The sequence below is a fragment of the Oncorhynchus mykiss genome, chromosome 16, assembly GCF_057628025.1.
Source record: "Oncorhynchus mykiss isolate SJ-2025 chromosome 16, ASM5762802v1, whole genome shotgun sequence".
NCBI lineage: Eukaryota > Metazoa > Chordata > Actinopteri > Salmoniformes > Salmonidae > Oncorhynchus > Oncorhynchus mykiss.
In genome coordinates this window covers 37,603,414-37,664,361 of record NC_143037.1, presented here as the reverse complement: position 1 = coordinate 37,664,361, position 60,948 = coordinate 37,603,414, and the positions used below count along the sequence as shown (strand labels likewise).

General features: G+C 41.2%; 2 protein-coding genes and 1 long non-coding RNA gene across 5 annotated transcripts; 1 reads left to right on the top strand and 2 right to left on the bottom strand.

Moving 5' to 3' along the window:
- Positions 1–7,355: 7,355 nt before the first annotated feature.
- LOC110491874 (serine/threonine-protein kinase mTOR) lies at positions 7,356–29,573 on the bottom strand. Of its 3 annotated transcripts, none has more exons than XM_090202609.1 (4): positions 29,491–29,573; positions 15,887–16,554; positions 11,904–12,029; positions 7,356–9,917 (listed from the first exon to the last, which is right to left on the bottom strand). In XM_090202609.1, the coding sequence occupies exons 3-4, from the start codon at positions 11,988–11,990 to the stop codon at positions 9,741–9,743; spliced, it is 264 nt and encodes an 87-aa protein (XP_090058735.1). In that variant the 5' UTR covers positions 11,991–12,029; positions 15,887–16,554; positions 29,491–29,573; the 3' UTR covers positions 7,356–9,740. The 3 variants fall into 3 exon arrangements, with proteins under 3 accessions (XP_090058735.1, XP_090058736.1, XP_090058737.1); XM_090202610.1 differs by having other exon boundaries at positions 15,887–16,011; positions 29,491–29,570; XM_090202611.1 differs by lacking the exon at positions 15,887–16,554 and having other exon boundaries at positions 29,491–29,570.
- A 17,738-nt stretch (positions 29,574–47,311) lies between these two features.
- LOC110491872 (angiopoietin-related protein 7) lies at positions 47,312–53,433 on the top strand. The gene is made up of 5 exons (XM_021565695.3): positions 47,312–47,924; positions 51,762–51,862; positions 51,943–52,137; positions 52,430–52,625; positions 52,725–53,433. The coding sequence occupies exons 1-5, from the start codon at positions 47,567–47,569 to the stop codon at positions 52,892–52,894; spliced, it is 1,020 nt and encodes a 339-aa protein (XP_021421370.3). The 5' UTR covers positions 47,312–47,566; the 3' UTR covers positions 52,895–53,433.
- A 4,616-nt stretch (positions 53,434–58,049) lies between these two features.
- On the bottom strand, positions 58,050–60,753 carry LOC110491873 (uncharacterized). The gene is made up of 5 exons (XR_016487239.1): positions 59,998–60,753; positions 59,566–59,696; positions 59,123–59,212; positions 58,484–58,629; positions 58,050–58,192 (listed from the first exon to the last, which is right to left on the bottom strand). It is a non-coding gene; the product is annotated as an uncharacterized LOC110491873 (long non-coding RNA).
- Between the last annotated feature and the right edge of the window lie 195 nt (positions 60,754–60,948).

Below are 60,948 nucleotides of genomic sequence, written 5' to 3'. Positions count from 1 at the left end.
CTCAAATCCACCCTATGTTCGGTGTGCGCTCTGAGAGTGAAACTTTCTGAATTTACCCAGAGGGGTTTTCATTTTTCATGGAATAGAAACACCATAATATTAATCAAATGAATTAAGCAAGTAGCAAGTAGAATAAATAAGCAAGTATCAGTCAAAAGTTTGGACACACCTAATTATTCCAGGATTTTTATTTTTCTAAACTTGTTTGCTAGCATGATGAATGCTTTCCACGTGGTGTTTCCTGGCAGCCAATCTACAGAGAAGATGCCACAGAGGAGGCACGTCCACACACCACTCTCTACCCCTTATTGCCTTGTTTGTCCACTGACATGGCCTTAGGCCCAGATCTGCGGTAAACTCGGGAGTAAAATTGAATTCACTGAATCCGCTTTTTACTTGACTATGAGAAAAGTCTGTTTGGTTGTTACAACTTCTTAAATATGTTGGTAAAGTTATCATTTCTACACTGTGCTCACTGTCACCACAAGTTGTCTGGGGGAGTTGGCAATGGATGTCCATCACAGTACAAGTGTAGTCCATTAATTACAATGAAGAAGAATGACGGGAAGAGTTGTAATTAAAAATCACAAGTGATTCTAAGACCTTTCTGTAGCTAAAGTAATGTGCCGCTGCTTTTGGTAATGATGCCTAAGTTTGATAAATGTCTTTGCGCGACATCAATCTTCTTTCTCTTTTTAACATTGCCAAGCGTGTGATTGGTTTATAACACTTCTCACCAGGAACTGGCGAGTGCTGCACAGCGATCCACCACTCAGCTCCTAACTGTGTGGAGCACTATTTCCAGAGAGAACTTCTAATAAATTATCCATCAGCATTACCTAATCCTGCTGAGTACTTTTCCATGTGAAAATACACTACCGGTTCAGTTTGTCTCTGACAAACCTCTTCTCCTTAAGAAAAACACAGAAAAACTAGTGCCAGTAGTGCTTCTGTGTTACCACGAGAACTCAGAAGATTCCAAGGTTGCAGGTCTTATCATGGTAATTGCCTTGTAACGTGTCCAGTTTTCAAATAAATAGCTCTAAAATTACAACAAATTATTTTGGAGAGATGGAGTGTGTGTGTGCACGGACCAGGTGTGCACCTTTCCACAGTGCCAACCTGTTTTCGGGAAAGTGTGTCAGCACATCTGGAAGAAAATCGTGCTAACCAAGTTACACAGGTGTTTTCCCGAAACAACATTCCACAGACAATGAGAATCCCTGTCAGGAAGTGCAATGGCAGGTATGAAACATTCCTTTCCTGGTGTCATGTTCGCTTGTTGCCTCAATAGAATTATGAGGTGTGTTTGTAGAGTGGCTAGTGAAAGACTGCATGCCCCTTAAAAGGTGAAGACTGTGCAATGCCTTAACATGTAATCTCATTTTACATACATTTGAAATCGGAGGTTTACATACACTTTAGCCAAATACATTTAAACTCAGTTTTTCACAATTCCTGACATTTAATTCTAGTAAAAATTCCCTGTCTTAGGTCAGTTAGGATCACCACTTTATTTTAAGAATGTGAAATGTCAGAATAATAGAGAGAATTATTTATTTCAGCTTTCAATTAGAATGTTACTGTACATCAATGATTCCCGACCAAAATTACTGAGCTTGAGCAATTCTGGCAAAAACAATGGCCACATGTTGCCCGAAGAGTTGTGCAAAGTTGGCAGAATATTATTCATGATTCACAGATGTAATAGTTTCCACCAATAATAACCTCTGGGGTGTGAAGACATGCAATCAAGACATCTTCCTTTTTTTAAATGGATTTTTAAATGTTTTATTTATTGCACTTTGAATCTTTGGAGTAGGTTGTGTAGATACAGTTGAAGTGGGAGGTTTACATACACTTAGGTTGGAGTCATTAAAACTCGCTTTTCAACCACTCACACACTTCTTGTTAAACTATAGTTTTGGCAAGTCAGTTAGGACATCTACTTTGTGCATGACATAAGTAATTTTTCCAACAATTGTTTACAGACAGATTTCCCTTATAATTCACTCTATCACAAATCCAGTGGGTCAGAAGTTTATATACAATAAGTTGACTGTGCCTTTAAACAGCTTGGAAAATTCTAGAAAATTATGTCATGACTTTAGAAGCTCTGAGAGGCTAATTGGCATCATTTGAGTCAATTGCAGGTGTACCTGTGGATGTATTTCAAGGCCTACCTTCAAACTCAGTGCCTCTTTGCTTGACATCATGGGAAAATCAAAAGAAATCAAGACATCAGAAAAAACATTGTAGACCTCCACAAGTCTGGTTCATCCTTGGGAACAATTTCCAAACACCTGAAGGTACTGATTGGCCATAATGCCCATTGTTATGTTTGGAAGAAAAGGGGGAGGCTTGCAAGCCGAAGAACACCATCCCAAACGTGAGGCATGGGGGTGGCAGCATCATGTTGTGTGGGTGCTTTGCTGCATGAGGGACTGGTGCACTTCACAAAATAGATGGCATCATCTATGGACAATTATGTGGATATATTGAAGCAACATCTCAAGACATCAGTCAGGAAGTTTAAGCTTAGTCGTAAATGGGTCTTCCAAATGGACAATGACCCCAAGCATACTTCCAAAGTTGTGGCAAAATGGCTTAAGGACACCAAAGTCAAGGTATTGGAGTGGCCCTGACCTCAATCCCATAAAACATTTGTTGGCAGAACTTAAAAAGCGTGTGTGAGCAAGGAGGCAAACAAATCTGACTCAGTTACACCAGCTTTGTCAGGAGGAATGGGCCAAAATTCACCCACGTTACAGTGGGAAGCTTGTGGAAGGCTACCTGAAACGTTTGACCCAAGTTAAACAATTTAAAGGCAATGCTGCCAAAAACTAATTGAGTGTATGTAAACTTCTGACCCACTGGGAATGTGATGAAAGAAATAAAACCTGAAATAAATCATTCTCTCTACTATTATTCTGACATTTCACATTCTTAAAATAAAGTGGTGATCCTAACTGACCTAAGACAGGAAATTTCTACTAGCATTAAATGTCAGGAATTGTGAAAACTGAGTTTAAATGTATTTGGCTAAGGTGTATGTAAACTTCCGACTTCAACTGTATCTCCCTGGCATATTACATCATTTATGCAGCAGCATACAAGACATTTTTGGAGTCACCTTGTTGTGCTGTGCTCACAACAGGAAGGTGGCGCAGCTATCCTTTTTGTGGGAAAATGTTGTCATCAAATTCTGCCATTCTCTGGATTTATGGTTCATTCAGGACAACTGGGAACTCGGAAAAAGTCAAATCATGACATCAGTGAGCTTCAGGCCAGAGCTCTAGAAAGAAGCCGGAGTTCCCGACTTGGAATTCGGAGTTGGAAGACCGTTCAAAACGTATTTTCCCCAGTCAGAGCTCTTTTTATTCCAGAGTTCCCAGTTGTCTTGACCTTACCAAAGTCTGAAATTGACCAGTTCCGAGTTCCCAGTTGTCTTGGCCTTACCAAAGTCTGAAATTGACCAGTTCCGAGTTTCCAGTTGTTTTGAACATGGAACGAAGTCATGCTGGATTGATAGCATGGCCAATGTATTGATCCTTTTCTGGCCCATGGCATGTCAATGTTTATCCTTTTAAGCTTGGAAAAGACACCCTTAAACCCAGACCACACACCGACCACTGAATAGCAGGGTAGTGATTGCTTTGCAATGCTTGCAGTTAGCCACTGATTCCTTCCAAACCACTCATTGTTGAATTTGACATTTCCAGCTTGTTGTTCAATGTTTATGTCCAACGGCCAATGAGCATCGGTACGTTTTATCTGTAATTTCTCTTCATATGACAAGAATTTAAAGGATTTTCTAGTAGATTGGTTACCAAACTTTTTATACCCCTTCAAACATTCAACCTCCAGTTGCATACCACCTCTAGCACCAGGGTCAGCGCACTCTCAAATGTTTTTTTTTTGCCATCATTGTAAGCCTGCCACACACACACTATACGATACATTTATTAAACGTAAGATCAAGTGTTTGTCACAGTCCGGCTCGTGGGAAGTGACAAAGAGCTCTTATAGGACCAGTATATACAGTGCCTTGCGAAAGAATTCGGCCCCCTTGAACTTTGCGACCTTTTGCCACATTTCAGGCTTCAAACATAAAGATATAAAACTGTCTTTTTTTGTGAAGAATCAACAACAAGTGGGACACAATCATGAAGTGGAACGACATTTATTGGATATTTCAAACTTTTTTAACAAATCAAAAACTGAAAAATTGAGCGTGCAAAATTATTCAGCCCCCTTAAGTTAATACTTTGTAGCGCCACCTTTTGCTGCGATTACAGCTGTAAGTCGCTTGGGGTAAGTCTCTATCAGTTTTGAGTCGAGAGACTGAAATGTTTTCCCATTCCTCCTTGCAAAACAGCTCGAGCTCAGTGAGGTTGGATGGAGAGCATTTGTGAACAGCAGTTTTCAGTTCTTTCCACAGATTCTTGATTGGATTCAGGTCTGGACTTTGACTTGGCCATTCTAACACCTGGATATGTTTATTTTTGAACTATTCCATTGTAGATTTTGCTTAATGTTTTGGATCATTGTCTTGTTGGAAGACAAATCTCCGTCCCAGTCTCAGGTCTTTTGCAGACTCCATCAGGTTTTCTTCCAGAATGGTCCTGTATTTGGCTCCATCCATCTTCCCATCAATTTTAACCATCTTCCCTGTCCCTGCTGAAGAAAAGCAGGCCCAAACCATGATGCTGCCACCACCATGTTTGACAGTGGGGATGGTGTGTTCATTGTGATGAGCTGTGTTGCTTTTACGCCAAACATAACGTTTTGCATTGTTGCCAAAAAGTTCAATTTTGGTTTCATCTGACCAGAGCACCTTCTTCCACATGTTTGGTGTGTCTCCCAGGTGGCTTGTGGCAAACTTTAAACAACACTTTTTATGGATATCTTTAAGAAATGGCTTTCTTCTTGCCACTCTTCCATAAAGGCCAGATTTGTGCAATATCCGACATATTGTTGTCCTATGGACAGAGTCTCCCACCTCAGCTGTAGATCTCTGCAGTTCATCCAGAGTGATCATGAGCCTCTTGGCTGCATCTCTGATCAGTCTTCTCCTTGTATGAGCTGAAAGTTTAGAGGGACGGCCAGGTCTTGGTAGATTTGCAGTGGTCTGATACTCCTTCCATTTCAATATTATCGCTTGCACAGTGCCCCTTGGGATGTTTAAAGCTTGGGAAATCTTTTTGTATCCAAATCCGGCTTTAAACTTCTTCACAACAGTATCTAGGACCTGCCTGGTTTGTTCCTTGTTCTTCATGATGCTCTCTGCGCTTTTAACGGACCTCTGAGACTATCACAGTGCAGGTGCATTTATACGGAGACTTGATTACACACAGGTGGATTGTATTTATCATCATTAGTCATTTAGGTCAACATTGGATCATTCAGAGATCCTCACTGAACTTCTGGAGAGAGTTTGCTGCACTGAAAGTAAGGTGGGGAAGAGAGAGGTGGGGAAGAGAGAAACCTGCAGACAGAAGGCCAGAGGGTCGTTGGCACTCTGTGTTAGAAGATGATGTGGAACCAAATCCACCAGTTTTTAGACCCAAAAGGCAGCTAGGACCTCAACTAGACATGACTGCAAAGTACAGCCCCCTTCAACGTTTTCAACTGTTTTTCACCTCGTCAGTTGTTGATTCCCTGGTGTCGAACACCAATGAGTACAGGGCTAAGAAGCAGGCAGGAAAGAAAGAGGCATGGAAGACCATTTCCATGTCAGACCTTTTCTGCTACTTTTCAATGGTCATTTACATGGGGCTGTTGAAGTTGAAAACTCTAAGGGACTACTGGAAAACATCAGCTCTCTATCAACTGCCTTTCTCCATGACTGTCATGTCTTGTAAAAGGTTTCTGACTATCTCACGTGCGCTTCACATCAGTGACCCAGAAGTTGATGGGGAGAATGACAAGAAGAGAGGCACACCAAGGTTTGATAGGCTCTGTAAAATAAAACCTCTCTACCCCAGCATCGTTGATGCCTGCAAGACTTATTTTCAGCCCGCCCAGAACCTGTCCATCAATGGTAGCCTCAAATGCCAGAATCAGCCTCAAACAATACATGCGTAACAAACCAACCAAATGGGGTTACAATCTTTTTGTTTTGGCTGATTCTGTGTGTACACTTGCAATTTTTTTGTTTATGAGGGGAAAAACTGTTTTGCTACTGGTAATGGACTGAGTTATGATTCCGTTATGGAGGTATTGGATTTTCAACTGCTGGGGAAGGGCTACAAACTGTTTGTGGACAACTTCTATACAAGCCCTACCCTGTTTACAGAGCTCAGGAAGCGGGAGGTGTGGGGTTGTAGCACCATTTGTACCAACAGGGTGGGATTTCTAAGACCAAGGTGAACGACATGCCTAAGTGGGTTGAGCGGGGTACCATGTGATGGATCCGTGAAGATGGCCTGCTCTTTGTGAAGTGGATGGGTACCAGAGAGGTGGTCATGTGCTCCAGTATCCACAAGTCCTTCAGTGGAGATCACGTTGTCAGGCGTGTGAAGGACGGTGCCGGGGCATGGACCACAAAAAATGTCCCCATTCCAGCTGCTGTGAAGGACTACAACAAGAGCATGGGAGGTGTGGACCTGTCAGATGCGCTGATAGGCTATTACAATGTTCTACATAAGACCATGAAATGGTACAAACCATTTTTCTATAATTTCATTGACATTGCTTTGGTGAATGCCTTCATCCTCCAGAAGGAAATTGCCAAGAGCTGTGGACAGGCCCCCATCTCACAGCTAGCCTTCAGGGAGCTGCTCAACCAGGAGCTTGCTAGTTACAGCAAGTCCACTGCAGCACCTCAGGGCAAAAAGGGCACAGTAGGGAGATGTCGTTGTGCCCTTTGTCACAGGAAATGCCCCATCACCTGCACCACCTGGTCAGTAAGCCTCTGCTTTACAGCCGAAAGAGACTGCTATGGGCCATGGCACCAGCAGCACAATATTGTGTAGAGGACTGAGGGTCTGAGGGAAAATGTGTAAATAGTTACCCTGTTTGTTTATTATTATTATTATTTATTTTTTCATTTATATATATAATTTTTGGGGGTGTGTTAGAATAGCATTTATGTATTTTGTATATAGTTCTTTCCTTCAAAATGTATCACTGTACCAATTCGGCCACTTGGGTACATTTGGTTACATTTGTGTGGGACACCTGGGTGACTTCATGCTCAATGTCATGTAGCTCGCTTATTTTTGAAGTTACCTGTCTAAAACTTTTCTTCTATTGTTGCCATCGTATGTTCTTCATTCAAATCATCCACAGCATCCTATCTGTATGTTCGGCTGAAAGATGATGCAGCAACAATAAAAAACAGAAAACGTATGTTTATTTCCTTGTATTTTATTCTACCAGATCTATTGTGTTATATTCTCCTACATTCAATTCACATTTCCACAAAATTCAGAGTGTTTCCTTTCAAATGATACCAAGAATATGCATATCCTTGCCTCTGGGCCTGAGCTACAGGCAGTTAGATTAGGGTATGTCTTTAGGCGGATATTGAGAAGAAGGGGGGGTATAAACAAATAAAAATATATTTTAGATTTTTCAAAGTAGCCACCCTTTGCCTTGATAACAGCTTTGCACACTCTTATAGACAGTGTAGACATTGTTAATGTTGTAAATGACTTGTAGCTGGAAAAGGCAGATTTTTTTATGGAATATCTACATAGGCGTACAGAGGCCCATTATCAGCAACCATCACTCCTGTGTTACAATGGCTATTCTATTCTTGTTCTGAGAAATTAAGGCTATTCCATGGGAGAAATTGCCAAGAAACTGAAGATCGCTACTCCCTTCACAGAACAGCGCAAACTGGCTCTAACCAGAATAGAAAGAGGGTTGGGAGGCCCCGGTGCACAACTGAGCAAGAGGATAAGTACATTAGTGTGTCTAGTTTGAGAATCAGACGCCTCACAAGTCCTCAACTGGCAGCTTCATTAAAGAGTACCCACAAAACACCAGTCTCAACGTCTAGAAAAAGACATATCTCAGACTGGCCAAGAAAAAGAAAAGATTAAGATGGGCAAAATAACACAGACACTGGACAGAGGAACTCTGACTAGAAGGTCAGCATCCTGGAGTCGACTCTCCACTGTTGATGTTGAGACTGGTGTTTTGCGGGTACTATTTAAACTTCTTGCTCCTACTTGAGACGTCTGCGTCTCAAGTAGGCACCTGGAAATGCAAATGCGCTACGCTAAATGCTAAATGTACTCGTTAAAACTCAAACGTTCATTAAAATATACATGTAGGGTATTGAATTAAAGCTACACTCGTTGTGAATCTAGCCAACAAGTAAACAGATTTTGCGGTAGCCGGCGCTACCCAAAACGCAGAAATAAAATATAAAACATTCATTACCTTTAATGATATTCTTTGTTGGCACTCCTATATGTCCCATAAACATCACAAATTGGTATTTTTCCCGATTAAATCCGTCCATGAATGCCCAAAATATCCATTTGTATGGCCTGTCTGCATAACGAAAAAAGCTCTCTTCCAACACGCAACGTCATGTTTAAAAATGATATAAGTTGCCTATATTCTTTGACAAAAAACTTCAACCTACTTTTATAACCCAACTTTAGGTATTTGTAAACGTTAATAAGCGATCAAATTGATCACTGGGCGATCTGTATTCAATAGCAGCTACAAAAGAAAACAGTGTCCATTTTTCAATCTTCCAAAATCGATTGAGGTAGGCTGGATGGAATCAAGGATTTATTCGTAATGTCTCAATGGATTTTTGTCAATGAAAATTACGTTTTTGGCAACATCGTGTGGAAGCTGTAAGAATTGCATCCGTCTCCATATTAAATTTGGTTTCCTTTAAATAATCCATGAAAGGGGCGCATGGATACTTTTTTCAGATTTCAGTGAGCAATTTTTCTTGCGCTTTTCGATGAAACACACGCTCTGTTATAGTCACAGCCGTGATTTAACCAGTTTTAGAAACTTCAGAGTGTTTTCTATCCACACATACTAATCATATGCATATACTATAGTCCTGGCATGAGTAGCAGGACGCTGAAAAGTTGCGCGATTTTTAACAGAATGTTCGAAAAAGGAGGGGTAAAGGAGGGATAAAGATTAATGAAGCTGCCAGTTGGATGGTACCAAGGGTATTATGAGGCTTGTCTTATGTTGCTTCAAAGTAGCCAAGCTAAAATCCAACTAAACATGCAGGCAATTATTTTATAAACCAGAAGTATTTTTCTCTCATGTTCTATTGGTTTTTAAAATCAATGTTCTTTCATTGTCCAGTAGCCAAAGGCACAATCCTAGTGATATTGGAAACACATACTAGTTGTTGCATATTTGGATGTCCCCACTTTCTAAATTTCTAACAGATTTTTTGATGTCTGTCACATGAAACCACTCATAATGGTGTTCTTACTAATTGCATTATGGAACAAACGTTTGCGTGTAACCTAGCCTACTGCCATGTGCGCATTGCTGCGCTTATAATTGGATCTAGCCTAGGCCTACTGGTTGCATGAATTTGGGATCTACCATTCTACAACTGTCCCAGAGTCTGTTTACACAGAATGAAACGAGAGAGAAATTGGCTGGGGTTGCAAGACGTAGAAGAGTAACAGCACTGGGGTCGGGTCACGGTCCTGGAGAAAGAGTAGAACGCTCTGTACGTGACCCTTTAGATGAGGGAGAACATGTGGGCTGAGAAAACGTTTGTGTGTTTTTAAAGCTCACACTGCAATAACAAATAGAGTGCGACTGATTTGTTTTTCTCCTAAAGTAGTTGCGGTAGGAGTCCTGGCCATGAGCTTGTGGAGCTCCTGCTGGTGTTGCTTGTCTTCAGCGGCATGCTGGGCCTGCTGCTGCATCCCCTGGACAAAGTGTTGTGTGTGCTGGAAGGCTTCAATCTGATGGGGGACAGAAGAACAACAGACACACACGGGGGTCAAATAGGAATTCTCATTCAAAACAGGGATTCAACTCAACTCTCCTGACATAGTCAAAATACAACTGGCTCCAGGCTCTCTACGCTATTCCCCCACACCATCTGATAAGAGTGATGTTCAACAGTATTTGTCTTTATCTTTAAATTAGTTTCAAAATGTTTCCCCCTTCAGAGTGGGGATGGACGGCCCCTCTCTGGCAGGGACCGGGGTGCATGTGTCATTAAGATTCCTGCCTTGTGAGCTGTGAGTGGCTCCTGCAGCTGGCCCTACTATAGCTCTGTGGCAGGCAGCAGGCTGGTGGGCGCAACATCGCCTCTTCAACCTCAGGAGGATGAAAAAATGTGGCTTGTCACCAAAAACCCTCACTAACTTTTACAGGTGCACAACCGTGAGAATCCTGTCGGGCTGTATCACCGGTATGGCAACTGCACCACCCTCAACCACAAGGCTCTCCAGAGGGTAGTGAGGTCTGCACAACGCATCATCGGGGGCAAACTACCTGCCCTCCAGGACACCTACACCACCCGATGTCACAGGAAGGCCAAAAAGATCATCAAGGACAACAACCACCCGAGCCACTGCCTGTTCACCCTGCTATCATCCAGAAGGTGAGGTCAGTACAGGTGCATCAAAGCAGGGACAGAGAGACTGAAAAACAGCTTCTATCTCAATGCCATCAGACTGTTAAACAGTCACCTCTAGCCGGCTAGCACCCGGTACTCTACCCTGCACCTTAGAGAATGCTGCCCTATATACATAGAGTCACTGAACACTGGTCACTCATCCTATATAACCACTACTATACATACATACATTTCTATATACACCATTCAATGAACTGCATTTTAGTTACACTGTTCATACACACTGCATATTTATTTATAAACTGTATTCGGGGCGGCAGGTAGCCTAGTGGTTAGATCGTTGGGCCAGTAACCAAAAGGTTGCTCGATCAAATCCCCAAGCTGACAAGGTAAAAATCTGTCGCTCTGCCCCTGATTGTATTTGGACGACTGTTACAGTATTTGGGTTGTTCATTGGATTCCTTCAGACATTTCTTAGTATATCTTGTGTAAATGAATCTGGTATATATACATATAGATTGTATTTGGACAACTGTTACAGTATTTCGGTTGTTCATTGGATTCCTTCAGACATTTCTTGATTTCTTGTTCTTTCTGGGTTTAAAAAAAGTGTTTTATTATTATTTGAGCATCTGTTTGACATTTTACTGCATTATTAGGAATTAGTAACAGAAGCATTTCGCTGCACCTGCTAGAACATACAAACTTACAATAAAAGTGCCGTGGGGGAGGAAAAACTATAACAATGTTATTAAACAGGTTTGAGGTACGGTTTCTAAACCGTGTGATTTCCGAGAGGCGGCCTACATTTTGCAATCGTTCCAATGAGAGATTCAGTTCCACACCAAAGCAACAGTCTGTTGGACTTTCCTGGCAGTATCCAAATCCAGGAGAATATATTTCCCCTTGGATTGACAGGAAAGCTTCAAAATATTGTTTTAAGCAAATTTGTCACATTCTGGTTGTATTGAAGTCAAGTGTCAATAAACGACGTATTTTGAACCTGATACAGCAACTTAAGTCTGTATCCAGATGAAAGGTTTTTAAATACAATCTGATTGCCAAATACTGTGTAGAGTTTTATAGCCATTTCTGACAGAGATATCTGTGCCCGCTGTTTTATGGAGTCCAACCTTTTGTCCAGAAGGTCTTTGTCAGGCCTGGTCAAAACGTTACACTTGATAAAACGACGTGAGCTGGACAACGTAGTGCATTTAATCATGATTTTAGACAAAAACACTTTGGGCAAGGATAACTGGTTAATGGTGCAGGCTAACCGGTTGCAAAAAGAACCCTTACTGGCATCCCTATTTTGAAACATTTGGCCCTTGACCCATTAGCTGTCCTGTGCTAGTGAACTCACCAGACGTCCACTCTTGCCACAGAGGCTGGCGTACTTGAGCCAGGTCCTCATGTCGTCGTGGAGGTTGATGACCAGCGAGCAAACCATCAAACCACCTCTGCCAGTCCTCTACGATCCACTGGTAAACTTAGAGAAAGAGAAACAAAGAGCAATGTATCAATTCAATGTATTTTATAAAGCCCTTTTTAGAGTGTCTTCAGAAAGTATTCAAACCCCTTGATTTATTCCTCATTTTATTTTACTACAGCCTGAATTCAAAATGGATTAGATAGGGTTTTATTCCGGCCCAGCTACATACAATAAATACCCCATAATGACAAACTGAAAAAAAATTGTTCAACATTTCTTTTTAATTTATTGAAAATTAAGTACAGAAATATCAAATTTACATAAATATTCAGACCCCTTAGTCAATACATTTTAGAATCACCTTTGGCAGCTTTGAGTCTTTCTGGGTAAGTCTAAGAGCTTTGCACACCTGGACTGTACAATATTTGCACATTATATTTGTTTTATTTCTTCAAACTATGTCAAGTTGGTTGTTGATCACTGTAGTAGTAGTTGTAGTTGTGTTGAGCGATTCGTGCTTTTCGAGGTCGGTTCGATTATAAAGAAATAATCTCAGTTATTGATTTCAGTTTTGATTATTTGTTTTGACATTAAATGCACTATGCATTATGTGGTTTGAATGTTGTAACAAAACAGAATAAAAAAATACAAGTTTTTTTTTAACTATTAACTCCCTACTATGTCACACAGTTCAAGCTTATTTATCTCTAACACACAAAAACTGTGCATTGAGCTCACAGAAAGAAAAAATGGAATTCAAATAATTGAACTGACATTTTGGTAAATCGCTCACTGCTAATTGCTAAACATCAATTTAAGTCTTGCCATAGATTCTCAAGCCAATTTTAAGTCAAAACTGTAACTTGGCCACTCATGAACTTTTAATGTCGCCTTGGTAAGCAACTCCACTGTATATTTGGCCTTGTGTTTTAGGTTATTGTCTTGCTGAAAAGTACATTTGTCTCCTAGTGTCTGTTGGAAAGCAGACAACTAGGTTTTCTTCTAGGATTTTGTCTGTGCTTAGTTTCTTTTTATACAAAAACATCCCTAGTCCTTGCAGATGACAAGCATACCAATAACATAATGCAGCAACCACTACTTTTGAAAATAAGAAGAGTGGTACTCAGTGATGTGTTGTGTTGGATTTTCCCCCAAACATAACACTTTGTATTCAGTGAATTCCTTTGCCACATTACTTGCAGTATTACTTTAGTGCCTTGTTGCAAACAGGATGCATGTTTTGGAATATTTTATTGTACAGGCTTCCTTCTTTTCACTCTGTCATTTAGGTTAGTATTGTGGAGTAACTACAATGTTGTTGATGCATTCTCATTAATCTCTGTTGGCCTCATGGTGAAATCCCTGAGTGGTTTCCTTCCTCTCCGGCAACTGAGTTAGGAATTATGTCTGTGTCTTTGTAGTGACTGGGTGTATTGATACACCATCCAAAGTGTAATTAATAACGTCACCTTGCTCAAAGGGATATGTTTATTTGAGTTTTTACCCCTCTACCAATAAGAGCCTTTCTTTGCTAGGCACCTCCCTGGTCCTTGTAGTTGAATCTGTGTTTGAAATGCACTGCTCGACTGAGGGACCTTACAGATAATTGTATGTGTGGGGTAGAGAGATGAGGTAGTCATTCAAAAATCACAATAAACACTATTATTGCACACAGAGTGAGTCCATGCAACTTATTATGTGAGTTGTTAAGCACATTTTTACTTCTGAACATATTTAGGCTTGCCATAACAAATAGGTTGAACACTTATTGACTCAAGACATTTCAGCTTTTCATTTGTATTAATTTGTAAAAACATAATTCCACATAATAATTCCACTCATTATGGGGTTTTGTGTGTAGCCCAGTGATAGTGTGTAGGCCAAAATCTCAATGTAATCATTTAAATTCAGGCTGTAACACAACAAAATGTGGAAACAGTCAATGGGGTATGCATTCTTTCTGAAGGAACTGTACACATTTGTAGTTTTCACAAATTACTTTCCAGGAGAATTGACCAGACTTTACACACAATGTCCAGGTAGATGGTATTTTCTTCTTTTAGAAACACATTCTCTAGACACTAGAGAATACAAACAAACACACATGTGCAAACAAAACGAGGGAAAGAAAAATGCAGCCTGGTTGAAGACCTTTGGGACTCCAATTAAGGGGGAAGAAACGACCCACAAAGTGCACACAAGCGCATATAAGTAATGGGTAAACACAACAACGACCATAGTGTGCACAAGTGTGTCCTGCAGCGTTGTTTGAGAGCCCAGGACATTAATGTGGGGACACAGTCAACATGGTGTTTAGCTCATGCAATGCATTCCCCTTCATTCCAGGTCTGCGTCCCAAATGGCACCCTATTCCCAAAGTGCACTACTTTTGACCAGGAAGGGAAGAGGGTACTATTTGGAACTCAATCTAGGTCGTTTGACAGAGGAGTGTGTGACTCTCTTGACAGAAGGGAAGCCTGTCAAGATTTGAACCTGAGACTCTGGAGCTGTCATTAAACAAGCCTTGTTTGCTCTGCTGGTCCCCCCCCTCTCTTCTTTTATGAATGGAAAGTGGAACCATCTAAGGTTTGGGGGTTTACATATCCCCCTGGGAGATGTGACAGGCCCTAAGGCCCTATGGAGATGTAAATAATAGCCTTGTTGGGTTTGTGTCTAAGCAACACTTGTGTGGAAGTTTGTGTGTGAGGGTGAAGGGGTATGCGTGTGTTTGCGTGGTGTCTTAGGCAAAGCTTCAAAATGTCAACAAGACTTGACCTCACAGAGGGAGAGAGAGAGAGAGAGAGGCTGGAATTCCAGCCAGACAAAGAGTGGTAGTATTAAACATGACTTTTACCACTCTTTTGAAAGTGAAGTCATCACGTGTTGGGAACTGCTTCCCTTGCATTGGCATCGAGTGCATACTGGAACTCTCACCACACCTGGCCTAAAAAAATACCTCCAAGATCTTGTTTTGATTTCCAATTAGGATGGTGGTAATGGAACTAACTATAGACAGCACAATGATCGAGTACATTTTTAGTTTGGGTCATTTTCTGGTCGGCGTTCGTATTGAGTTGCACAGTCATACACATACATTGTACCTGGTTGATTGTGTCAGTAGCATATGCTTGTCTCAAAGATAAAGCCATGCAAGTCTAAGTACACATGGGCGGTACAGTTAAACTGCAAATGGCTCATTAAAATAATGTATAAACATGTCAAAAGCAGGCCGTCAATGGTTAACATTGGTTAACTGTCCTAACTGCTCTTCCTAGCCGCCTGCAGAAGTTGAAGAGTGTATTACAGGATCTAACTAACCACGTGCATGTTGTTAGGAATCTGGGTGTATACACCAGTGTAACACCAGCGTGGCATTGGAAAAGTCACATCAATGCATAATCCCATTAGGTAGGGCTAACTAACTAAATAACCTCTTTCATCTGTTGTGGAGGCTTTCTGCATCTCTCCGTTGACCATTTTCATAAAGCACATTCAATTTGAATTCTCTCTTGTTGAGAGTTGACTGAATGATAGCGAAGTGAGCCATGCAATGTTCTTTCATAAACAATGTTATCCGTGTTCGCCTCAACACAAACAGATCTAGGATCAGGCTAACTTCCTAGACAATTAGTATACAGATCAAAGTCCTAGTGTATGCTGATCGTCAGCTTAACATCCTGATCTTAGGTTCTTCAAATGTCCATTGTAGACAATGACAAGCTTTTCTATATGTATGGTACTTGGTTCTATATTATTGGTAAGAAAAGTCGGCCAGCAATCGCAAATAAAATATTATGATATTGAATTATTTATTATCAGTGGTCACATGGACACGTTTCGACCTTCAAGCCTTCGTCAACTAGTTATACCTGCAAATGGTCTTGTGAAACATTAGTGGAGAGTTTCGTGCTTACCTTGTAAGCTCTGCTGTAACTCTCTCCCGCCATGGCGGTCAGCTCTGCATCCAGTAGATCTCTGGCCTTGTCGATGCACTGGAATAGCACACACGTAGGTACACACCAGAGGGGGTAGGTGGCACCTTAATTGGGGAGGACGGGCTCGTGGTAATGACTGGAGTGGAATGGCATCAAATACAGTGCCTTGCGAAAGTATTCGGCCCCCTTGAACTTTGCGACCTTTTGCCACATTTCAGGCTTCAAACATAAAGATATAAAACTGTATTTTTTTGTGAAGAATCAACAACAAGTGGGACACAATCATGAAGTGGAACGACATTTATTGGATATTTCAAACTTTTTTAACATATCAAAAACTGAAAAATTGGGCGTGCAAAATTATGTGTAGAGCTTTATATATTGGCATTGTAAATGATCGTTCTAAACAACACTGTTATGTCTATGAAAACGATGTAGTAACAGACCATACACTTCAGCTGATTTACCAAATAGACGTATGACTTCTCAGGCAGATAGATGCATGCTCTCAACCTCCCAGTACACACGTATCTCTTACGCCAAAGAAACCCAGATGGACCAGCTGGCTGGATTGTGAAAGGACATGTTCAATATTTCCCTATCCCAGTCTGTTGTTCCCACTTGCTTCAAGATGTCCACCAGTGTTCCTGTACACAAGAAAGCGAAGGTAATTGAACTAAATGACTATCGCCCAGTAGCATTCACTTCTGTCATCATAAAGCGCTTTGAAAGGCTAGTTAAGGAACATATCACCTCCACCTTACCCGACACCATAGACCCACCACAATTTGCATACCACCCCAACAGATCCACAGACAATGAACTGCACACTGTCCTATCCCACCTGGACAAGATGAATACCTATGTAAGAATGCAGTCCATTGACTACAGCTCAGCCTTCAACACCCTTGTACCCTCCAAGCTCATCCCAAAGCTCAGGGACCTGGGTCTGAACTCCTCACTGTGCAACTGGGTTCTAGACTTCCTGACGAGCCAACCCCAGGTAGTGAAGGTAGGGAACAACACATCAGCCACGCTGATCCTCAACACGGGGACCCACAGGGGTGCGTGCTCAGCCCCCTGCTGTACTTGCTGTTCACCCATGACAGCGTGGCCACACAAGTCTCCAACAATCATCAAGTTTGCTGATGACACAACAGTGGTAGGCTTGATTACCAACAATGACGAGACATCCTACAGGGAAGAAGTGAGAGCCCTGGCGGAGTGGTGCCAGGAAAATAACCTCTCCCACAACGTCAACAAAACAAAGGAGCGGATTGTGGACTACAGGAGACAGCAGAGAGGGGCACGCCCACATCCAGATCTACAGGGCCGCAGTGGAGAGGGTCAAAAGCTTAAAGTTCCTCGGCATACTCATCACACATCACTTAGGACCTTAAATGCGTGATGACAAAGGCGCAATAGCGCCTCTTCAACCACATGAGGCTGCAGAAATTTGGCTTGGCCCATAAGACCCTCACGAACTTCTAGAGATTCACAATCGAGAGCATCCTGTTGAGCTGTATTACCGACTGATAAACAGCTTATATCTCCAGGCCATCAGATGGTTAAACAGTCACCACTAGCCGGCCTCCGCCTAGTTACCTGCCCTGAACCTCTGACACTGTCGCTAGCTGGCTACCACACGATACTCTACCCTGCACCTTAGAGACTGCTGCCCTATGTACATAGTCATTGAACACTGGTCACTTTAATCATGTTTACATACTGTTTTACCCCCTTTATACAGTATGTATACACTGTATTCTAGTCCCGGCTCATCCTATATAACTACCGCTGTACACACCTTTTCTATTCATATACTGTCTATACACACCATTCACATACATATAGATTTATATTCCGTACTCTGGTCCGGAAGCTAATTTCCCGCAATTCTATTAATTTTGCCATGGGGTTTTGTACTGTGTATTTAAATACCAATCTGTTAACACTTTACTTGACATCCAGCGTCATAACGTGTTATAACAGTCATTCATAATCATGTCATAACAGCTGATATAACATGTTACAATATGGTCATAACACTGTCATATTTAGACCTGTTGTGACATATATTGTGTTATTTTATGGCTGGTTATGACAACTACATAAGAGTGTAGAAACCCACAAAATCTACCACTGTAGTTATTTTATGGCTGGTTATGACACCTACATAAGAGTTTCAAAACCCACAAAACCTACCACGGTAGATATTTTATGGCTGGTTATGACACCTACATTAGAGTGTAGAAACCCACAAAACCTACCACGATTGATATTTTATTACTGGTTATGACACCTACATAAGAGTTTCAAAACCCACAAAACCTACCACGGTAGATATTTTATGGCTGGTTATGACACCTACATAAGAGTGTAGAAACACACAAAACCTACCATGGTAGATATGTTATGGCTAGTTATGACACCTACATAAGAGTTTCAAAACCCACAAAACCTACCACGGTAGATATTTTATTACTGGTTATGACACCTACATAAGAGTGTAGAAACCCACAAAATCTACCATGGTAGATATTTTATGGCTGGTTATGAAACCAACATAAGAGTTTCAAAACCCACAAAACCTACCACGGTAGATATTTTATTACTGGTTATGACACCCACATAAGAGTTTCAAAACCCACTAAACCTACCACGGTAGATATTTTATGGCTGGTTATGACACCTACATAAGAGTGTAGAAACACACAAAACCTACCACGGTAGATATTTTATTACTGGTTATGACACCTACATAAGAGTTTCAAACCCACTAAACCTACCACGGTAGATACTGTTTATGACACCTACATAAGAGTTTCAAAACCCACTAAACCTACCATGGTAGATATTTTATGGCTGGTTATGTCACCTACATAAGAGTGTAGAAACCCACTAAACCTACCATGGTAGATATTTTATGGCTGGTTATGTCACCTACATAAGAGTTGTCAAAACCCACTAAACTTACGACACAAGGCAAAACATTCCATTATACCATAAACATACTAAATATCAATATGTTAACACTTTACTTGACACCCAGCGTCATAACGTGTTATAACAGTCATTCATAATCATTTCATAACAGCTGATATAACATGTTACAATATGGTCATAACACTGTCATATTTAGACCTGTTGTGACATATATTGTTATTTTATGGCTGGTTATGACAACTACATAAGAGTGTAGAAACCCACAAAACCTACCACGGTAGTTATTTTATGGCTGGTTATGACACCTACATAAGAGTGTAGAAACCCACAAAACCTACTACGGTAGATATTTTATGGCTGGTTATGAGACCTACGTAAGAGTGTAGAAACCCACAAAACCTACCACGGTAGATATTTTATGGCTGGTTATGACACCTACGTAAGAGTTTAGAAACCCACAAAACCTACTACGGTAGATATTTTATGGCTGGTTATGAGACCTACGTAAGAGTGTAGAAACCCACAAAACCTACCACGGTAGATATTTTATGGCTGGTTATGACACCTACATTATAGTTTCAAAACCCACAAAACCTACCACGGTAGATATTTTATTACTGGTTATGACACCTACATAAGAGAGTAGAAACCCACAAAACCTACCACGGTAGATATTTTATGGCTGGTTATGACACCTACATTATAGTTTCAAAACCCACAAAACCTACCACGGTATATATTTTATGGCTGGTTATGACACCTACATAAGAGTTTCAAAACCCACTAAACCTACCACGGTAGATATTTTATGGCTGGTTATGACACCTACATAAGAGTTTCAAAACCCACAAAACCTACCACGGTAGATATTTTATGGCAGGTTATGACACCTACATAAGAGTTTCAAAACCCACTAAACATACCACGGTAGATACTGGTTATGACACCTACATAAGACTTTCTAAACCCACTAAACCTACCATGGTAGATATTTTATGGCTGGTTATGTCACCTACATAAGAGTTGTCAAAACCCACTAAACTTACCACACAAGGCAAAACATTCCATTACACCATAAACATACTGTTGACACGCAGGCTATGTTCACATTTTTTTCTTGACCATAAATTATAACTGTAATTGCACACTCACTGATGTCAGACATGTACCTACCCCAATGCTCGGTTACTGAAAACTGGGATGAATGCAGGCGCAGATTTCAGGAGCAGGCCAAGACACCCTCTTTTTGACCGATGACTGATATAAGGGCATGTACGTGATAACGTGTTATGACACTACGTGTCAAGTAAAGTGTTGCCATTTATCTACTACTGTACATATTATATCTTGCGCAAATCTGATATATATACAGTTGAAGTCGGACATTTACATACACTTCGGTTGGAGGATAAAAAAACGTTATGCCTAAGGATGTGTAGCCAATCTGTGTATGGACCCTAAAACATTTACATACACTTAATTTGGAGTCATTAAAATTAGTTTTTTAACCACTCCACAAATTTCTTGTTAACAACCTATAGTTTTGGCAAGTCGGTTAGGACATCTACTTTTTTCTACTTTTTTTCCAACAATCGATTATTTCACTTATAATTCACTGTATCACAATTCCAGTGGGTCAGAAGCTGACACTCATAGGACTTCATGTTACACAATACATGTATGTTTTCTTCGGTAAAGTTCATATTTATATCCACAAATCGTATTTTACATTGGTGTGTTATGTTCAGTTGTTCCAAAACATGCAGTGATATTGCAGAGAGCCACATGAATTCACAGAAATACTCATTATAAATGTTGATGAAAATTCAAGTGTTATGCATGGAACTAGATACACTTCTCCTTAATGCAACCGCTGTGTCAGATTTCAAAAAAAACTTTATGGAAAAAGCATAATCTGAGAACGGCGGTCAGAGCTCAATCCAGCCAGAGAAATATCCGCCATGTTGGGTAGTCAACATTAGTCATAAATAGCATTCTAAATATTCACTTACCTTTGATGACCTTCATCAGAATGCACTCCCAGGAATCGCAGTTCCACAATAAATGCTTGTTTTGTTCGATAATGTCTATCATTTATGTCCATTTATGTCAAAATAGCTTCTTTTGTTAGGGCTTTTGGTAAACAATTCCAAAAGCACGTTCTGGTCCAGTCGGACGAAAAGTTCAAAAAGTTATATTACAGGTCGAAGAAACTTGTCAAACTAAGTATATAATCAATCTTTAGGATGTTTTTATCATAAATGTTCAGTAATGTGCCAACTGGAAAATTCCATTGTCTGTAGAAAAGCTACCTCTCATGTGAAATGCGCGTGACTGAGAACGAGGCTGCTGGCAGACCCCTTAGTCAAACAGCTCTCATCCGGCCCCCCTTCACTGTAGAAGCCTGAAACAACGTTCTAAAGATAGTTGACATATAGTGGAAGCCTTAGAAACTGCACCATAACCCATATCCCACTATGTATTCGATAGGGGCTGAGTTCAAAAACTACAAACCTCAGATTTCCCACTTCCTGGTTGGATTTTTTCTCAGGTTTTTGCCTGCCATATGAGTTCTGTTATACTCACAGACATCATTCAAACAATTTTAGAAACATCAGAGTGTTTTCTATCCAATACTAATAATGATATGCATATATTAGCATCTGGGACTGAGAAGAAGGAAGTTTACTCTGGGCACGCTATTCATCCAAAGTGAAAATGCTGCCCCCTATCCCAAAGAAGTTTTAAGAAACGTTCCCCAACAGAATTGGAGGAATGAATACGCCCCAGATCACACACAAACACAGTTCACTTTCATAGCAGCAGTGCTTAATTTGAGCCCGATCGCCACCTCTCCGTTTTGGACTGTTTTGTTCCGGAACATTTTTGGCCGGATCTGGTACCTTTTCATGGCATGAAAAATAATGATCACTTTTTGCAATGTAATTTTTTTTAAATAAACGCAATCAAAGTCCATTCGAGTTGCCTCTTCCTTATTTCTCCTGCCCCCCTGCATCTGTCACAGAACTAGAATGAGATTCACTTTCTGTGATCTCTCTCCCTCTGCTCTGATAGACTTGAGCCTGCAACTCTCGTGGCACTTCATAATTGATTTTCTTATAGAACCATAGCCACGTGAAGGGTTCTGCAGCATGCTTTAGAAATTGAAATAAATTTGACAAACTGCTGTCTGTTCAAAAAAATAATAATTCAGAATAGCCTACTACACCATTAGCAAGCCTAAACGTTTGCCACAGAGGATAAATTGCTTATTTTTAATAGCCTAGTTGTGGAGTGTAGCCCAATTACAAGGCATAGCCTACAGTCGGGAAGTCGTTTTCATTGATCTCAGATTCTCAGTTTGTCAGTGTCAAAGTAGTCTGTCCTTTGATCATTTGTGCGGTATTACGGTGCTTTCAAGATTACTGGAAACAAGGGAAAAAACGTCAGTGATCTTCAGGTCGGAAAGTTGGAGCTCTAGAAAGTGCCCAGAGTTCCCCACTTGGAATTCCTATTAGGATGACTGTTCAAATTGAATTCTCCAAGTCGGAGCTCGTTTTTACCTGATTTCCCAGTTGTCTTGAATGCACTGAAGTCGGAGATTTCCTAGCTCCAATTTCCCAGTTGTCATGAACGCGGAATTAAAACATATTATGCCAAAGTCTCCAGTCATGTAAAATGACATAGAATTGCATGAAATGTGTTTATAAAAGGCCAAACATTTCCTGTAGATCTCCATTGCAAAAAAGTGTGTTTTAATCAATTATTTGGTGACTTTAGTATATGTAGTATAGTTTTTATCTAAAAAGGATACATTTAATGTATCATTATTTAAATTGTTCTGATATTCACTGAGGAGGATGGTCCTCCCCTTCTTCCTCTGAGGAGCCTCCACTGACATATGTAGATAGCATTTTGATTACTGTTACACTGGTATTTCAGATGTTAATTGATACATGTAGATTGCATTTTGATTACTGTTACACTGATATTTCAGTTGTTAACTGGATTCGTTGTGACATTTCTTGATCTCACATTGTTTTCTTTTTAAAATTATTATTTGTGTACGCATTTGACACTATACTGCATTGTTAGGAGCTATTAACATAACCACCCACTAACATCTGCTAAACTGTGTACGCGATCAATAAACATTTATTTGATTTTGATTTGCTATGGATACATACGGGTGGATGCCAACTCCCATCTAGACAGTCGAGCTGTGGCTGTTATCATCACTGTTTGGCTTCAGTTACAGCCAGTCAGAGAAAATGGAAGCCCACTTACTGTTTAGTGCTCCCAGAGGAGCTCTGTGGCAAAGGTGTGGCAAACAACACTGCAGCCTTTATGAAATGTGTCGACTGTTCCGCTGTATCGACTGGTTTTTAAATGTATAGGCTAGCTGTATTGAATAGATGCAATGTAATACATTTTACATCAATTTGTAAAATGAGTCTGTATGAAATAGTTTGCCTTGTTCAATCCACTTTTAAATAGTTATGTAATAGGCAAGTTACTGCAGTTACAAAATAGAAACATAGTGATACTATTGTAATGTTATTGCCATAGTAATATTTGGGTGATGATGTAGGGATGATTGAGAGCTCGTAGCTAGACCCCAGGCTGCAGTGGCAGCCATCCGCGCCATCTTGGCCTGCATATCCTCAGTGACCAGAGTCAACTCCTCACAACACTGCTTGTGCAACTGGACCCTGTGCAATGAAAAAAAAACATTTTTAAAGAAGGAAATTACATAAACTCGATGCTACATATTTTCGTGTTTGGACCAATTAAATTTTTTGCGACTCAACCCTGACACACACACGTCTGCTTCAGGAAAAGTCAAGCGACACAAAGTCTGTATTACTGCTTTTAGTGCTTGTACCGAGACAAACTGACTGCAACTCATTTCCCCCCGTATGGTCTCCATAAAAAGACAAACACATTTAAACAGGCACTGCCATCGTGCACTAAAGACATGACTCAGATACAGTCCCTTCAGGAAGTATTCACACCCCTTGACTTTTTCCACATTGCTGTGTTACAGACTAAATAAGTTCAGGAGTAAAATGTTTCTTAGCAGGTCATATAAAAAGTTGAATCGGCTCACTCTGTGTGCAACAATAGTCATTAAATTAAAACCTCTTAGGGCTAGTATCCTGAATTTCCTACTGACTGGTGTGCCCAAAGAAAACTGCCTGTTACTCAGGCCCAGAAGCTAGGATATGCATAAAATTGGTAGCATTGGATAGAAAACACTCTGAAGTTTCTAAAACTGTTAATTTCTTAGGGATAGGGGGCAGCATTTTCACTTTGGATGAATTGCGTGCCCATAGTGAACTGCCTCCTACTCTGTCACAGATGCTAATATATGCATATTAATATTACTATTGGATAGAAAACACTCTGCAGTTTTTAAAACTGTTTGAATTATGTCTGTGAGCATAACATAACTCATATGGCAGAAAAACTTCCAAACAGGAAGTGGAAATTCTGGGGCTGGTTGATGTTAAACTCATCGTCTATTCACATCCCAGTAAGATATGGATCTGTTCGCACTTCCTACGCCTTCCACTAGATGTCAACAGTCAGTAGAACGTGGAATGAAGCCTCTAGTGTGATGTGGGGCCGGATGGCAGCTATTTGAGTCAGTGGTCTGGCAGAATGCCAGTTCCTGGTCATGCGCATTACTCATGATATCGCCATGGGTCCCATTACTCTGTAGACAAAAACGAATGCTCCGGTTGGAACGTTATTAGATATATTATGATAACAACATCCTGAAGATTAATTCTCTACTTAATTTGACCAGTTTATTCAACCTGGAATATAACTTTTTGAATTTTCCGTCCGAGTTCGCCTGGACCGGCACTAGCGTTTGGAAATGTGAACTAAACGTGCTAGCAAAAGTAGTTAATTGGACACTAGTAATGGACATTATCGAACAAAACAACGATTTATTGCGGAACTAGGATTCCTGGCACTGCATTCTGATGAAAGATCATCAAAGGTAAGGGAATATTTATGATGTAATTTCGTATTTCTGTTGACTCCAACATGGCGGAGAAATGTTGTGTATTTCTGAGAGCCGTCTCAGATTATTGCATGGTATGCTTTTTCCATAAAGTAAAAAAAAAATCTGACACAGCGGTTGCATTAAGAACAAGTGTATCTTTAATTATATGTAAAACATGTATCTTTCATCAAAGTTTATGATGAGTATTTATTTTGTTTGACATGGTTCTCTGCAATTACTCTGTATATTTTTGAGGCATTTCTGAACATGGCGTCAATGTAAACCGAGATTTGTGGATATAAATATGCACATTATCGAACAAAACATAAATGTATTGTGTAACATGATGTCCGATGAGTGTCATCTGATGAAGATTATCAAAGGTTAGTGATTCATTTTATCTCTATTTCTGCTTTTGTGACTCTATCTTTGGCTGGAAAAATGGCTGTGTGTTTTTTGGATTTGGTGGTGATCTAACAATCATATGTTGTGTTTTCGCTGTAAAGCATTTTTTTAATCGGACACGATGGGTAGATTAACAAGATGTTTATCTTTCATTTGCTGTATTGGACTTGTTAACTGTTGTAACTACCCATCCCGGGTCCGGGATCGTTGTCATCATCTGACACGAATTAGCATAATGCAATGGACATAAATATTACTAGAAAATATTCCTATTCTTGAAATCACAAGTGAAATATATTGAAACACAGCTTAGCCTTTTGTTAATCACCCTGTCATCTCAGATTTTGAAAATATGCTTTACAGCCAAAGCAAGACAAGAATTTGTGTAAGTTTATCGATAGCCTAGCATAGCATTATGTCCAGCTAGCAGTAGGCAACTTGGTCACGAAAATCAGAAAGGCAATCAAATTAAATAGTTTACCTTTGATGAGCTTCGGATATTTTCACTCACGGGACTCCCAGTAAGATAGCAAACCTTATCTATGTACACCACACATACTATCATCTTTAATGTCCCTCAGTCAAGCAGTGAATTTCAAACACAGAAACAACCACAAAGTCCGGGGAGATTTTCCAGTGCCTCGCAAAGAAAGGCACCTAATGGTAGATGGGTAAAAAAACATTAAAATATCCCTTTGAGCATGGTGAAGTTATTAATTACTTTGGATGGTATATCAATACACACACTCATTACAAAGATATAGGTGTCTTTCCTAACTCAGAGAGGAAGGAAACTGCTCATGGATTTCACCATGAGGCCAATGGTGACTTTAAAACAGTTACAGAGTTTAATGGCAGTGATAGGAGACGACCGAGGTTTGTTCAACAACATTTTCAGTTAGGTTAGTATTGTGGAGTAACTATAGAGTGAAAAGAAGGAAGCTTGTACAGAAAAAAAACATTCCAAAACATGCATCCTGTTTGCAACAATTCACTAAAGTGATACTGCAAAAAAATGACTTTTTGTCCTAAATACAAAGTGTTATGTTTAAGACAAATCCAATACAACACATTACTGAGTACCACTCTCCATATTTTCAAGCATAGTGGTGGCTGCATCAAGGTGGACTGGGAAGTTTTTTAAGAATTAAAAAGAAACAGAATGGAGCACAGGCAAAATCCTAGTGGAAGACCTTGTTCCGTCTGCTTTCCACCAGACACTGGAAGATGAATACACCTTTCAGCATGACAATAACCCAAACACAAGGCCAAATCTACACTGGAGTTGCTTACCAAAAAGACAGTGAATGTTCCTTAGTGGCGGAATTAAAGTTTTTAGCGTAAATTGAAATATGGCAAGACATGAAAATGGTTGTCTAGCAATGATCAACAACCAATTGACAGAGCTTGAAGAATTTAGAAATAATAATTGGCAAATGTTGCACAATCCAGATGTGGAAAGCTCTTACAGACTTACCCAGAAGGACTCACAACTATTACGGACTACAAAGGGAAGCACAACCGCAAGCTGCCCAGTAACAAAAGCCTACCAGATGAGCGAAATAACTTCTATGCTCGCTTCGAGGCAAGCCACACTGAAAAATGCATGAGAGCATCCGCTGTTCAGGATGACAGGTCAACATTCACAAGGCCACAGGGCCAGACGGATTACCAGGATGTGTACTCCGAGCATGCGCTGACCAACTGGCAAGTGTCTTCACTGATATTTTCAACCTGTCCCTGACTAAGTCTGTAATACCAAGAACACTGTGAGCCCAAGAACACTAAGGTAACCTGCCTAAATGATTATCGACTAGTAACACTCACGTTTGTAGCCATGAAGTGCTTTGAAAGGCTGGTCATGGCTCAAATCAACACCATTATCCCAGAAACCCACTCCAATTTGCATACTGCCCCAACAGATCCACAGATGATGCAATCTCTATTGCACTCCACAATGCCCTTTCCTACCTGGACAAAAGGAACACCTTTGTGGGAATGCTATTCGTTGACTACAGCTCAGCGTTCAACATCATAGTGCCCTCAAAGCACATCACTAAGCTAAGGACCCTGGGACTAAGTACCTCCCTCCGCAGGGGTGTGTGCTCAGTCCCTCTCTGTACTCCCTGTTCACTCATGACTGCATGGCCAGGCACAACTCCAACACCATCATTAAGTTTGCCGATGACAACAGTGGTAGGCCTGATCACCGACAATGACAAGACAGCCTATAGGGAGGAGGTCAGAGACCTGGCAGTGTGGTGTCAGGATAACAACCTCTCCCTCAACGTAATCAAGACAAAGGAGATGATTGTGGACTACAGGAAAAGGAGGACCGACCATGCCCCCATTTTCATCGACGAGGCTATAATGGAGCAGATTGAGTGCTTCCAGTTCCTTGGCGTCCACATCACCAACACACTAACATGGTCCAAGATTTGGCATGGGTCCTCAGATCCTCAAAAGGTTCTACAGCTGCACCATCGAAAGCAGTGGTTGCATCACTGCCTGGTATGGCAGCTGCTCGGCGTCTGACCGCAAGGCACTACAGAGGGTGGTGCGTACTGACCAATACATCACTGGGGCCAAGCTTCCTGCCATCCAGGACCTCTGTACCAGGCGGTGTCAAAGGAAGGCCCTACAAATTGTCAAAGACTCCAGCCACCCTTGTCATAGACTGTTCTCTCTGCTACCACACGGCAAGCAGTACCGCAGTGCCAAGTCTAGGTCCAAGAGGCTTCTTAACAGCTTCTACCCCCAAGCCATAAGACTACTGAACATCTAATCAAATGGCTACCCAGACATTTGCATTGCCCCCCCCCCCCTTTTACACTGCTGCTACTCTCTGTTATTATCTATGCATAATCACTTCAATAACTCTAGCTACATGTACATATCGCCTCAATTACCTCGACTAACCAGTGCCCCCACACATGGACTCTGCACCGGTACCCGTTGTATATAGCCTCGCTATTGTTATTTTACTTCTGCTCTTAATTATTGGTTACTTTTATTTATTTATTTTTTGTATTTTTCTTAAAACGGCATTGTTGGTTAAGGGCTTGTAAGAAAGCATTTCACTGTAAGGTAAAACCTGTTGTATTTGGCGCATGTGACAAATATTATAATTTTTTTATTTTCTAAAATGGATTAAATAAAAATAAACTCAATCTACATCACAATATCCCAAAGTGAAAACAGGTTTTTAGACATTAGGTAGTGTATATAATTTATATCTATATCTACAAAGAATTATGCAGAAAATGACATTGATGGAAGCCACAATCTATCTGCAATATTAAAGCTGTGTATGTGTGTGTGTGTGTGTGTGTGTGTGTGTGTGTGTGTGTGTGTGTGTGTGTGTGTGTGTGTGTGTGTGTGTGGACAAAGCAGGGTGAGGGCTTCCAAGGTATGTCCTCTGTTTAGAAAATGTTATATCATATCTGGAGCTGATCCCTCTGGAGAATATCATACACTGAGGAATAACAGAAGGGAGTTATACATATCGCAGTTAAAATAAGAGAGGAGCTTCTGAAAATCGGTAACAAAGAGAAATAGACCTTGGCCAAGAATCTTACAAAAAATAACAAAATAGTTCATGTTGATATGAACACCTAATGTGAAAAAGTGCCAATTTGCAGGCTTTCCACTTGGCATGTGAAGCAATCCCACAGGAACATGAGAAAATTGCGTGTATATTACACATACGGTGAGGGATTTTGGTATGGTTTTTGCTATGCATTTTATCATTTTGAGAAAAGAGAAATTGTGGAAATATTAGTATCAGTTATGTGACTTTTAAAAAAATTATGTTTTCCCATAAACTACAGGAGAAAATGCCAATATATCTACCCATGCATACATACATAAACTACAGGAGAAAATACCAATATATCCATGCATACATACATAAACTACAGGAGAAAATACCAATATATCCATGCATACATACATAAACTACAGGAGAAAATACCAATATATCCATGCATACATACATAAACTACAGGAGAAAATACCAATATATCCATGCATACAGAGCACGCCACGAGTTGGAGAGTGAGCACAGGAAATTCCCCTGGACCATGTTTCAAATGGTGCTCATCCTGTTGTTAAGGGATGCTTTTCAAGGTAGGAGATAAGGAGACACTTTCTAGGGACAATTTAAAGTGTATGTACAATAGAGATGGATGGAGAACAAGTCAGTGAAGTCTCTTACCAGTTCACCAAAGTGCTTCATGGCATACTCCAGGACCCCAGATGCTGCCTCTGGCTGCTGCAGTTTGTTGCAGATTGATGCTGGAACAAGACAGACAGAAGCAAAGAGACAGCTTTTAGGCGATATCCCTACCCAATCTGGCAACCCGACTCTCAGGAGCTCTCCTGAGTCGTATTAAGCATTCTCTGGGTGATGGATAGAGTCTGAGGTCCCACACAAATAAATATATACAACAATCGGAAGTTATGAAATGGAAGGAATATGGGAGCCAGGCAACGCTGTCACTGTATGACTGATGGCACTGATCAACCCTGGTTGAGAGCCATGTCTGCTGAGATAAGGCATGTTTGGAGACTGGGTCTAATTTATGAATCATCAGAGAGAAGTACATCCAATTTGTTTTCTGCAAAGTAGTCCAACTATGTGTGCTTATGTTTGATCAAATGGGTGCAATCCATTCGTAAGTCATCACACATTTCTAACCTACAGCACATCCTGAAAGGGCAAAAGTGACGAATCCAAAAGTACAGCTGAATTTACTGTGACTTTAAACATGCATCTGCACTAAAGTAGATTTGCGGAGTTAGGGCCAATGACCTTGCCTGGCTACCCAGAATCCTTGCTCCTGCAAAACGCTATGCCACGTCCACGGACGTTTAGTTCTTCTCCGCAATGAGTCTGGATCTGAGTACCTCCCCAACGATTTCTAGAATGGAAATGTATTCTAGACCATCTGAATGGTCCCAGAAACCGATGGGTTGGGCCAGAGCCAGAACAATATGTGGGTATAGCGGCTTTCCAGACATTCTGTCTTTGATAATCTGATTAGTTAGCGATGATGACTTTGTTCTGTGCAACACCCTTCATTTTGACGTCACCACAAACAACTTTAATAAGGGCAGCCTCAGACTGAAGTATATAGCGAACAATAGAGCAGCTGAAGAATTCAGATTTGTGTCATCAGGCAACCAATGACCTCCTACCTATGAACACGAAAGGCTGGAAAAAACTAACCAATAAAAACGCCTCTGGTGAGTGACAAAGCAGGGGTCCTGTCGACACACAGGGGATACTGTTGTCATAAAGTCACCCTTCAATCTGAGAGTAGTCCCCTGGACTCCTTATACCAGCAAACCATACACGTAATGGTCATTGCTAATTTGCTATCATGAACAAGCCAATTGCAGAATGGAGTGTTCACTCACTGGCTTTTGTGTGTTAAACATGTTTTTTTTTTCACCCAAAAAAGGTGTATATTGTGAAAGGTAAATGTGCTTGCCCAGCCCATCGGCATGTGTCACATTTAGGAGATAAATTACATGTCATCCGCTTTTCGGTCTTGACAATGATCCCCCAGCTGTCTAATGTGTGTTTAAGAACCCCATACATCTGGAAGCACTCATCTGAAACACAATTCTGTAGTATTTTCTCAACTATGGAAAGCCACGCGTGCAGTGCCAATACATCTGTTAAACTGTAGCATTTGAAGGAATGGGGGTCCTGAGAACAGCAGGCGAGAGAGTTGAAAGACATTGGAGCCTATATGTCAGGAATCCCAGAGTGCCCTGGGGTCAGGGCCAGACTATTGTGTTGGCTGGACCCAGGGAAGTGGTCATCTGAACACAAACACTGCTGTTGCTAACCATATGTATTTTTATAATACAAAATTGGGCATATCAAACATTAAATATGCGGTAGGAAATAAGTAAAACAGAGTTCACATTTTCTAGAACCACAGGTAAGCACTATTTTATTTAGCTAGGCAGGTTAGAACAAATTCGTATTTACAATGACGGCGTACACAGCCTGGATTCGAACCAGGGTGTCTGTAGTGACACCACTAGCACTGAAATGCGCCACTCTGGGGCACTAAGCACAGGCTTTATTTATCTTCAAATGTTTATACACAGTAGCCATGTTTGAAATCTACTTACTTAATCTGCAAACTGTGTACTTATCATACTACGTACTATTTAGCACGTACTGTTTAGTAAAAGGTATGCAGTCCCCCATAGCCGAAATACATACTTTGTGCGTTCAAGACCACTGGGTATTCGGAAACAAAACAAGCTCAGACTGGGAAAAATCGTGACTTCGGTGATGTTAAGGTCGGAGAAGTCAGAGCTCTAGGATGATGACAAGTTTCTGACTTGTAATACCGAGTTGGATGACCGGAAAGAAAATATTTTCCCAGTCGGAGCCCCCCAAAAAATCTGAGTTCCCTGTTGTCTTGTTGCACCCAGTTACGGCTTCATATGAACCGTAAAATAACATTTGTAGCCCCACCCAGTGACCTTTCGAGTTGTTTTGGGCTAACGACATACACTACATTACCAAAAGTATGTGGACACCTGCTCGTTGAACATCTCATTCCAAAATCATGGGCATTAATATGGAGTTGGTCCCCCCTTTGCTGCTATAACAGCCTCCACTCTTCTGGGAAGGCTTTCCACTAGATATTGGAACATTGCTGCAAGGACTTGCTTCCATTCAGCCACAAGATAATTAGTGAGTTCGGCACTGATGTTGGGCTCTGTGCATGCCAGTCAAGTTCGACCACACCGATCTCGACAAACCATTTCTGTATGGACCTCGCTTTGTGCATGGGGGCATTGACATGCTGAAACAAGAAGGGCCTTCCCCAAACTGTTGCTACAAAGTTGGAAGCACAGAATCGTCTAGAATGTCATTGTATGCTGAAGACTTAAGATTTCCTTTCACCTAGGCTGAACCATGAAAAACAGCCCTAGACCATTATTCCTCATCCACCAAACTTAACAGTTGGCACTATGCATTGGGGCAGGCAGCGTTCACCTGGCATCCACCAAACCCAGATTCGTCCATCGGACTGCCAGATGGTGAAGCGTGATTCATCACTCCACATAACGAGTATCCACTGCTCCAGCGTCCAATGGCGTCAAACTTTACACCACTCCAGTCGATGCTTGGCATTGCGCATGGTGATCTTAGGCTTGTTTACGGCTGCTCGGTCATGGAACCCCATTTCATGAAGCTCCCGACAAACAATTATTTTGCTGATATTGCTTCCAGAGGCAGTTTAGTGAGTGTTGCAACTGAGGACAGGCAATTTTTACGCATTTCAGCACTCGGCGGTCCCACTTTGTGAGCTTGTGTGGCCTACCACTTCACAATAACAGCACTTACAGTTGACCGGGGCAGACGGGCAGGGCAGAAATTTGACAAACTAACATCGGTTACATGTTGAAAGTAACTGAGCTCTTCAGTAAGGCCATTCTACTGCCAATGTTTGCCTATAGAGATTGCATGTCTGTGGCACAGTTTTATACACCTGTTAGCAATGGGTGTGGCTGAACTAGCCGAATCCAGTAATTTGAAGGTTTGTCCACATACCTTTGTAAATATAGTTTATTTGGCGTAAACTTGTACCACAGGCCTACATGTGAATCAATTGAAGTCACCTGAAGTTTGAGAGGAATGGGAGATGCAGTCAGGGAATGATATGCTGAGGCCTTGTAATGAGGATGACTGGCTACTCTGAACTGTGTGTGGTGAGCTTTCTGGTGCTCAGAGCTGCTGACGCATCACCCAAGTGGGTGCCATACATTGTGAAGGAGAAGTCCAGTGGCTACACAACTCAGGCTGGTTTCCAGAGTAGCCCTCTACAAGATCATCACCAGACTCCATCTTCACCAACAGCAGGGAGGTTTCCAGAGTAGCTAGCCTCTAAGAGATCATCACCAGACTCCATCATCACCAACAGCAGGGAGGTTCCCAGAGTAGCCCTCTACAAGATCATCACCAGACTCCATCTTCATCAACAGCAGGGAGGTTCCCAGAGTAGCCTTCTACAAGATCATCATCAGACTCCATCTTCACCAACAGCAGGGAGGTTTCCAGAGTAGCCCTCCACAAGATCATCACCAGACTCCATATTCATCAACAGCAGGGAGGTTCCCAGAGAAGCCCTCCACAAGATGGTCACTATACTCCATCTTCATCAACCCTGACCACCTTCCTCGAATCAAACCATGAATTGTCCCTCTCCATCTTTTTAGAATGCATGCACTGAGACCTGGCCTATATTAGTTGACCTAGCTAACAATAGCTAGGCTACTCATGATGTTTTGCTTCTTCCTTTTTTGCTTTTGATGTGCTTTGATATGATTAATTATTATTATACCAAAGATGGTTTATTTACACCAACAGTAGATGTATCAAATATATACATTTTTAATTACAAACAAAGACTTTAAATGAGAAAAAGATAAACCCACTGAGTTTAAAAAGACTTCACTAAAAACCATAGCTCAACACAAATAAACCGACGTGACAAACCAGGAGAACTACAAGAAAAGAGAAGCATTGGGACCAGCGCCGCTGTGGAAAATAGGAATGTAGCTAGGCTACCGTGTTATTAACTTTAGCTATAGCTAGACTACCGTGTTATTAACGTTAGCTATAGCTAGGCTATCGTGTTATTAATGTTAGCTATAGCTAGGCTATCGTGTTATTAACGTTAGCTATAGCTAGGCTACCGTGTTATTAACGTTAGCTATAGCTAGGCTACCGTGTTATTAACGTCAGCTATAGCTAGGCTACCGTGTTATTAACATTAGCTATAGCTAGTGGAAGTGCATAGTGCTGCATTTTTGTGGCATTTCTTCTGCCGCGTTCACCAATGCCTGGTATTGTCATATGATCCTGTATACAGTTTGAAAACAAGCCCTGGTATTTACAACAAGTAGCTAGCTAGCTAACTAGGCTAATCTTAAATATTAAGGTGTCGCTCAACAGCAAGCAAGTAATCCTGTAGCTAATGTTACTGTTCAAACAGGTATCATTTATAGTCCTACTAAAGCACATAGCTAGCTAGCTAAAGGCGTGGCAGGCAGCAGGCTGCAGATCTGTTTTAAAAGATGTACCGTTACAATGACATCGTCGTGATCATTTTAAGGAGAACAAAAATGACTTAGATTTGAACATCACTGCAAAAGCTTCGCTATTTACCTTCTCCCAAGTTGTGTTGTTGTTTACGTCAAGAGATCTAGCTATCAAAACACCCCCCCTTCCAATGCATAGTGGCTGTGAAATTCCTGAAAGATTTGCAGTGAATTCTACTAAATTAGTAAACAATCCGGGCATTTAAAGTATACCCGATTTTTGAAATGTTACATACTACTAAACACTATTTTTTTCGCATACACAAATGGCTTACTATATAGGATGCAAGTAGTCAGACAAGGCCAGTATCAAACGCACCACTCACCACAAAACTCTATAAAAAAACTATTGGAAAATTAAGTCATCAAAAATGTAATGTTCGTGAATAAGAAGGGTTTCATACTTTTGTGGTTTAATTTCCCTTTTGTGAAGGACCTTATTATGCAAGAGGAGGAAACGTCAGCCATATGTGATTGGCAATAACTCACACATCAAAGAGGCTCATCTCACTTGCCGCTCGACAGTGTGGTGTTGTGATAGATCCCTGTGGCACTCTATCCATCTATATCGGGACTATAATGTATATTCCATACCATAATTTCCAAATGACAAGTTTGGCATTTTAAGGCTATTCAGGAGCATGAATACCTTTCATAGGGCAGTGGAGTGCTTTACCTACAGTATGTGGCTGGTGTGACAGGATATTGGGATGAAATTAGTACACAAAATATGCAGTAGCAGCGTACGGTCATGGCGGATATGTCTGCCTGTATTCATTGCAAGGCTGTATCGTACCTCAACCCCCACACTTCTCTTTATCAGATATAATATAACCTTCCTAATTGAGGTGTAGAACAAGTAGGCAAACAGGTGAACACAGGGAAAGTGGACCACATTTTTATAGTGGGATTTCAAGATTTATAGTGGGTTGGATATCGATACATGATCTCAGAAGCTGTGTTGTAACTGTAATTCGCAAGCTAGAGAAATAGTAGGACACAAAAGTTTCAGAACACTCCATATCTCCCCCTTTATACTATAACAGCCTTGGATCATGCTTTCCAATAAGTGGGCGAGACTGATAACAGCGTTTTCTGATTGTTTTGTATAATGCAGCACCACAGGGGCGGGAGTCAAGTGACTAAGGGAAATCAAACTGGACAGAGAAGGTGCAGTTGCATAACATGGAAGGTGGCATCAATTCAGTCTGTCTGTCTGGGCATTTGCAAGATAGAAAGAGAAATTCTCAATAGTTTAGTGTCTAATAGTTTTTTTTAAATTATTATTTTGTTTTATTTAACTAGGCAAATCAGTTAAGAACAAATTCTTATTTACAATGACGACCTACCCCGGCCAAACCCAGAGGACCTATGGGACTCCCAATCACAGCCGGTTGTGATTGTAAATTGTAAATGTTTTCTCCAAGAAACAATGACTAGCCAAAAGGCTATTTACAGGATATGCGCTTTCTTGTTTACGATTAATGCTCCCACACGGGTACTCATTTCCTTGAGTCATTTTTATTCATCCCCTAAATTACCCCCTCTAGGGGTTAGGGTTAATCAGCAAATACCTTGAAGGACAAATCAAAAACAAAGAAAAACTAAAATCACACACACACACACAGGTGCGCACACGGCACTAAAGCTCCCCAGATGAGGTCTATTGACGAATTGGAATAAGTAACAGTGTCCCTCAGTCATAGCCCCAGCTTTAAACACAAACCCTAAACACAACCAAGTGACAGGGCTCACATAATATGCTTCACGGTGAGGTCTCCGACAACACAGCCAGCAGCCACCTTACAAGGCAACCATCCAGCCAAGCTACTCCTTTGATGGAAATATGGCCCAGAGTCATTAACAGGCTGAAGTTACGCTCTGTTTTACCCCTGTGAGGCATTACCCCAGCCACCAAAAAGTCACTGGAAAAAGCTGTAACTGTAACGAGTGGCTGTAGCTCACTACCCCTGTTGTGACTGACTGTAACTGTACTGAGTGGCTGTAGCTAGCTACCTCGGTTGTGACTGACTGTAACTGTACTGAGTGGCAGTAGCTAGCTACCTCTGTTGTGACTGACTGTAACTGTACTGAGTGGCTGTAGCTAGCTACCCCTGTTGTGACTGAGTGTAACTGTAACGAGTGGCTGTAGCTAGCTACCCCTGTTGTGACTGAGTGTAACTGTAACGAGTGGCTGTAGCTAGCTACCCCTGTTGTGACTGACTGTAACTGTAACGAGTGGCTGTAGCTAGCTACCCTGTTGTGACTGACTGTAACTGTAACGAGTGGCTGTAGCTAGCTACCCCTGTTGTGACTGACTGTAACTGTAACTGTACTGAATGGCTGTAGCTAGCTACCTCTGTTGTGACTGACTGTAATTGTACTGAGTGGCTGTAGCTAGCTACCCCTGTTGTGACTGACTGTAACTGTAACTGTACTGAGTGGTTGTAGCTAGCTACCCCTGTTGTGACTGATTGTAACTGTAACGATTGGCTGTAGCTAGCTACCCCTGTTGTGACTGACTGTAACTGTAACTGTACTGAGTGGCTGTAGCTAGCTACCCCTGTTGTGACTGACTGTAACTGTAACTGTACTGAGTGGCTGTAGCTAGCTACCCCTGTTGTGACTGACTATCTGTAACGAGTGGCTGTAGCTAGCTATCTTTGTTGTGACTGACTGTAACTGTACTGAGTAGCTGTAGCTAGCTACCCCTGTTGTGACTGACTGTAACTAACTGTACTGAGTGGCTGTAGCTAGATACCCCTGTTGTGACTGACTGTAACTGTACTGAGTGGCTGTGTCTAGCTACCCCTGTTGTGACTGACTGTAACTGTATTGAGTGGCTGTAGCTAGCTACCCCTGTTGTGACTGACTGTAACTGTAATGAGTGGCTGTAGCTAGCTACCCCTGTTGTGACCGACTGCCCCTTGAAGTCGTAAGAACTGTGAGCTCTTGTCATACTGGCTATAGATTGGGCTTCAGCATCTTTTTCTGATTCCCCTGGAGATTTTCCCTCTCAAACACAGAATTTGAGGTTGTTCCCTGGCTGCCACTGTCACCATAGCTTTGGTTTATAAAAGACAATGGGCTTCAGCCTTTTGTTAAGTGCTTTGAGACACAGGGTTTAGTAGAAAGCACAATGAAAATCAAATGTAATCGTACTGCAGATCCCAAAATCATACAATCCTTTTTTTCACTAAACCTACAGAGGCCATCTAATTTGACCACACATTTCCATATAGTCCCAAATGACAGAGCTCAGCCATTTATGATGTAATATTTGTGTTGTGGAGAAATGACCAGGCAGGAGATGGGAGTACAGTTTGTTTTCGTTTAGTCAAAACCCCTCGTGCTCTACAGTTCCCGGCACAATAGTGCGCATGTGCATTTCCAATTAGGTGTAGTAACGTAATACTGCCGTAATACATTACTACTTAGTAACTAATATAAACAGATGTAGATCACACATACTACATATTACAAAAAAACAATCTCCTTGGTCTTATTGTCGTTTATCATGTCAGAAAATAACAAATACTACAGTTAAATTAAACCCAATCGACCACCGTTGACAGACAACCATTCAATATTTCTAGTCATGGTAAAAGTATTCAGTTACCTGGGCTAATCAGAAACATTGACTAAGTGTTGCCTCTTGGCTCTCAAGATTAATATAAATGAGTATAGAACCCCTGTAATTGAACACTGGATGGAAATCACTCTACACTCGAGGAAGTTTTAAAGAGTGGCACGAACAGCTTATCATAAATTACATGGTTGAAAATAGAGGTGAATCATCTTGAGGGTCAGTCTATATTGTGTGATAAAAAAATATGTATAAATTACAGTTGATTTGATCCATTGCTTTACCAATTTAAAAGGGTATTATACATACATGTATTGAGTGACTTAACAAAAGCAAGACATGCTGAACTCTCTGGTCGATTTAAGCATCTACATAGAGAAACAAAACACACTGTTCTCACGCAATCGTCCTGTTTTTTCTATATCATTGAGTAGATTGGCTTTTGGTTTTAAATGTGATAGAATATAATCCTCAATAAAAAAAATTGTCAATTCTGCCACAGACCATAAATTATGTGTGAAGGAGAGAAAGACAGAAATACTGAACCTAATCTGCAATAATCAGGAAAGTATCCTTTTATGATTAATAGTGGCAAAAGTTTGACAGAAAAACCTGTAAAAAATGACACAACATTGTGCTTTTGTTAGTTATATTAAAAATCAGTTTTGGGAAATTAGGGATCAGGTTCCATTGAATTGAGGTAAAGTTTTTCAGATTGAGTATTGCGCACATATTTTCCAGATTGAGTATTTCTTCAATGTGTTATACATAATCATGATGGAAACTGTACACACACACAGTGGACGCTTTTCAGTTCAACACTCAAAATAGGTTTATTGACAAAGAAGTGCCCTGGAGCTCATTCAGCTTCAGGAGTCTCTGGAACTTCCCATCCTGATGATACAACCTCTTCAAAGCCCCATTATAATTGATCATGCTGTTTTGCTCATCTGCAGCCTGGCTTGGTTTTCCAGCAGTATCGGCTTCACCTTGTCTGTAATGTATCGGCTTCACCTTCGATAATGACCCCTGACAAAAAAAAAATGGAAAGTGACAGCGCATTCTACGCTAGTGGCCGATTTTGTCTAGACTTTTCACCAAGGTTCAGGGCGAGAGCCAAGAATTGCACGTGTAGGCCACGTCTGAATCAGGAGGAGCAGCATGTGAGTTGAGGAAAAGTTATTTGAAGTGGTCTTTAAAGAGACTTCAAGCAATGGGCAGTGTCGGCTTCCCTGATGGGGGAGGAGGCGACCTGATCCATCTGCCAGAAAGAGAAAACAAATCCCCCACAATGCACAATGAAATGATACGGTAACAGATATGTTCTGTTGAAGAGTTGTTTGAGTCCAACGACACTGTGCCCTTTCGCCCCTCTGAAATGGCAGTGTTATTGGGGGAAGCTATGGCAAGCACTGGCTGATGGCAGGGCTGGAGTCAGATAAGGCAACTAACATTGGGTTTCTTAATATAATGGTTGCTTTTGGTGTTAGACTCCTTGACTCTGTTAACCCTATCAGTCCCAGGACTCCAGCAAAAATCAGCTTTTCATTTATTTTATTTCTATCTGCATGTCCAGCATTTATATTTAGCCTCACAAAGATGTGTTTTAGCATTTTCTTTTCAGGACAATCAGGGTTACAAGTAAAAATCAAAACGATTTGATATAAACAGTTGCATTCATGAGTTTTATTGATAAATGTCAAAGAAAAAAAGATCCGCCAAAGCAAAAACCTGCTAGAAATGTATTTATATGAATGCTGTAAGTACAGAAATGACTTGTTCAGTGGGAAATGAATATTCAACTAGTCAGTGGCAACTGTGTGGAGTTTGTGACAGTAACTATGTGAGCTTATTACAGTATTACAGACACTGTCCTTGGATTTCCTTTTATCCTCTATGTAGAAGAGCCCCTTGCTTTCTAACGACACTTGTATAGCTTGTGAGCGTCATAGAGCAAAACATGTTCCATGTGTGCGTTTGTGTGAGTCTCAGCTTTTCATAGATAGTAATTTAATAAGCCATTCGGACTCTACAGATATGTTTGCAAAAAGACCAGGCCTCGGGCCCTTACGGGGGCCGCCTTTGGCTCACAAACAGCACTCTACTCAGCCCCACTAATCGCAGAAGAAACAGACGAATCCAATGGTACAACCCAGAATTCTGTAGCTCAAACACACGTTTAAAAGAGGTTAGAAGTGCAAGTCGGTGGGACTCATTGGGATAAGACTTTGAAAATGTGGAAAAGTGACAGCTGTTTGACATGTCTCTGGCCGTGGTGCATATTCATATTCATTTCTGGTTAGATCAGAATATCCATCATAATCATTGGCTTCTACAGAGAATTAAGTCAAAACCACAAGTCCAAATCCCCATCTCCATCGAGCAGGACATCACCACAAGCAGACAACGTACATGTTTTTTTTTAAATGACGTTTTGCAAAGGAAGTGATTTGATTGGTCTGAAGACAAATCTAAACTGGCCTGTCTTGGGGGACGTTTTGCTGCACTAGGACAACCCACAGTTGAGCTCAGCTCAACACTGATTGGCTAATTATTTTACAATTGTTTTATCAAGGGAGGCCAAATGCTTGCTGGCAGTGGTCTACTTGGTGTGTGAACTGCTGACTGCTCATAACTTACAGATAGTTGTTGATACATCGACCAGGATCAAGTGGCAGGGAAATTTGTGACTTGTTTTGGTAATCAGTGACTGTATTGGAGTGGGAGTGTTTTCATCTCTTTTCTGAATGTTTACAGTATGTTTATGATCTGTGTATTAATATTATTCGTATCAGAAATCCATTCGCATTGCTAGTTATAGCCTAATGTTAGCTAGCTAGCTAACATTGAACCTAGTTGGTTAGCTTTAGCTACCTGCAGATTCATACAACAGCTATGACAATCAGTTTGTATTGGTAAAAGTATGTGTGGGATTATGCTGGTTCAATGATTAACTAGCTAGCTTGCTACATGTCTAAACTAAAGACTCCACTTCGCCAGATGATTACATGACCCATCAAGCTAGCCAGGTGTGTCTGGGGGTGATTATTGTATTTCATCAGTGGTGAAAAGTACTTAAGTAAAAATACTTTTACGTACTACTTAAGGAGTTGTTTTGGGTACCTGTACTTTACTTTTTATTTCACTTCATTCCCAAAGAAAATAAATGTACTATTTGCTCCTTACATTTTCCCTGACACCCAAAAGTACTCATTTTGACAGGAAAATGGTCCAATTCACACACTAATCAAGAGAACATCCCTGGTCATCCCTATTGGCTTTGATCTGGCTGACTCACTAAACACAAATGCTTTGTTTTTAAATTATGTCTGAGTGTTGGAGTGTGCCGTCTGGTTTCCTTAATATAAGGAATTTTAAATGGTTTATACTTTTACTTTTGAGATAAGTACTTTTTAACAATTCCATTTACTTTTGATACTTATATACACTTAAAAACAAATACTTTTAGACTTTTACTCATAGTATTTTACTGGGAGGGGTTTGCTTTTATTCTAAAATATTTATACAATATTTTTATCTGGCAGGTAACCATTTCACTGTACCATTTACATCTTCTGTATCCTGTGACACAAATACACTGATTTTATTTGATCTAGTGTGTGTTCACCAGAGATGAGAATGTGAAGAACAACATGACCTGCACCAAGGTCAGATTAGGATATAGGACAAGGGCTAGATAACTGCATTTTAAGTGGTCCCTCATTGTAGGCTACTACTTTAAACCACTTTTAGTCTTGAAATGTTTTTTTTTTTTTACTATACCTCCTTACTCACTCTGTTTAGCACATGGCCTCACATGTGAATCCTTAAAGAGATGGGTGGGGCTAAGGCCTAAGAGGGTGAGAACGATGCTGAATGGGTGTAGACAAAGAAGAGCTCTCCAATAGGTGTACCAAAACATTTTCTCAAACCTTTATCCACTTTCAAAGCAGAATTATTTCCCCATTGTTTCTCAACACATTTCATGTAGTTCTAGTTTATATGACTGGAGGCATTAGCAGAATATTTAGTTTATATATTTTTTTTAAATGTAACCTTTATCTAGGATAAGAACAAATTCTTATTTACAATGACGGCCAACCCCAGCCAAACCCGAACGACGCTGGGCCAATTGTGCGCCACCCAATGGGACTCCCAATCACGGCCGGTTGTGATACAGCCTGGAATCAAACCAGGGTCTGTAATGATGCCTCTTGCAATGTCAGAGTGGCATAGACTAAGATACAGTAGAATAGAAAACCAGTCAAAAGTTTTAGAACACCTACTCATTCAAGGGTTTTGCTATATTTTTACTATTTTATACATTGTAGAATAATAGTGAAGACATCCAAAATATGAAATAACCCATATGTAATCATGTAGTAACCAAAAATGTGTTAAACAAATCAAAATATATTTTATATTAGAGACTCTTAAAATAGTCACCCTTTGCATTAATGACAGCTTTGCACACTCTTGGCATTCTCTCAACCAGCTTCATCAGTTAGTCACCTGGAATGCATTTCAATTAACAGGTGTGCCTTGTTAAAAGTTAATTTGTGTATCACCACCTGGTACAGCAAATGCACCGCCCACAACTGCAAACTCTTCAGAGGGTGGTGTGGTCTGCCAAACGCATTACCTGGGGAAAACTTCCCGCCCTCCTGAACATCTACAGCACCCGATGCTGAACACCTCCAATTGACTCAAAGGATGTCAATTAGCCTAACAGAAGCTTCTAAAGCCATGACATAATTTTCTGGAATTTTCCAAGCTGTTTAAAGGCACAGTCAACTTAGTGGGTGTAAACATCTGACCCACTGGAATTGTGATACAGTGAATTATAAGTGAAATAATCTGTCTGTAAACAATTTTCAGAAAAATGACTTGTGTCATGCACAAAGTAGGGGTCCTATGCGACTTCCAAAACTATTGTTTGTTAACAAGAAATAATTTTGGTGTGGTTGAAAAACGAGTTTTAATGACTCCAACCTAAGTGTATGTGAACTTCCGACTTCAACAGTATTTATTTATTTTCTTCTTGGGGGGAATGTGGGAGGGGTCTTGGATGTTTGAGGGACAGCTATTGGGGAACTGTGGGGGATCTTGGAGTGTTCTAGTTCACTTTTATTGGCCTGGTGGGAGATCTTTCAATGTGCCCTTGAGCAGGGCATTGTACCCTGGATGCTTCTGTGTGTCTCTCTGAATGGGAGTCTGTTGGATGACTGGTGTGGTGTAGTTGTTGAGTGGCTTCACTGCAAGTATTTTGTACATTTCGGATATTCAATGAAAAAAACATATACATTTTATACAACTCACCTTGTGTTCCTTATTCCCGTAAAGAAGATTTGTCTTATCCTTGTGAGATCATCCTTGATTTTGGGGTGTTGGAGAAGAAAACATACCTCAATAGAGAATGTAACAAAACCTGCTCCCGACTTGTTTATTCCACCTTTCCTTCCCAACCATTGCTGGCAGCAGTGCAGCTGCATTGTGAATTCACGTGGAATTTCATGAACATTTCATATTGAGGGCATTTACAGTCACAAATACCCACTGGACATCTGTTTCTGTTAAAATGATTCCACTTCTAATGATATTCTGGTACATTTTTGCCTTTGTTCTCATTAACCAACTTATGTTATAATTAAGTTTCCTCTTAAACAATGGAACACATTTTGTGTACGGATTCCTTGTTTCCAAAACAAATGAATTACATTGGTTTAGATTCATAGAATGGCAAAACTGGTATAAGGTATAAGTGTATTTTTGCCTTTCTGTAGGTTAACCTATTGGTCACACTTTTTCATTTTGATTTTGAGCAAGTTAAACAAAAAAGTGTACTCAGAAATTCTATACTTAGGTCAAGCAAAATACAAATGGGATTGGAGTAAAGAGTATGATTTAAGAAGACATTTAAGCAGAGCCTTTTTGCAAATGCACCCACATCGACTACAATTTAGTTCAGAGAGATCAGGGAGAACCCACAACTATGGAACCAGATTTAACTGTAATTTACCAGAAGTCACAGAAGTCGGGATGACTTCTTTCCCCGGCACATTGTCACGCACCATGTCTTTGAAGAAAAGCCGTAGACCAACGCTCGTTGAGATAAGAAAACAGGGGGCTCAGACGAGGAGAATAATATATATTTTTCTTCTCCCTGTACCTTCTGTTCTGTTGCGTCTACCGTTCTAAAACTGGGTGGTGACTTAGCGGTAAGTACCTGGCTCCTGTCCACCATGCTCTAATCCACACCACTTGGAAGCCATGGCAGTGTGAGGCACCAGACCCGCCAGTCGTATGCAAGGCCTTGAGCTCTTCCGCTCAGACACTTTGTGGATGCCCAGGCGCATACTGAGGCACTCATTGTAGCTGAATATGGAACCATGTATTGCACTGCAAGGCAATTCTGGCTATCTAGATTTTAGTGGGTCAGGCCACGTTATTCACATTTAACAAAACAAATGTGCAGAATATTGAACAGCCTCCTCACATGGGGCATTCTGTACATCCTGTTCCTTCTGCTTCATTTGAATAAATGATAAAACTGTAAGCACCAATAAAGAATACAAATAGCCCTCGTAGGAAAAAAAAGATCCCAGTCTATTTGAAAAGCACAAGTATAGGATATTATATATTAATACACTTCCAAATGTATCAATACATTTATTTATAAAGTATATCCCTACACTTTCAGTTCATCAATAGATTTCTACACTGGCTACACTACCACCTGGCAGTCAGGTTGATATTGATCTGGAAGAGAGATTAAACAGTAACTACACACTCCCTGTTTGCAATTTAAATAAATAGCTACCCCTATTTATTTTAGCTAACGATGTTATCCAAGTTTCTAGAAATCTTTCATCCATATAGCTACAGTATGGACCACATATCTGCTTGGCATTGGCTCAGTACAAACCAAAAAAGAATTAGAGATTCATTCACATCACCACCAAATTGATGGAAATCATAGCAAAGGCAGAAGGTAAGGGACAGGTCATTTAATATTTATTTTATACTGAACAAAAATATAAATGCAACATGCAACAATTTCTTTGATTCTACTGAGTTACAGTTCATATGAGGGAAATCAGTCAATTTAAATAAATGAATTAGGTCCTAATCTAAGGATTTCACATGACAGGAATACAGATATGCATCTACTGGTCACAGATACTTTACAAAATGGACCTCACAATGGGCCTCAGGATCTCATCACGGTATTTTTGTGCATTCAAATTGCCATTGATAAAATGCAATTGTGTTCGTTGTCAGTTCAGGAGTAAAAATGTGCTTTATATTATTCACTTCATAAAGTGAAGAAGCCGGATGTGGAGGTCATGGGATGGAGTGGTTACACGTGGTCTGCAGTTGTGAGGCCAGTTGGTCATACTGCCAAATTCTCTAAAAGGATGTTGGAGGCGGCTTATGGTAGATATTGTATTATGGTGCAAATTGTACTGATTCCAGCAACTTAGGCAATGTTCTATGATTTAAAAAAAAGATGGTAATCTGTGCCAAGGTACTTGACTTTAGGTGAAAGACTAACATACCAAAATGTGGAAAAAGTCAAGGGGTCTTAATGCTTTCCGAAGGCACTGTAAATATAGTAGGCCTAGCCTGTAGAAAGCTGATGGGATCCTCCTATTTCAGTAGAGGCCATCACTCTGTTGTCTCCCGCAATTGCATAGCCTACAGAAATGTTGCGCATAATGAGCTCATGGGCTTTCGTGACGTGTTGAATTTAGATTTCCGATTACATTTGCATTGATGTCAGAGTGATTAGAGGAACAGTAGAGTGCTGAGTACCAGGCAGTTAGTACGTTTGATAGGCTACTAAATGACCAGCAGCATCACAGCTTAGAGAAGCCTAATTACTGTGACTAAATGGTCACGTGGAATTTGAATGCCGTCATGACTGGTGACCGCCGGTGTGACGGTAATACGGTCACCGTAACAGCCATAGGTATAGATACCAAGGGAGGGTGCAGGCTGACTGTATGCTGACTGCAGGAATGTCCAACAGAGCTGTTGCAAGATAATTTAATTTCTCTACCAACGTCATTTTAGAGAATTAGGCGGTATGACCAACTGGCTTCAAACGCAGACCACGTGTAACCATGGCAACCCCGGGACCTCCACATCCGGCTTCTTCACTTATAACGTGACTTATTAAGCACATTTTTACTCCTTAACTGATTTAGGCTAGCCATAACAGGGTTGTCTACTTATTGACGAGACATTTAAGCTTTTAATGTTGTAATCATTTGTAAAAATGTCAAAAAACATAATTCCACTTTGACGTTATGGGGTATTGTGTGTAGGTCAGTGACACAACATCTCAATTGAGATTTTGTGTCACTGATTTAGGCTGTAACAACAAAATGTGAACAATCAAGGGTTGTCAATACTTTCTGAAGGCACTATATTTTCATGAAATAAACACACAATGATTTAGACAAACACTCAATTAGGTACACCAACCCGTTCACAAAAATGGATCGCTCCTACAGACAGTGAGTCACGCCAGATCCAGTATCTCAGAAACGGCTGCCCTCCTATGCTTTCAAGAGAATAGTGCGACAAACAAAAAAACACCAGCAGCAGTCCTGTGGGAGAAAACAGCTCGTTGCTGAGAGAGGTCAAAGGAGAATGGCAAGAGTCGTGCAAGCTAACAGGGAAGCTAACTGGCGGCAATGTGGGGACCGACCCGGTAATAGATGGGTATACCTAATAAACTGAGCAGTGAGTGATGATTTAAAAATGTAAAAGACTGCATGGGGGTTTTAACCAATCCCTTCGGCATGTAAAGAGGCTGCTGTTATTGTTGAAACTTCCCCCCGAGGGTGCTACACAACTATCATTAACAAGGACAAGCACCTTCATGTGTGAAGGCCAAACCGAAGATAAATTGTACACATACTCCTACTTTAAGCAGTTAAATCTAAGCTTGACGAAAGTATCAAAATGCATCAGCTAGGTGTGCCTCTGGGAATGAAAGGCTGTTGAATACAAAGCCAGGGAAGGTGAAATTGAGCTGGTTATTACCACGTGAAGTGTGAGCTCTTTCAGACAGGAGAATTTGTCCTTCGCTCTTCCAGACAGAGCGAAAAAACTGTGTCCCTCTGAAACTTGCAACACATGAAAAAGAAACAAGGCACAGGGCAGAACCAACAAGAGTGAGCAAAAGTGTGTGTGTGTGTGTGTGTGTGTGTGTGTGTGTGTGTCTGTGAGTGAGTGAGTGAGTGTGTGTGTGTGTGTGTGGGGGGGGGGGGGGGGGGGGGGTTGAAGGCGGGTCAGTAACTGTGAGCACAACCAAAAAAGGGGAGGGCACACATGTATATATATTTAAGATCCCCCAGCCACAGCTTTACTGAGGGAGCAAAGAGCCTGAGAAAGCAGTTGGCTAAAGGAAACTTCACTTCAACCAGTCAGATTCCTAACTCAACTAATCCAATCCTGTTCTCTCAGTTTCTTCAAGACCTCTGACACCGCTAAAGAATCAGACTGGACCAGGACAGCTTGCATTCAACCAGAGCAAGAATTGAGAAAATTGTAAAAGATGTCTTTGCTGACGGTGACTCTGAGCGTTACCCTCCTGCTGCTGGTGCTGACAGAAGCGTGGGCGCAAAACCCAAGGAAGAGGCTGGCGCCACCCAAGCCTCCAAAAGCGCAGTGCTGTGATGAAGTGCGCTCCCTGAAGGTGCAGGTGGCCAACCTGACCAGCCTACTGGAGGAGCTGGGCCGCAAGCAGGAGACAGACTTGATGAACGTAGTAAGGCAGATGATCGAGCTGGACAAGCAGAACCGACAGCAGGAGTCCCGCGTCACTGAGGCTGAGAGCAAGTACTCTGAGATCAATAACCGGGTGGAGATCATGCAGCTGCAAGCCGCCCAGTCCGTCACTCAGACCACATCAGGTAAGAACCTAAGTTGTGGATATTTTAACATTTCTACAAACTTCAGTGTTTTCTCTCCAATGGTACCAATTATATGCATATCCTGGCTTCAGGGCCTGCCACTTTATATAATGTTTACATACCCTACATTACTCATCTCATATGTATATACTGTACTCTATACCATCTACTGCATCTTGCCTATGCCGTTCGGCCATCTCTCATTCATATATTTGTATGTACATATTCTTATTCATTCCTTTACACTTGTGTGTATAAGGTAGTTGTGAAATTGTTAGCTTAGATTACTTGTTAGATATTACTGCATGGTCTGCTAACCATGTGTATGTGGCCAATAAAATTTGATTTGATTTAATGTCAGACACACAAGAAATGTCAGTCAGTCTGCAGTCAGAAAACAGAAAATCTACTTCAAAAAACCCTTCACAGAAATATTAGCATACAGTTTCAGACGACTATTATTAAACAAACAACCAAAAAGGTTCAATTATATTTGTATGGAGGCCATTGTTCAGGGTTTAAAAAAATGTACTATAATTATTAGAGGTCAACCTATTAATCAGGGCCGATTTCAAGTTTTCATAACAATCGGAAATCCGTATTTTTGGACACCGATTTCGTGCGTTTTGCAAGCAGCTCTTTGCTGTGCTTCAAGCATTGCGCTGTTTATGACTTCAAGCCTAAAAACTCCGGAGATGAGGCTGGTGTACCCGATGTGAAATGGCTAGCTAGTTAGCTGGGTGCGCGCTGATAGCGTTTCAAACGTCACTCGCTCTGAGACTTGGAGTAGTTATTTCCCTTACTCCGCATGGGTAACGCTGCTTCGAGGGTGGCTGTTGTCGATGTGTTCCTGGTTCTAGCCCAGGTAGGGGCGAGGAGAGGGACAGAAACTATACTGTTACACTGGCAATACTATAGTGCCTATAAGAACATCCAATAGTCAAAGGTACAGTGCCTTGCGAAAGTATTCGGCCCCCTTGAACTTTGCGACCTTTTGCCACATTTCAGGCTTCAAACATAAAGATATAAAACTGTATTTTTTTGTGAAGAATCAACAACAAGTGGGACACAATCATGAAGTGGAACGACATTTATTGGATATTTCAAACTTTTTTAACAAATCAAAAACTGAAAAATTGGGCGTGCAAAATTATTCAGCCCCCTTAAGTTAATACTTTGTAGCGCCACCTTTTGCTGCGATTACAGCTGTAAGTCGCTTGGGGTATGTCTCTATCAGTTTTGCACATCAAGAGACTGACATTTTTCCCCATTCCTCCTTGCAAAAGAGCTCGAGCTCAGTGAGGTTGGATGGAGAGCATTTGTGAACAGCAGTTTTCAGTTCTTTCCACAGATTCTCGATTGGATTCAGGTCTGGACTTTGACTTGGCCATTCTAACACCTGGATATGTTTATTTTTGAACCATACCATTGTAGATTTTCTTTATGTTTTGGATCATTGTTTTGTTGGAAGACAAATCTCCGTCCCAGTCTCCGGTCTTTTGCAGACTCCATCAGGTTTTCTTCCAGAATGGTCCTGTATTTGGCTCCATCCATCTTCCCATCAATTTTAACCATCTTCCCTGTCCCTGCTGAAGAAAAGCAGGCCCAAACCATGATGCTGCCACCACCATGTTTGACAGTGGGGATGGTGTGTTCAGCTGTGTTGCTTTTACGCCAAACATAACGTTTTGCATTGTTGCCAAAAAGTTCCATTTTGGTTCCATCTGACCAGAGCACCTTCTTCCACATGTTTGGTGTGTCTCCCAGGTGGCTTGTGGCAAACTTTAAACAACACTTTTTATGGATATCTTTAAGAAATGGCTTTCTTCTTGCCACTCTTCCATAAAGGCCAGATTTGTGCAATATACGACTGATTGTTGTCCTATGGAAAGAGTCTCCCACCTCAGCTGTAGATCTCTGCAGTTCATCCAGAGTGATCATGGGCCTCTTGGCTGCATCTCTGATCAGTCTTCTCCTTGTATGAGCTGAAAGTTTAGAGGGACGGCCAGGTCTTGGTAGATTTGCAGTGGTCTGATACTCCTTCCATTTCAATATTATCGCTTGCACAGTGCTCCTTGGGATGTTTAAAGCTTGGGAAATCTTTTTGTATCCAAATCCGGCTTTAAACTTCTTCACAACAGTATCTCGGACCTGCCTGGTGTGTTCCTTGTTCTTCATGATGCTCTCTGCGCTTTTAACGGACCTCTGAGACTATCACAGTGCAGATGCATTTATATGGAGACTTGATTACACACAGGTGGATTGTATTTATCCTCATTAGTCATTTAGGTCAACATTGGATCATTCAGAGATCCTCACTGAACTTCTGGAGAGAGTTTGCTGCACTGAAAGTAAAGGGGCTGAATAATTTTGCACACCCAATACTTCAGTTTTTGATTTGTTAAAAAGGTTTGAAATATCCAATAAATGTTGTTCCACTTCATGATTGTGTCCCACTTGTTGTTGATTCTTCACAAAAAAAGACAGTTTTATATCTTTATGTTTGAAGCCTGAAATGTGGCAAAAGGTCGCAAAGTTCAAGGGGGCCGAATACTTTCGCAAGGCACTGTATATGAAATACAGATGGTATAGAGAGAAATAGTCCTATAATTCCTATAATAACTACAACCTAAAACTTCTTACCTGGGAATATTTAAGACTCATGTTAAAAGGAACCACCAGCTTTCATATGTTCTCATGTTCTGAGCAAGGAACTTAAACGTTAGCTTTCTTACATGGCACATATTGCACTTTTACTTTCTTCTCCAACACTTTATTTTTGCATTATTTAAACCAAATTGAACATGTTTCATTATTTATTTGAGGCTAAATTGATTTTATTGGTGTATTATATTAAGTTAAAATAAGTGTTCATTCAGTATTGTTGTAATTGTCATTATTACAAATACATATTTATTTTTTGGTCCTCCAATAAATCGGTATCGGTGTTGAAAAATCATAATCGTTCGACCTGTAATAATTATCAGTGGGCGTTCCGAATCTTCGGCATTAGACAGCTGCCATCAAATGGAGACTAGTTTGCAAACTTGTCTGGGTGTCTCGTGATAGCCATCATTTAACCAGGCAGTGGGGAGATTTAACCAGGCAGCGGGGAGATTTAACCAGGCAGCGGGGAGATTTAACCAGGCAGCGGGGAGATTTAACCAGGCAGCGGGGAGATTTAACCAGGCAGCGGGGAGATTTAACCAGGCAGCGGGGAGATTTAACCAGGCAGCGGGGAGATTTAACCAGGCAGCGGGGAGATTTAACCAGGCAGCGGGGAGATTTAACCAGGCAGCGGGGAGATTTAACCAGGCAGTGGGGAGATTTAACCAGGCAGCGGGGAGATTTAACCAGACAGTGGGGAGATTTAACCAGGCATGTCGCAGTGTATATTTTAATACCCTATTAGCAGTAGTACATTTATGATGCTGCAACAGTGAACAGAGAAGCGATTTATAATGACTCTTCAAATTATACAGACACTGTGCAGACAGGTAAGCAGAGCAGGAAGAAAAGCAAAGACTAGAGTGGCGTTTCCACTCCAGCCTCTAGCCATGAAAACACTTGATCCCTTTTTGATGCATTGGATCCATTACTCCCCAGTGATCTCAAAGCACCACAAATGGCATCACCATACCATCACATAAACAATAGAGAGAACTATGCAAAGAAATGTAACCATGCTGTGTATAATATCCTTCTATCCAAAATTCTTTGACTTCTCTGGCAGACATCTATTCCCATGATACCGTTTGTCAATTAGCATTTTTAAAACCCGCCATGAAACAGCATCTGGTTTGGCCATCTCTAATGACATAACCTTTTCTTTTCTAGATGCCATCTACGACTGTGCATCCCTGTACACCAAGAACTACAAGATCTCTGGGGAGTACAAACTGCCTGCAGATGACTTCCTGGGGACCCCTGAGATTGATGTAAGTGATAACCCTGGAATTACAAAAAAGGTTTTACATTCACAGATCCCTGCTACATTGTAGTCTCTGTATAATGGCAGGTCTTCTGTGACATGGAGAGCAATGGTGGTGGCTGGACGCTCATCCAGAGACGCAAGGTGGGCCTGACCTCCTTCAACCGCGACTGGAAGCAGTACAAAAATGGCTTTGGCACCATCCGCGGGGACTTCTGGCTGGGCAATGAAAACATCTTCCGTCTGACAAGGCAGCCCAGCATACTAAGAATAGAGATGGAGGTACAAAGGACCAGTCCCCAGATACTGAGAGCAGTAAATAAATAACGGCATGACTCTGACACACCCCACTCCTGAGGTAACTGATGATAGTGGTGGGAGGTTTTATCCAGAGCCAGGAGACTAAAGATACACCACCCAAACACAGTAAAAAGAAAACTCATGGTCAAGTGGTAAACCTCTTGCTCCACCTAAAGTTTTAACATTAGTTCAATATTCTCAGTTGCATAGTTTTACCACAAGATGTGCAGCAAACAACTAAATAATGTTCTGTTTCTGTTTTTCTGTTCTCCAGGACTGGGAAGGCCAGACCCGCTATGCAGAGTACAGTTACTTCACAGTGAAAAACGAGTTGAACAGCTACAAACTCTTCATCGCCAACTACAGTGGAAATGCTGGGGACTCTCTGCGCTACCACAACAACACCAACTTCAGCACCAAGGGCAAAGACAACGACAAATGTGTGGACGACTGCGCTTCACTACGCAAAGGTACAAGAGGGACAAAATACTTAACTCTGGTTTAACTCGCAGAATTAACACCTTCAAATGTATTTCCAATGACTGCATTTTCACCTTTTTTCCCTACAGGTGGTTACTGGTACAACTGTTGCACTGACTCCAACCTGAACGGCGTGTTCTATCGTTATGGCGACCACAGCAAGAGCACAGATGGAATCAATTGGTACGGCTGGCACGGGCCCAACTACTCCCTGAAGAGAGTGGAGATGAAGATCCGGCCACAGAATTTTCAACCATAAACTCTTCTAACTTCAAACTCTGGATGATGCGCATGCTTCAGATTTAACCAAACCTGAGCAACCAAATTGTCTTTCCCCTTTGTTATAGTCTGGAATTTTTATATGGGTTAAACGTGTTTAAACATGTTTGATTGTAAATTGTAGTTCATTTTGTATATATCATTGAAATATTTTCATTTTCATCGAAGCCTCTTTACCACTGTTCTGTAAGGGTAACAATGTTGCTTCCCTCCATCTTGTCTCATAGCAAAAGGTTTTATTTATCGGTCATAACTCAAGCTGTGGTTAGGTTGATTACACGTAGCGGGCAGGTATGACAATGGAAAAAAATATATACACAGAGACCCAGCAAGTGTGTTGCAATGTACCTTTGTGAGCTACTGGAACGGGAACAACCACCCATCCATCAGAAGTACCTGACAGATTTTATTGTAAGAAAACAAACACTTATTTTGGAATTGTGTCCTTTGTAAAAATGTGTACAGCTCTATAGTATGTTGTTTTGTGGGATAGGAAATAAACATGTATTTTTAAGAAAAGGTGTGCTGCTGATGGTAGTCAATGTGCTTTATTTGTCTAGCTGTCTGTCTTAGTTCAATATCATCAAATTAGCCATGTACTCATCACAAGACGTCAATGGTTAATAGGTTTGAGAAGCTGCCAGTTGATCACCCTCGTGTCTCTGATCAACCAATAACTATGCCTTTGCCTTCAGCCACCACTGAGCTCTGACTCACAGGTCCCACTGACATTCATGCCACTGGGCAAAGGTCACATTGCCAAACTCCAGAGAACAAGACCACACACACACATCGTGTCAATGGCTTCTACAGCCACTCTGACAGGTCTTGACCACATTCAAAAACAAAGACTTTGCAACAACCACTGAAATGGCACATTAATGTAAGAAGTGAGGCAGTGTGCTCAAAATGTGCTTATGGCATACCTTAAGCAGGGTGCACTGTCAGTGTATGTCCTTTTAAACAGGTGCCAAGGCCAGGAGAGGAGATTCCAAATAAGAAATAGTGGGTGCTTCCATTTGTGGCAGATGAGCGACATTCTTAAAAGTAAGTCCTAGGGAGCTTAGGGACGGTGATCAATGCTGAGAATAATTTAGGATAGATGACAAATTACAAATTGTATCTGCGGAGCTTGTGGCTCCACCTGTCCAAAAAGGTTTCCACGGGAAGCTGCGGGTCCAAAGGAGAATGTGAGGTCCCAGTCGGAGCCCTCATTAGTCTAGTCTAGTGCTGTGGCCTGGTGTAACCTCTCGGATGTGTATTTGGACTCTGTGCTAATGGCTGACACGCTTAATTTCTTACAGCTATTCACTGCGAGGTCTGCCGGGGACATTTCAGAGTTCATTTACAGGGTAGCCTAACTTTCTCAAAGTGTTCTGCCAAAGCCTCAGCTATTTACAAGATATCAAGACATCGTGAAGTACTGAAGGAGAATTTGTTTTAGTGCCTTTTTTCAGCGCCAGCAAAGGGATATGCACAAATTTATTGTGAGACTGTGTTGCTAGGTCCCGTGTGGTTCAGTTGGTAGAGCACGGTGCTTGTAACGCCAGGGTTGTGGGTTTGATTCCCACAGGGGACCAGTATGGAAATCTATGCACTCACTACTACAAGTCTGTATAGGAGTGTCTGCTAAATGACTAAAATGTCAAAGTATCTTCAAAGTCAAATTAAGGAAATTCCTAAATCAATATGCAGTCAAATACATTTTTTTGACTCTCAGATGCAGCTTAGCAGAAACTAGGCCTATGTATTCATAAAGTGTAAAAAAAAAAAAAAAGAATATACAGTATAAGGCCGGACAGCATAAGTGACAGTAAGTGCTTTTACTGTCAACACAATATTTCAGAGTGTAGGCATATTGCATATGGATGACGGCAAGCATTTGATCTCCGCTAGCATTTACTGGCAATAAGTAATGCATAGGGCAGCAAGAGTTTATTTACATGGCAAATCAACAAAAGACTTAACAGGATAGCATGTGCACAGTCATTTCATCAAGTGCTAAGGGATAGATACATCAAACCTGCATCAGTATCGGTTGTAAAGCATTTAGTGTTGAACCAACACACCAGTATCTCCACCATTGGTTCTATGTTGACATGCTTCATTCGGAGATGAAACAGTGTTGGTGGGTACGATTTTACCAATACGATTTTACCAGTTTTATGCCACGATTTTGTCGTCCCGGACAAAAGTTTGCAGAATGTTACAGAACTGTAGCAAATGGTACAATCTGGCCAGGTTGACATTAAGATTTTGATTGGGTAACACCGAACAGTGTGATGTAATAATCGTAAAAGACTGAATCCGACGTACAGTCTGGGAAATACTTAATAGTGTATAGCCCCCCCATCTGGGCGGCTGTGGAGCATCAAAGTCGCCTTTAATTCCTAGGACAACGTGGGTAATCGTTTCCGTGTCGGTACATACCATCCACATATTTGCAATGCCTTAATGCTAAATAAATGAAGACCCATATGGTCTGACTAGACAACTTTTTGAGATGACTTTTTGGCTTACAAATGCCACAATCAAGGTTTCATTGCTAGGCCAACCAGCAACTGAGTTACTGAATAAAAAAAAAATAGGTGACAAGAAATGGGAAAATATCTTCAAAATTTCCTGACTTAAGTGTATAATACAATGGCCCCAGAAATCTACTACTTCTACACCAAAGCGATGGAATAGAACAGGCTACGTGGTGCACAGGAGTCATTTTATGGGAAATCTTGGAGAGGTGAGAACCAGATGGAGAAATTGAAAACTCTGAGCTGCTGGCTCCCGTCATTCATCATCATCAAGGCAGGGAGAAATTGAAAACAGGCCACTGAGAGAACGCTATTCCAGACGGATGGATGAAAGGGGGCAAACGCACAATTAAATGGCTGGAAAACAATGGCTGGAAATACAACACTAGCATAAAAGACAAGGGCGAGAGGAGGGATGGAAAAGATGACAGGAGATATGAAAGAGATATGGGATGAGGGATGTGTCAACCATTATTTGATTGGTGTAATGACTCTCATAAAGGGGTCGTTAAACGTCCTAGAGTCGTCAGTGGTCAGCCATGTCTTTAGTGAGGCTTTTAGGTTCTCAAATACACCAAAAGAAAAACGAAATAATAGGTAATGGAAGAACTAAAACCGAAGTGTAAGCTATGAATTTGCATTGAGGTGGACACCTGTTCTGTGTTATAACTCAAAACAGACTCCAATTTGGGAAAGGTGAAGTCTGCCAATGCTACAGTGACTAGGCCTAAGCAAGAAGCAAAAAAAGCATTCACTATGGCCGGTCGTTCCATTCATTGCACATTCATTGTGTGTGCGGTACCAGACAAACAATGGTTACCCTTTTCAGGAAACGAGGTGCATGTCGCAAGTCACAACTTCACAGAGGAGCCATTTGTGTTTTTTTTGCCAGAAATGCCTTCTGGGACATGTGAACTTTCATGTGCCTTAATAACAAACTTGTATGCCATCTGTAAATACAAATAAAATAGTTATATTACAAGCCTTGTTGGTTAAGCCACATAAAGACAGCAACCTTCCCACTAGCCATGATTGGCTGAGATAATGAGTGGGCTGGACATGCCGAGAGAAGAGTTCAGATTGGTCTGCCATATAGAGGGCTTGTGTCTATTTGAGCTGGTCAGTCTGTTGGTAATCCTGTCGAACACAGCTTTAAAGAAATGTGTTGTGTAGTAGAGCTGCATAAGTGTTGCTCTCCACTTTCTGGAGGATCGAGTTTTGAAAATCAGTTGAATTAGAGTATGATAGTTAAAGAGATAGAGAAAACACCTGTCTCTGGATTACATCTTCAAACTATGGGCAGCCGCGGTATGGCATTCCTGACAGGGAGACGCGTCCATCATGCATCATGATGTAAACAGGTAAGATAGTCTAGCGTTAGCTAGCTACATTTTCCGATATTACACAGTTCACTTTCTTTTGACAGAAAGTGGTTACATTTCAAGCTGAAGTGTACTGTTAGCCAGCTAGCTAACGTTGGCTGGCTGGCTCCCTAGCTGATGCTATTATTTGTTTCCCAGAGCTGTTTGCTATTCTAGTTAGAGCCTAATGTTAGCTAGCTAACATTGAACCTCGTTGGTTAGCTCCCAGCAGATTCATGCAGGGTAGTAACGACATGATTTGGCACCATGTTCATTGTTGTTTAACTAGCTAATGTTACCTGGGCGGCAGGTAAAGTTATGTTAAGTTAAGTTATGTGTGTGATCTTACACATTGTTTACCTAGCTAGGTTCATTGTTACCTAGCTAGCTAGCTACATGTCTTAAGCTAAAGTGTACAACACCCGTTGAATATGGCAGGTGTCAGTAAACATTGGCAAAAAAGCGTAATGAAATTGTTGCCAGCGGAGCAGGTTAGGCTGTTTTCGTGTTATCCAGAGGGAAACAAACCATCGGCCAGTGTGTCAAGTGTGCACTCTGAACGCTCTGAGAGCGAAACGAGATGGGTGGGGCTAAAGCTTAAGAGGGTGTGAATGATGCTGAATGGGTGTAGACAAAGAAGAGTTTTTCACTACATACCAAAACAATTCTCGAAAGTGAGTTTACATGTTGATCAACTTTCAAAGCAGAATTACTTTCCCATTGTTCCTCAAATGCAGTGTATGATATAGCATTTTGAAACCTCTTAGTCTCTACTTTTATCCAATGTAAAAAACTACATTTAGCTACATAAGACCAAATCCAGGTGGTGAGTCACATTTCATATGAAACGGAGGTATTCTTATTTCAGGGGAATGTACATCTCTTCTCCCCAACCATGTGCCATCACACGCATTCCACCAATACAGACACAGGGAAGCCAAAGAAAATGGCCATTAAAAGCACCACATCATCCATTCTAGCAATTTCGTGGTTAGGCTTCAAAGTAAAAGTGCAGTATGACCCAACAAAAGCAAGAGTTCAATAACCCAAGGGGAATTTGAAACCTTCCAGCCATACAGTAGGCGCACTGCCTCAGTAGCTACCCATAGAATGTTTCAACAATTGATGTTGGCTATTGCCAAGTCTGGGAAGCACAGGAAATATACAGCATGGACCCGCCAAACACTCCCCTATTCACTCAAAATGGATTCTGCTGATCATTGTGTTCTCTTATTGAGGTTCCTACCTGATGAGGGACTCTAGATTGAGATGAGAGGCACCCTTCTGGAAAACCAGCTCTTTTCAGTGGAGGGCCTTGGAATATGCATGGCATTTGGCAGCCTTTTCGCCAAGCAGAACAATGCCACTGTCTCTCAGAGGAAGAGGAACCTGAAAAAACACAGGACGTTCCTTAGATGGGTGGATTAATGATGTGGCATTGCTCTAAAGCAGGGTTCTCCAACTACGGGGCGAGCCACGGGGTGTGCAGGCCTTTATTCCAGTTTATCACCACACCTGATTCAGTTAATAAGGGCCCAGATTGAGGATAGTGATGAGTTTATTATTTTAATTAGGTGTGTTACTGCAGGGCTAGAACGAAAGCCTGCACACCAAGTAGCTCTATCCAGGACTGGAGCTTAAAACCCATTCTATAGGGCCCTGCTCTGAATGTGAACCCACCTTATTGCTGTGCTCCATGAACATGGCCAGATTGAGCAGGGTTTGGGTGAACTCGACGATGTCCTGGAAGTTGAGGGCCACCTCGATGTTGCGGATCAACTCATCCTGCTGGTCCTCACTCAGCTCCAACCAGCACGACAGGGAGGCTGTAATGAACAGATCACTAACGATGGATGGGAGAATAAACATCCATTAGATCAGATCACAATCAGTATGATGGATTCTGGGGGTGAATGTTTCATCGTAATAGTGATAGTTTCATTCATTAAGCATTTTTTGGGCTCAAATCACTGTTACAGAAATAATGTTTTTTTCTAATTGGATGCTTTGTGTATTTTGGTTAGATAGTTATGAATAAAGAATATTAAAAAATGTCATGCAATGGTGTTGTTTATACACTTTTAGTCAATTGTAAGTCACAGTGAATTGCAAGTATCTTTGAATTGTAAATCTGCTGAATGGCCACATCATATTGGCTAGGCTTCAGAAAAATAAAAACAGCCTGTGGATGCACCACCAGTAAAGATAGGTCAGCAAAAAAAATATGATTTGGTTTAAGGGTGGAAATGAGGACCTCTGTTGGAAAATGGGCGACTGCTTGGTGCTTGGAAGTGTGGTGGAGGGAGGGAATAGCTATACCTGGCCAGGGGAATGTAGATTTGGGCCAGCGACCATCACGAGTGCAGGACCACGCTCAGGCGCCTCAGCCACAATAATCACATTAATGCGCTTCATATGGTGTCAGTTGGGTGAGGGAAGAAATCAGCAGATCTGACAGGTCAGTGTCTCTCACTGTTTTGAAATGATTAGACGTGCTGTAACAAAGGCGCTTCAAAATCATTGTGCATTGGTGTCTTATGGAGAGAGAAATTTGGATGTAAACTGAGCAATACTGTCAAATACGTGTTTTATATATCCACCACAAACCGACTATTTGAAAAAGTACTTATCAACTCTGATCATGAAGTGATTTGATAATGAGCCTCTAAAACTAAAAGCACTACCTGTTTGAGGACAACAACAAAAAACAATTAGTTGAAATGGAAGCATAATTCAAGACACAGTTCAGGAATGGAAATGACATGTTATTTCTCCTGAGGGCCGTGGTGCTGACGTGGAGCTTCTTCACTGGCCCCGCCTCTGCTATGTCGCTCATTTTCCTGCGCAGCTGGATGATTAGAGGGTCCTCTTCCTCCTCTGCCAAAGTGTACCCCTGAGATAAACACGGTTACCATGATGATGCGCACACACACTCAGTGAGCCCAGGGCTTCTAAACATCTGTTCTGCCCACAAGTTTCATTTCCTTCCTGCAGAGAAACACACTGTAAGCAAGGTGCCTCAATTAATCCTGTTCTATTACACTGTCTGATTGGAATTATAATTGTTCAAACTTGCCTCGTGCGTTTCTCACAGATTCAAACTTGCCTCGTGCATTTCTCACAGATTGCCTCCTCGCTAATCTCAACATATTTCATAACACGTGCTGTCCAAAAACGTGAGACCAAAAACTGACCTTGACGATCCGACAGATGAGCACATCATAGCGCTGGTGTTTGATCCTTCAACATCACGTTGTTCACCATGGGGATAAAGATCTGGTACTAAAGCAAGGAAGGAGAGGAAAAGAGGAGAGATAAGAGACACCCATGACAGACTGGCGAATCTTTTGATGGTTTGATCAAAAGCTGCTGCGGGGCCAGACTTCCCTGCATGTGGTGGGGTTGGATTTCTAAGGGGAGGGTGACATCATCGACTCTTAAAGAGTAACCCTCCCTACTGCCGCTGTGGAACTTTGTGATGGCACAGCAGTCGATTGAAGGGGTGTGCGTGAATGACTATGGGTGAATGATGTGCAAGCCGAGAATCCCAGTGACTCTGAAACATGGATAAACAACACCCCAAACACAGTTCAGCTACCAAAGTGCACTGGGAGAGTGTTGACAAGCTGAGAGGAACATCGAAATGGGAGCACTTCTGCCCTAAGCCCACCCATCAAGAGGTTCCTGTGGTTGGCCCTCCTATGTTGAACATAATAAATGGCTCCCTATCCACCGATGTGTACCAAACTCACTAAAATTGGCAGCAATAAAGCCTCTCATGATAAAGCCAAACCTTGAACCAGAAAATATAAAAAACTATTGGCCTATATAACTATAACTATTGGCCTCCCATTTCTCACAAAATGTTTAGAAACAGCTGTTGTGCAGCAACTCACTGCCTTCCTGAAGATTAACAATGTATACGAAACGCTTCAGTCTGGTTTTAGACCTCATCATAGCACTGAGACTGCACTCGTGAAGGTGGTACATTACCTTTTAATGGCGTTAGACCGAGGCTCTGCATCTGTTCTCTTGCTCCTAGACCTTAGTGCTGCTTTTGACACCATCAATCATGACATTCTTTTGGAGAGGATAAGTTTTGGCCTGGTTTAGATCTTATCTGTCGGAAATATATCAGTTTGTCT

Excerpts from the sequence above, each read along its gene's own strand:
- LOC110491874 (XM_090202609.1), bottom strand. The coding sequence starts at position 11,990 with ATGGTTTGCTCGCTGGTCATCAACCTCCACGACGACATGAGGACCTGG. Across the intron at positions 9,918-11,903 it reads GTGGCAAGAGTGGACGTCTG|ATTGAAGCCTTCCAGCACAC; the intron begins GTGAGTTCACTA and ends GTCCCCCATCAG.
- LOC110491872 (XM_021565695.3), top strand. The coding sequence starts at position 47,567 with ATGTCTTTGCTGACGGTGACTCTGAGCGTTACCCTCCTGCTGCTGGTG. Across the intron at positions 47,925-51,761 it reads CGTCACTCAGACCACATCAG|ATGCCATCTACGACTGTGCA; the intron begins GTAAGAACCTAA and ends TTTCTTTTCTAG. Across the intron at positions 51,863-51,942 it reads TGGGGACCCCTGAGATTGAT|GTCTTCTGTGACATGGAGAG; the intron begins GTAAGTGATAAC and ends GTATAATGGCAG.